This window comes from Jaculus jaculus, chromosome 18 (assembly GCF_020740685.1).
Source record: "Jaculus jaculus isolate mJacJac1 chromosome 18, mJacJac1.mat.Y.cur, whole genome shotgun sequence".
NCBI classification, from domain to species: domain Eukaryota; kingdom Metazoa; phylum Chordata; class Mammalia; order Rodentia; family Dipodidae; genus Jaculus; species Jaculus jaculus.
In genome coordinates this window covers 31569385-31640246 of record NC_059119.1, presented here as the reverse complement: position 1 = coordinate 31640246, position 70862 = coordinate 31569385, and the positions used below count along the sequence as shown (strand labels likewise).

The 70862-nt window shown below is 46.6% G+C and overlaps 2 protein-coding genes and 1 pseudogene across 9 annotated transcripts; 2 read left to right on the top strand and 1 right to left on the bottom strand.

The window, feature by feature from the left end:
• The first annotated feature begins 11027 nt into the window (after positions 1–11027).
• Positions 11028–14609, top strand: Fxyd4 (FXYD domain containing ion transport regulator 4). Of its 2 annotated transcripts, XM_045137564.1 has the most exons (8): positions 11032–11181; positions 12079–12145; positions 12643–12675; positions 12750–12773; positions 13557–13631; positions 13710–13746; positions 14291–14325; positions 14419–14609. In XM_045137564.1, the coding sequence occupies exons 2-8, from the start codon at positions 12106–12108 to the stop codon at positions 14436–14438; spliced, it is 264 nt and encodes an 87-aa protein (XP_044993499.1). In that variant the 5' UTR covers positions 11032–11181; positions 12079–12105; the 3' UTR covers positions 14439–14609. The 2 variants fall into 2 exon arrangements, with proteins under 2 accessions (XP_044993500.1, XP_044993499.1); XM_045137565.1 differs by lacking the exon at positions 14291–14325 and having other exon boundaries at positions 11028–11181.
• Positions 14610–15761: 1152 nt separating this feature from the next.
• On the top strand, positions 15762–23510 carry LOC123453235 (annotated as a pseudogene).
• Positions 23511–38566: 15056 nt separating this feature from the next.
• Hnrnpf (heterogeneous nuclear ribonucleoprotein F) lies at positions 38567–56927 on the bottom strand. Of its 7 annotated transcripts, XM_045137418.1 has the most exons (6): positions 56847–56900; positions 56442–56501; positions 48207–48354; positions 47538–47670; positions 45745–45800; positions 38567–40478 (listed from the first exon to the last, which is right to left on the bottom strand). In XM_045137418.1, exon 6 carries the CDS (start codon positions 40427–40429, stop codon positions 39182–39184), a length of 1248 nt encoding a protein of 415 aa, XP_044993353.1. In that variant the 5' UTR covers positions 40430–40478; positions 45745–45800; positions 47538–47670; positions 48207–48354; positions 56442–56501; positions 56847–56900; the 3' UTR covers positions 38567–39181. The 7 variants fall into 7 exon arrangements, with proteins under 7 accessions (XP_044993353.1, XP_044993352.1, XP_044993356.1 ...); XM_045137417.1 differs by lacking the exon at positions 48207–48354 and having other exon boundaries at positions 56847–56927; XM_045137421.1 differs by lacking the exon at positions 56847–56900 and having other exon boundaries at positions 56442–56564.
• Positions 56928–70862: the final 13935 nt, after the last annotated feature.

Genomic DNA, 70862 nt, shown 5'->3' with positions numbered 1-70862 from the left:
TACATATATTTTTATAAGTATACATATGTGTGTGTGTATAAATAGAATCTGGAAGAGAGCCAGTAACCAGACAATTAGCTTATCTAGTGCTGGAAGGTGCTACATGAGCTACTGGGGTAAAGTGGCCAACATCTGTCCAAAGCAACTCAAAAGCAAACAACCTGACATGATGCTCACACAAGTGCAATAGCGGCACACAGCCGTGGTGGGTAACCAAGTACTCTTGGATTGGCTAACAGATCTGCTCAGTGGAAAGGAAACCATATCTGGAGCTAGGAAACAAGTCAGAATCATATCCAGATAATGATTCTGCTTTCCATTGTCAAGCTCCCACTAATCTTGGGCTATAAGAGGGTCTACACCCTTTTAATTTTCTCTAAATTAATAACAGATATCCCATTTAACCGATGCTGACTTCACTCTCTGTTAGAGAACCTGCTTCTCTTTTTCAGATGGGAGCTGGACCTGAGGAGATAAACGACCCAGCACACTCCACCCCAGCCCCAGATGAAACCACAGAGGCACTGGGGAAATGAGCAAGAGTGCTGCTTTCTCAGTGAACCTGATGTCAGCACAAGGGTGAAGGAGACAGACACTGAGGACACTCAACACCCACCAAACCAGAGATCCAGAGGCTGCTAAGTGCCCATCACTGAACTAGACTTAAAATGCTCCCAGCATGGCTCAGGGAATTTTTAATTTTTTTGTTCATTTTTATTTATTTATTTGAGAGTGACAGAAAGAGAAAGAGGCAGAGAGAGAGAGAGAATGGACGTGCCAGGGCTTCCAGCCACTGCAAACTCCAGATGCGTGCGCCCCCTTGTGCATCTGGCTAACATGGGTCCTGGGGAATTGAGCCTCGAACTGGGGTCCTTAGGCTTCACAGGCAAGCGCTTAACTGCTAAGCCATCTCTCCAGCCCCGGCTCAGAGAATTTTGAGGAAGAGGGGGCAGAAAGATTGTCAGAGCCACAAGTTGGGACATTTTGCACACATTGCCTTTTACCCCCATAATACCTGACCCACAATCCCCATGGGACTGACTTACATCCCCAACAAGGAAGGGCTCTTCAGAAAAGTGGCAGGAAGTAGGGAAAGGATGGTACCAACATGTATTGTTTACATACTAAATATGTCTATATCTAATAAAAAATTGCAATATATATATATATTTTCAAGGTAGGGCCTTTCTCTAGCCCAGGCTGACCTGGAATTCACTATGTAGTCTCAACAAGGCCTTGAACTTATTATTTATTTATTTATTTATTTATTTATTTATTTATTTATTTATTTATTTATGAGAGAGAGGGTGACTATGGGCAAGCCAGCTCCTCAAACTCCAAACGCATACACCACTCTGTGTATCTGGCTTTATGTAGACACTGGGGACCTGAACCTCTGTCTGCAAGATTTTCAAGGAAGCACACATAACTACTGAGTCATCTCTCCAGGTCCCAGTTTTGTATCTTTCAAAGAACAGAAATTGCTAAAGTTGTAGCCGGGAATGGTAGCACATACCTTTAATCCCAGCATTTGGGAAGCACAGGTAAGGAGGATCACTGTGAGTTCGAGGCCACCCTGAGACTACAGAGTGAATTCCAGTTCAGCCTGGGCTAGAGCGAGTCCCTACCTTAAGAAAACACTCAAACAGTTTTATTTCAGATTTAAAAGTCCAGGGGAAACTCCACTGATAGTGGAAGAAGCTGCTTCCCTTCCATCGATCCAAGTAGAGGGAAAAAACTGCAGCAAGCAAAACACCAACACCAGCAAACTGCAGTAATGACCAGAGCTCAAATCTGCTCCCCGACACCAGGCATGGTGGTGCATGCCTTTGATCCCAGCACTCAAGAGGCAGAGGTAGGAGGATCACCATGAGTTTGAGGCCACCCTGAGACTACAGGTCAGCCTGGGCTAGAGTGAGACCCTACCTCAAAAAAACAAAAATAAATAAATATAATAAAGTTTAAAAAAAAAAAAGCTGAAATAGCCAGACGCACGCCTTTAATCCCAGCACTCTGGGAGGTAGCAGTAGGAGGATCACGGTGAGCTCGAAGCTACCCTGACACTACATAGTGAATCCCAGGTCAGCCTGGGCTGCAGTGAAACACTACCTCAAAAAACAAACAAAACAAATTAGCTGAAATAGAGCTGGAGGGACAGTTTAGTGTTTAAGGCATTTGCCTGCAAAGCCAAAGGACTCGGGTTCTATTCCCCAGGATCCACATAAACCAGATGCACAAGTGGCACATGCATCTGGAGTTTGTTTGCGGTGGCTGGAGGCTATGGTGCACCCGTTCTTTCCCTCTCTCTGCCTCTTTCTCTCTCCCAAATAAATAAATAGCAGAGGTTATGTGGGACAGACACTGGTGGTGCACTTACAGATTTGGCCAAACTGAAGAGAGACTCCTGCTTTTCCTCTATCCATACATTTTTAAGATTTATTTTTATTTATTAGAGACAGAGAGAGATAGAGGCAGAGAGAATGGACACCACAAACAAATTCCAGATGCATGTGTCACCTTGTCCATCTGGCTTACATGGGTGCTAGGGAATCGAACCTGGGTCCTTACTCTTTGCATGCAAACACCTAAAGCATTCCCTATCCACATACATATTTACATATCCATATATGTGTATGCATGCCACGCCCTGCCTACCCATGTACTTTTATAAAAAAGAATAAACAAGCCGGGTGTGGTGGCACATGCCTTTAATGTCAGCAGTGGAAAGACAGAGGTCACCCTGAGACTACAGAGTGAATTCCAGGTCAGCCTGGTCTAGAGTGAGACCCTACCTCAAAAAAACCCAAAATAACCCACAAAAACTAAAATAAGTCATCCACAGCCTCGGTCCTAGTGGCATGAAACGGTCTCGTGTACTGCAACAATAAAATCTCTTGAAATAAAATAGGAAAAAAAAAGGAGCCGGGCTTGGTGGCGCACTCCTTTAATCCCAGCACTGGGAGGCAGAGGTAGGAGGATCAACGTGAGTTCGAGGCCACCCTGAGGCTACATAGTTAATTCCAAGTCAATCTGAACTAGAGTGAGACCCTACCTCGAAAAAAAAAAAAAATGAAAAAACAATCTGAGCTAACCCTCAGAACCGTGTGAACGCCCTCGTCTTCTTAGTCTTTCCCTTCCACCAGCACGGAATTCTTTGGGGTCCACTGAGGATCTCTGCGCACAGGCTGGTAGCAGAAGGGAAGGCTCGTATCACTTGGGGGACGAGGGTAGTGTGCAGGCACACCTCCAACTCACCACCTCCTGCCTCAGCCTCCCAAACGCTGGGGGTATGGCTGGGCGCTGGGATTTCACCACTCTGGCTTCAGAGTTCTAAATTTAGTTCTGAATGGGTCCCCTTGACCCATTCCTTTGCGAAAGTCACAGCCTGAGGGTATCACTTTATACGAAGCTTATGGAGGGGAGGGGTTACTTTTTGTTGTTGTTGTTGTTGGTTTTTCGAGGTAGGGTCTCACACTAGCTCAAGATGACCTGGAATTCACTCTGTAGCCTCAGCCTCCCAGGCCTGAGATTAAAAGCGTGCACCACCACGCCCGGCTTTGTTTGCTTTTTCGAGGTAGGGTCTCCCTCTATCCCAGGTTGGCTTCAAATTCACTATGTAGTCTCAGGGTGGCCTCAAACTCACAACGATCCTCCCACCTCTGCCTCCCGAGGGCTACGATTAAAGGTATGCGCCACCACACCCGACAATTTTATTTTAAATATCTTTATTTATTGGCGAGCGGCGGGGTGGAGGGGGTGAAGAGTGAATGGGCACGTCAGGGCCTCCAGGCGCCGCAAAGGAACTCCAGAAGTGAGCCTCTTTGTGCTTCTGGCTGTACACGGGTTCTGGGGATTTGAACCCACGTCGTCAGGCTCTGCAAGCAAACACCTTCAACTGCTGGCGCATCTGTGCAGCCCCAGGGCCCGAGACCCCCGTCTCCCCCCCACTCCGTCCAATGCCAACCCTGGCTGAAGCTCCCGGGCAGCCTTGCTTCCCCGCGGCCTCGCCCCACGTCCTCCACAGGCCCCAACGACCGGGAACCGGACGCGGACACCAGCGCACCGCAGAGGCCCGGCGACCGGAGAGAGGACGCCACCGTCACCGGAAATTACAGCGGGCGGGGGGGGGGGCGACTGTTGCGCAAGCGCGGCAGGCGTATATGACGACACTTCCGGTAAAGCCACGCAGCCAATCGGCGCCTGGGGGCGGGGCCGCTCCTGCGGTCGGAGATCGCTGCGCACCTGGGGTTTTGCAGGCGGATCCGTGCCGAGGCCCGGAGCTCGGTGGCCTTATCCGCCTCGTCCTCGGGGCTCCGGACTCTGGACTCTGCAGGCCGGGCGCTTCAGCTCACCCTCCTCCTGCCTCACGCCGGGGGCTGCGGGTGCGCTGCCCACACTTGTGGACCTGGGTAGTTTTAGTGTCACTCTCATAGCCATTTTTATTTATTATTATTATTTTCTTCTTATTCTTGTGGCTTTTCAGGGTAGGGTCTCACTCTAGTCCAGGCTGACCTGGAACTCACTATGTAGTCTCAGGGTGGCCTCGAACTCACCGCGATCCTCCCACTTCTGCCTCCCAGTGGAATTCTTTCTGTATTCTCGGGGTGGCCTTGAACTCTAGGTGATCCTCCTACCTCTGCCTCCCAGGTGCTGGGGTTAATTAAAGGCGTGTGCCACCACGCCCGGCCCCATAGCCTTCATTCAAGCCAAACCCGGATTCGTGGTTTCACGAAGATGTGCCAGCATGAAGCACAGTTGGAGTCTATTAAAGACACGTTTTATCATAAGGACAGAGGTTAACAGAGCCATTGCCCAGGGAAAGAATAAGACAGAACCCTATGGGTATGGAATTCTCAGGGGAGAGTCACAATAAGTGGCTTTGTAATGGATGTTATGTAATGGGTGGGTTTGTTCACTGTCTAATTACATCTCTAAATGTTGCTAAGAAGCCAGGCATGGTGGCGCACGCCTTTAATCCCAGCACTCGGGAGGCAGAGGTAGGAGGATCGCTGTGAGTTCCAGACCTTCCTTGAGAATACAGAAAGAATTCCATCAGGAGGCAGAAGTGGGATGATCGCCGTGAGTTCGAGGCCGGCACGCTGAAGTAGGCGGATCGACTGAGTTGAGGCCACCCTGAGACTACATGGTGAATTCCAGGTCATCCTGGGCCGGAGTAAGACCCTACCTCAACCCCCATTCCCCCAAAAGAAAAGAAAGAAAATGTCCTTTCCGTGTTTAACATTATCAAGGGCTGAGGAGATAGCTCTGTCAGCAAAGTGCTGGCCTCACAAGCACAGGGATCTGAGTTCAACTTTGTAGAACCTATGGCTGGGCATGGTCAGGTAAACTTGGAATCCTAGGGCTCAGGAGAGGAACACTGGAGGATCCTTGGGGCTCACTGAACTGTCCCAGAGAAGAGAAAGGTTCTCTCTTTTGACTTTGAGACAGGATCGTTTGTAACACAAGCTGGCCTCAACCTTGCTATGTACTGGTTGATGACCTTGCATTCCTGATCCTCCTGCCACCCTCTCCCAAGGACATGTGCTGCTGTTCTCAGCTGAGCATGGTCCTCTCAAGGTTTATACTGTTCCCTAGTAACAGAGAAGGGACTCAGCCCAAGTTTCCTTCTCAGCTGAGTTCTGCACCCTTGGGCTACAGAGGAGATTAACCATAGTAAAGCAGTTAGCTGCAGGAAGGGGAACCCCGAAGTCCCAAGTCTTATCATTGCTTTGAAGTCTCAGGAAGGAACCGCTGGATCTACATTTACAGAAGGCTCTAGCACTTATGTCCACCATATACATAATTTTTGCCCTCTTTAAGGATCCATCACCATCATTCTATTGCCGAGAGGCATTAACACCTTTGACGACATGTAGGAAAAAAGCCCATCCCTTGGGGGTAAGAGAGACAGAGCATCAGTGACAGATGCTTGCTGTCAAAGCCTGCTGGTCCTGGCTTGATCTCCCTGTACCCATGCCAGATGCACAAACTGGCACACGGGTCTGGAGTTTGTTTGCAGTGGCCAGAGGTCCTGGTGCACCCATGCTTTTCTCTCCCTCTCAAATAAGTAAGCAAAAGAAAAAACACATTTACGCTATGTACACTGCTTGCAGACTGTGTTCTTGCTTGCAGACTGTTCGTAGAGGTCCCTTGTGACTGGCCACACACTCGGTAGCCAATACTTATGCCTTCCATACTATAACTGATGCAAAGTTATTTCCAAGGTTAATGGGCATATATTTTTTGACATTAAGCCTGTTACTTATAAAATTGCTATGAAACTAGATGCCAGAAAAAGGTTTATAAAATTTGTATATTGCCGGGTGTGGTGGCACACGCCTTTAGTCCCAGCACTTGGGAGGCAAAGGTAAGAGGATCGCCATGAGTTCAAGGCCACTCTGACACTACATTGTGAATTCCAGGTCAGCCTGAGCTAGAGTTGGGACCCTACTTTGAAAAAAAAAAAAGATTTGTTAACAGGCTGGAGAGATGCCTCAGCAGTGAAAGGTGCTTGCTTGCAAAACCTGATGGCCTGAGTCCAATTCCCAGTACCCACACAAAACTAGTTGCACAAAGTGGTGCATGCATCTGGAGTGACAAGATGCGCTGGCACGGTGCTCTATCTCCTTTTCTCTTTCTCTCTGCTTGCAAATAAATAAAACTTTTTTTAGAAAAAAAAAAAAAAGATTTGTAGAGCTGGAGAGATGGCTTAGTAGTTAAGGCACTTGCCTGCAAAGCCAAAGGACCCAGGTTTGATTCCCCAGGACCCATGGGAGCCAGATGCACAAGGTGGCACATGTGTCATGCCATTCTCTCCTCCCGCCCCACCTCCTTTGTGGTAGTTTCAATAAATGGCCCCCATTATATTCAGTTTTTTATTGCTTGTAGTTTGCATCTGTAGCCACCTGGCTGGAGGCAGTGTGGATCTTAAGGTGTGGTGGTGGGTTTCAGGTTTCAATCTAAAGATATGCAAAGCGTACCTAGCTGGAGTTCCTGAAGTGTGCTGTGGCTTTTTGGCTTGTGCTTCTCTCTCTCTGTTTGGTCCAGTGAAGGCAGGCCAGCTTCTTCTGCCATTTATGGAACTTCCCTGGATCTGTAAGCTTCAATAAATATCCCTTCCTCCATAACTGTGCCTGGTCTGGAAATTCATCTCAGTGAACCTGAGGCGTCTGCTACACCCTGCCTCTTTCCCTCTCTCTTAAATAAAAATGAAGTTAAAAAAAATTCTGTTCATCTAGTTGGTTAGGCTCTTATTGCTGAAGACACCATATACCTCAGTTGCAGGACACTGAGAAGTCAAGCTGGAACTGAGCTGGCAGCCTCCTCCCTGCTGGCTAGCTGTCATGGAATTGGAAAGTGCTGGGCGAGCAAGGTCACCAGAAACCTTAGCCAGTAGTGGCCCTAAGAGCCAGCCAGCCAGGCAAGGTGTGCCCACTGGTGCAGCGGTTGCCTACCTGTTACGGGGTAACCAACTGCTCTGAGTTGATTTGAGGTCCACTCCACAGAAGGGAATTCATGCCTGGTACTGAAAAACTAATCAAAAGCCTATGGCTAGGAAGGTCATAGACTCTAAGAAGGAAGCTACTACTATTGTTTGGCTAAATGGGCATAAGGGCCCATCAAATTGCCCTCTAAAGGCCAGGACTAGTGGCACACACCTTTAATCCCAGCACTCGGGTGGCAGAGGTAGGATCACCATGAGTTCTAGGCCACCCTGAGACTACATAGTGAATTCTGGGTCAACCTGGGCTACAGTGAGACCCTACCTCAAATAACCAAAAAAGAAAAAGTCCTCTAGATATTTACGTTTATGCTCATAGATTAGTGTTGCTCTCACCAATTTTTGTTAGAGAACCTTTTTTGCAGATGGTGGTGCCCACTAGAGAGGCTCAAAACTCATCAACGTGCTATGGTTGCCTAAATAAGGCATCTCTATCATGCCTCTAAGGCCCAGTGGAAGAGGCTGAAAGATGATGTGCTTTGGAAGACTGTCTTCCAGACATGATGTGGCCGTTGTATTCACAGCATCACAATATTGGACCTATCAACACGTCGTCATGGTTGATGAAGAGTTAAAAAAAAATTAAAGCCAGGTGTGGTGGTGCACACCTTTAATCCCAGCACTTGGGATGCAGAGGTAGGAGGATCGCCATGAGTTTGAAGCCACCCTGAGATTACATAGTGAATTTCAGGTCATCATGAGCTAGAGTGAGACCCTACCTCAAAAAAAACAAATACGTCTGTAAGTATAGAAGTTGTTAATAAAAAATACATTTAAAAAAATAGAAGCAGAGGTAGTTGGAAAGAAGAAGGAGTTCAGTGGAAGGGGGTGAGGGAGGGAGAAAACAGTAATGGGAGGGGCAAGATATGGTAGAGCACGCCTTTAGTCCCATACTCTGGAGGCAAAGGTAAGAAGATCGCCAGTTCAAATTCACCCTGAAACTACATAGTGAATTCCAGGTTGGCCTGGGCTAGAGGGAGACCCTACCTTGAAATACCAAAAAAATAAGAAGAAGAAGAAGAACAAGAACAAGAAAGAAGGGGGGAATGGAAACAAGAGGATGCACTAGAAGCTCAGGGGCAAGCTAGCTAACATAGTAAAAAAGCAGCAGGGAACAAGATGAGACCGTGTCTCAAAGGAAGTGGCAGGAAGGACTGGCACCGTCACCAAAAGTTATCCTTTGACCTCCACGTGCATGCCATGACATGGACACACATACATATACAACACACACCAGGGCCGGGGAAATGGCTTCGCTTGCCTGCAAAGTCAAAGCATCCAGGTTCAATTCCCCAGAACCCACGTAAGCCAGATGCACAAGGTGGCACTTGCATCTGGAGTTCGTTCACAGTGGCTAGAGACCCTGGCATGCCCATTCTCTCTCTCTCTCTTATAAATAAATTAAATTTTAAAAAAAGATTAGAGGGGCTAGAGAGATGGCTGAAAGGCTAAGTCATTTGCCTGCAAAGCCTAACAACCTGGGTTCAGTTCCGCTGGAACCACATAAAGACAGATGCACAACATGGCATATGCGTCTGGAGTTCATTTGTAGCAGCTAGGGGCCCTGGTGCACAGATTCTCTCTGGTTTCTCTTCTTTCTCGCTCTGCTTGCAAACAACTAAAATAAAATGAAAATGAAAGATTGGAAATAAAGTGTGAGAGAAAGAGACACGTGTTGCTACTGGCGACCCTACCTTCAGAGACCATCTCAACAAGCAAGCCTGGCTCATGGCTGTGAGTCCTCAGAATAAGACGCTCAGTATTCTTATTACCTAAAGGAAAGAGATATAGGGAGATAGAAGCCCACCCCAACGTCATCAAGCTTGGAAGATGTCTGGTTTATTCAGGTGTCCCCCATAAACTCCCAGCTGGTGGAGATTGGGGAATTAACAACTCCTGGAGGCACAGTATTTGGGGGGCTTATAGGTATTATAGCCAGCTTCCCCTTGCCAGTGTTTGGCACACTCTCCTGCTGCTATTGTCCACCTGATGTGGGCCAGGAGGTGATGTCCACCCTCTGCTCATGTCATCTTTTCCCCCTGCCATCATGGAGCTTCCCCTTGAGTCTGTAAGCCAAACTAAACCCTTTTTTTTTTCCCCACAAGCTGCTCTTGGTCGGGTGCTTTCTGTCAGCAATGCAAACCTGACTGTAACAAAAGATATATGTGCCAGGTATGGTAGTGCATGCCTGTACTTAAGAGGCTGAGATAGGGGGTTGTAAATTGTAAGGCCAGCCTGACCTACAGGGAAAGACCCAGTACCCCACCCCAATTTGTGAGAGATCTCTGCAAGCTTGCGCACACAGTCGCCTTAGTCTTTGTGACAGTCTTGTGTTTTGGTAGAAGGTGATCAGCTTTACCAATCCCTCTCCCTGCTATTCCCCCGGTCACTAAAGTTTGGACAGAAAGCCCAATCCAGTCCTCATCCTGCAGGGGCCTCTCAGGAAGAAAAGAGACTGTCCACCTAGCCCACAGGTTTCTCAGTCACTTAGTCCCCAAGTTACCAAGTCCAGTACCCTGTGCTCAACCCCTCTCCCATGCTGTGTCCAGCCCTGAGCTTGTCACTGCTGGCAACTCCCCTTATCAGCCCCCCACACCCCAGATACGGGAGAGTCACACTAGCCTCTGTGAGGACCACTAAGAAATCTCTGAAAAATCTTTACAGAAGGTGGTTCAGGGTATCGCCCTCCTGTGCCTCTCTGTCCTTTCAGAATATTCTAGCCAGCCCTTCCCCGATCCTCATCCAGCTGCCCCGCAGAGCATTCTGCCCATAAGGTCTCCATCCTCGTCCATCCTCCTTCTACTGAAGAAAACCCATTCACCTAAACCCTTCGCTGCCCTCCTCAGTCTGCCCAGGCCAGACACCCCCTTGGCCATCCTCTTTAAGTCTCTGGCGAACCCTAACTTGCCCCCGTTTTGGAAAAGAAGGATCAGATGGAAGATCAGGAGAGCAGAAAGGCCTGGTGGCATCAGAGGCATGTGGCAGGAAGTCTGGGCAGCAGTGGACAGGGTAGGCTGTCCTCCTTGCCCTTCCCTCTTTGTGAGGGAGGCCCAGAAGCCCAGCTTGGCCTGGGCAGTCATTTCTGACTCCAGCCTGAAGGGGCCTCCCTCAGTCACCGGGTACCTTAGGGGTCAAAGGCTGGGAGAAGCAATGGGTCTCAGCCCTAGTACTGCCTGCATGAACACCTGGTCCAGGTGCAAACAACAGTGAAACAGACGGAAGGCCAGTCAGCCCTTGACTCATCACCCATTCCACTGTCCCCAAGGTGCTTCACGGGCCTGAAACTTCACTATTGGTATAAGAAGACAGAGCCCTCCGCTCGCTTCTTTCCAGCACCCTCTGGGACCCTCTTAGAAGCGAAGCAGACTAAGTAAGCCCACCTTTTCCTGTGGGGGAGGAAGGTCCGAAGCCCAGCCCCTGGATCTCCCCTTCCTGTCAAACCCCCGGCTGAGTGGCCTGGGACCCAGCACTGGATCTGCCTGGGTGTGGCAGGTGACTTGTGTTTTTAAGAGTAGGTGGGGAAGTCTGGCTCCAAGAGCTTTAGGAGCTGACCAGTTCCCTCCAGACTGCTGGTGTGGGGCCCTGGGCGGGGCCCCCAGGCTTAAAGAGCCTGAACCCACCTGGGCTGTCCTCAGCTCAGCAGGTTCCTCAGAGCTGCTCTCTGCATCAACCTGACTCAGGTGAGCTGGAGGGTGGGAAGACACCTGGTAAGACTTTGGGGTCTTTGTTAGGTGGAGAAGAGGCAGGGACCTGAGGAAGGGCCGGTGGGTGCCCAGGACTCTCAGAAGTGGACTGCTGGAGGACACAGATGCAAGCCTCCTGGGATCTGGAGGCTTCTGGGTTTGTAACCCTGTGTGGCAGTTAGGTTGGGGGCTGGAGGAAGCAGAGGCCAACTTTTGACTGAAAGAAAGACATGTGGACTGGAAGAGAACCACAGTCCTGCAGCTCCAGGTTGAAGGAAGGGTGAGGAAAGATCGATGAAGGGCAAAAAGAAGCCAGCCAGCTTTGGAGACTGGTAGACCCTAACCTCACCCCCCACCCCTTCTAGAAGCCTCTCCCTGACAGGTATATGTAACAGGGTTTCAGTACTATGCATATTAAGCAACAGTACTGCCGTTAGTTCTATCCTTATAACCTATGAGGTTGCTGTCACTTATAGGACATCGAAGCCCAGAGAGGTTAAGTTATGCACCGAGTCATGCATGCAGCTGACAAGTGCAGGAAAGGGGACTGAGTCCAGCCAGCTGGCCCTAGATCTGTGATATCACCAGAAGGCCAGAGCTGGCCAAAGCAGATGGTAACAATGGCTTCAGGCTTGAGCCCCTGACAACATGAGCCTGTGGCTAACAACATGCAGAAAGCTGGGGGGAGGGGGGGCGCTTTCGGTCCACAACAAGCACAGGGTGACTTAGAGCAACCACCTGACCTTGGGCATCAGGTTTTACTGAATTCCCTGAAAGAGAGATACTGACAGCTAAAGGCCTCCTTGTGCTAATGGGGTGAACTCTGAGACTGGGGCAGGTCCTCGGACCAGGACCCCAGTCCGCCCACCTCCTCCCCTACATCTCACCCTACAGCCCTGCAGACTTGCCCTGTATCCTGACATGGCGGGACGAACCGGTGCCGGTCTGCTGGTGCTGGCGGGTGAGTCCTCCAGGCACCCCACCCACCAAGGCAGTGGGGACCAAGTAGCCCCCTGCCCGCCCCCATTGGAGAGCTAGCACACAGTAAATGTGTTTACACTTCAACTGTTAGCTGAAGGGAACACCTGTACAGGTTGGAATGAGGACATTGCAAAACTTGCTCTAGTGGTTCCTACATCATCAAACTGTGGGACACGGACCATAAACGGCACACGGCAAGGTAGGAACGTGTTTCTTCAGGAGGCAGACGAGGTCTAGCAGGAAGCTTCTCAGGAAAAGTGAAAAGGAACCAACCATCCCATTCAGTGCACAAAAAAAGAATAGCAGGAAGTCACAAACAGGAAGGGCTGTAAGTTGGGGGCAAAAGTCCCAGCCCTGGTAAGGATCTGAGGAAGGGATCTGGTGATCCCAGGGTCACCTTCCAGATGTCTCCAGATGGCTGGCTTATTTGGAAACGGGTATAATGAAGACCCCCATACTTTTGCTTGTCTCACCCAGGTCTGCCTGCCTTGGAAGCCAACGACCTATTTGGTGAGTGCTCCTCCTCCACCTGCCCACACTTCCTGTCTCTTGGCTCTGATCTTTATTCTTTTTTTCCCCTGCAGATAAAGATAGCCCCTTCTACTACGGTAAGAGCTGACATTCCCTAACCACCCCCCCCCCAACCGGCCCTTGACTACCCTGAAGCTCTCTGCCAGGCCAGTCAGTGAGGATGGAGTTTAGCCCAGCTGTAGACAAAGTGAGACAAGGCATTGAACCTGCTCTTTGTGAGAAAGCTCACTACAGCAGGAAGAAGATGCCATGGGGGCTGGAGTGACAGCTTAGCAGTTAAGGTGCTTTCCTGGGAAGCTTAAGGACCAAGGTTTAATACCCCAGTACATAAGCCAGATGCATAAGGTGGTGTACGCGTCTGGAGTTTGTTTGCAGTCGCTGGAAGTGCTCATTCTTTCTCTATCTGCCTCTCTCTTTCTCTCTCTCTCTCTTTGCCTCTTCCTCTCAAATAAATATATTTTTTCTAAAAAAAGAAAAAGACACACACACACACATGTACATCCCATCCTCCCCTGGCTCAGAGGCCACCTTCCAGGAAGACTTTCCTTTATTGCTCCCTCAGAGCTGTTCTTCCCCTGGGCTCTTTCCCTTGGCCTCTCCTAATCACACTGGTCCCCACCAGGCATAAGGACACGATGTGCCTATTAACTGGCTTGGTTTCTTTCGGAAATGTAAGTGCCATGTGGGCAGGCACTTATTTACTGGGTGAGTTAGTGCTTGTAAATACCTGCCGGAGAACCGCACCCCCAGCCCCGTAAATACCTTTGGAATGAATGTGTGAGGCTGGCTTGCTTGTGCAAGCTCAGTGTCTGCAACCTTCCCCCTTCTGCACCCCCCCCCCAACGCCCACCTCCCACCAGACTGGGAAAGCCTGCAGCTGGGCGGCATGGTATTTGGAGGGCTCTTGTGCATCGCTGGATTTGCCATGGTCCTGAGTGAGTACAGGGATGGGCAGAGTGGGGAGAGGGAGGCTCACCCTCAGGCTGGGGCTGACCAGGCTCTTCCCCTGCCAGGGAGCAAATGCAAATGCAGAAACAATCAGAAGGCCAGGTAAGAGGCCCTGTTGTATGCATCTCTGGCTGAACAGACCTTGTGGTGAGAAAGTCCTAGGAGCTAGACAGCCAGGGCAACCTACCTGGCTCCTCACGGGGTTCAAAGTAGGATTTTTCATTTGCACATAATCAACCCTAAGGACCCCAAATCTTAGAAACCCCTGCTCTTTGGTATCATGTGAAGTAACCACGGGAAGAGTGTCCCAGCAAGAGGTGGTGGTACACCCTTATATTCCCAGCACTTGGGAGGGAGAGACAGGAGGATCAGCTGTTCAAGGTCATCCTAGGCTGCATAGCACCGTTTAAGGCTAACCTGGGCTGTCTTAAAATGAGACAACAAAACCAAACAAGAGGGTTGGAGAGATGGCTTAGCAGTTAAGGCGTTTGCCTGCAAAGCCAAAGGACCCAGGTTCAGTTCCCCAGGACCCACGTAAGCCAGATGCACAAGGTGGCACATGTGCCTGGAGTTTGTTTGCAGTGGCTGGAGGGCCTGGCGTGCCCATTCTCTGTCTCGTCCTATTTGCCTCTTTCTCTCTCTCTAGTCCCTTACCTGAGGCAGCCACTTCACTCACTCCAGGTGAGCTGGGCCTCTGTGGGTTGGGGAAGCAGTGAGGGGGTGGGGGTGGGAGTAGAAACTGTCTTGCTGAGGAGCCACTGAGCCTCTCCACAGGTTCTGCCAATATCTGCTGAACACAGGATGAGACTGGAAGGACCGTGGTATCTGCAAGCCCTTGCCAGCCCACTGCTGTCCCTCCCCACTGGTGACCTTCTCCAGAAAGGCCTCTCCAGACACGCCGTTGGGCCTCTCTCATCTGAGGCTGTCCAAAGCTTATTTTACATTAAACTGGTCTCGCCACTCCCTCCCATGGTCTTGTGACCTTCTGTGGATCTGATGGGGAAGGCAGGGGTGCTCAGTGTCTGGAGGCCCATTCCCAATAAGATCCCACTCTGAAAACCTCCCTCTAATTAACCCAATGCACCCTAAACACTCCCATGGCACCCAGTCCAGCAAGCCCCACAGGAATCCCATGGAAGATATCAGTGTTTTACCCAAAGACTACAATTTTCAATTCTTGCCTGGAAATCCTAGACATCCTGACAACATGGATAGCCAAACATCCTATAACCTGGAACGACCCCTCCTAGTTCAGCATCTCTGAGGCCCTAGTGAGGCTCCATGGAGCCATCTACATGAATAAAATCCTGTATAGTTCTCAGAATAGCACATGGGTCACCCCTTCCCCAACGTCCTGGGAAGCCACAAATCAAGAAGCCTTTCTGGGCTGGAGAGATGGCTTAGCGGTTTTAGGCGCTTGCCTGCAAAGCAAAAGGACCCAGGTTAGATTCCTCAGTACCCACATAAGGCAGATGCACAAGGTGGTGCACGCATCTGGAGTTCATTTGCAGTGGCTGAAGGCCCTGGTGCACCCATCCTTGCTATCCCTCTCATCTATGCATCTCTCTCTCATAAATAAAAATAAATAAAAATTTAAAAAAGAAGCAGCCTTTCAAAGTGTGTTTTAGAGCCAAGAGCCATTATGTAACTCAGAGTGTCTTGGGACTTCCAAATCTCAAGTCCGCAGTGACAGACAGCCCTCTGGCTGAGTACAGGTGAGCTGTGGGCGCGCTGCCTTCCTGGGGGCGGGCACAGTCTGCAGTCTAACCCCTGTATGGCCCGCTGTCAGGGGCTGAGCCACAAAAGCTGCAGCTCACTTGGGGGACCCTGGAGCCTGCCAGGAGCAGACCTGAGGGGGCTGGAGAAATTTATTCACCCCCTCACCCTCCCGCACAAACACCATAAGGCCCTCTGGGGCCTTTTGGCCGCTTTTGAAGCAGGAGGCAAGACGTACCCTGCCCTGGCTCGGAGCCCAGGCGGGAGGTGGCATCAAGGTCCTCAAAGGTATTGAATGGCTGCCCTGGTTGAAGGAACAGTGCACACAAGCGACCAGAGGGCACGACAGCCCTGCTCCTCGTTGGGCAGGAGGAAGCTAGTGTGGCTGAAAGGCAGGTGACATGATCGATCGATCCGGGACGTGCAGCAGCGCCCCCGCGAGGCCAGGACTCCGGATGTCGGTGTGACCACTGCCGGGGAAAAGTGAAACCGTGGCCGGTGTTTGCTGGCGAAGCCAAAGGGCCCAGGTTCGTTCCCAGTACCCACGGGAGCCAGATGGGCAAGGTGGTGCATGAGTCTGAAGTTCGTTTACACTGCCTAGGAGACCTGGCATGCCCGCTTTCTTTCTCAAATTATATCTATATTATATATTATATAATACATATATGGAAATTGTTTTCCTTGCGTATCTCTTTTTTTTTCCAAAAAAAATTGTTCTATCTGAATAAGGTTAAATGAATACTGTAATTGAAAATATATTTTAAATTTTGTCATGAGTGTTTAAAAAAACTATTGCGACTTGTATCATTCCTGATTACACAGAACTTTGTGGGTGAATTTAAATAAATTTTATACTTCTATTTTTAAAAATATATATTATATTGCATATTATGGTAATATATAATATATTATAAATATTATTATATATCACATAATAATATTATATGTATGATTATATATATCATATATATATGAAAGTAAAGATGTGAACTCTGAGAAGGGAAGTCTGGGGTGACGGGCAGGGACAAGCCACCAGGTACAGGCAGCAGAACTCTGCCTGACTCTGAGAAACCTAGGCCAAAGCTGAAGGCATGTGATGCTCTTCTGTGTGTGACCCTATCTGAAGGAAACCGACCCTTTTCCAGGGGCACCTGTCACCAACAAGAAGTGCAGCCTCGATTTACAGGGAGGGCATCTGGTTTAGTGAGGGGTGACGGAGCGTCACCCAGCACCCATCCTCGGCTGTCGTTTCCTGCCTGTACTTGTAGTGGAGACTGTTACATCCAATGCCTGCTCGGCTTCCAGGCTGCCAAACTGGTGCCTTGTTTAAATGTCTCCTTTTAAATATGAACCTTACTGTGTCTACTCATCTTAGCAACCTCTCAGTGTCTCAGCGTGTGACACTCTTCACCACCGTGAGTCAGTAAGGTCAACAGCCCAGTGACGACCGTATTCCTGTGCCGTGGAGGGTACAGCACTCTAGGGACACACGGGAGCCAGGGTTTGTCGTGGGTGTGATGCTGGGGCGGGGGCAGGCAGTGCCTGCACCAGGGAAGACGCAAGACAGAGTGGGTGTTAAGTCCCCGGTGGGCGTACAAGGGGAAAGCCTGAAGTTGGGACCCACGAGACTCAGGACGTAAATGACACAAGTCCAGGAAAGCCGAGACTTTTAAGATTCACAAGGCCCCTCCCCCAGGGCGACAAGAGATAATATAATATAATATGCTAGAGAGAGGGCAGCTGAAATGCCTGCAAGTCCAGCAGTGAACTCAGGATGCAGCTTTTGCGAGCTGTCACTCACGCTGGCCTGGGTGTTTCCTGATAGAGCGCCTTCCCTTAGTCGTCCATGCCCCGCTAGCTTCTCACACAGGCTCCTGGAAGTAAACCCAATAAAGTCACTACTAGTTCACTAACCTAGACTTGGCTGGAATTGTGGCCTTGGTCCGTCTTCAGCGCATTATCTGGCGTCAAGTCTCCCTAGGCAATGTGAACACAACTCAAAGGATGTCCAGATAATGACAGAAGCAAGGATGAGCTGGGGAGGAGAGGTTCTATGGAAGGGAGACTCGTACCTGAGGCTGGTACTCAGGCTCCTGTCTGAGGCTGGTCTGCGTGAGGGTGGAGCCTCCGCTTAGGCAAGCCTTATACAGGATCCTGACCCGGGATGGTGTGCCTCTTTGCAACAGTGGTGATTGCAAGCTCCCTGAAATGGGTGAGGGGACATGCAACCCAGGCCAACCTGCCTGTGAGAGGAGCATCTTCGTGGAGAATCCAAGGGTGGACGTCTTCCTTTCCTTGATATGGGGTGGCATATGATGAAGCATGTAGGCTTCCTGAGTATGAGGGTGCCCCCCACAGCCGCTATTGAAGAAAGAATGTATCAAAATCAATCCCTGAAAGTAGCATTGTGGGATGGGATTATAAGGTTGTGGCATCAGCTGCATGGCCCCCGGACAGCAAGGAGGAACAGAACATGGTAGAAGGCATAGAAGGTAACTTTCAGGACTGACCTTTAATACAGAAGCGAAAGCCGTGAGTCAACATGCAAATGGGGGCCTTAATCATAGGCTCACGCAAGCTGCATGGTAGCTCACACCTTTAATCCTGGCACTTGGGAGGCAGAGGGAGGAGGATTGCCATGAATTTGAGGTCACTGTGAGACTATATTTGATGAATTCCAGGTCAGCCTGGGTTAGAGCAAGACACTACCTCAAAACAAGAACAAGGGAGCTAAGGAGATGGCTTAGCAGTTAAGGTGATTGCCTAAAAGCCAAAGCTAGGTTCGATTCTCCAGGGCCCACGTAAGCCAGACACACAGTGGTGCATGCATCTGGAGTTCATTTGCAGTGGCTAGAGAGCTTGGCATGCCCATTCTCTCTCTCTGCTTCGCTCTCTGTCAAACAAATAAATATAAAGCTGGATGTGGTGGCGCACGCCTTTAATCCCAGCACTTGGGAGGCAGAGATAGGATGATCAGTGAGTTCAAAACCACCCTGAGACTATACAGTGAATTCTAGGTCAGCCTGAGCTAGAGATCCTACCTCAAAAAACCAAAGTAAATTAAATAAATAAATGAAGTAAAAATAAAATATTAAAGAAAAAGGGGGCAGGATGAAGACACAGTTAAGGTGCTAGCCTGATGGAGTTCAGTTAAATTCCCCAGTGCCTACATAAAGCCAGATGCACAAAGTGGCACATGCACCTGGAATTGGTTTGCAGTGGCTAGAGGCCCTGGCACACCCATTCTCTCTCTCTCCCCTTGCAAATATATAAAAATATATTGAAACAAAATGATGGTATTGATGATAGTAATAATAGGCTGATGTAAGAAACCATTACAACCAGGGAGCATTGTACCAGTAAACTACTTGAGTAGGGAAGACCTTTCAACAAGGAGTGAAAAGAGCCTGCCACAGCCTGGCTTATGAGGCAGTGAGTCGTAGGGGTGAAGGCATCAGTCTGAATGCTGTGGAAGCTCAGAAACAGTAATGTTAGCTCCCCATCTTTCCTTGAGAAAAAACCTGCCTAATCTGAGGCGACACAAAGGAAATGGTCATCGATGGGGTGGTTCATACAAGGCTTCAGGGACAGTTGTAACTGGCTGAGGTCCCCAGGACTATCAAGAACTATCAGACAATAAGGGACCACTGCCTGCCATACCCCAGAACTAATGCCCACAATCACCACTCATCATACCCTGGGCCCAGAAAGTCCTGCACCCACCCACCACTGGCCTCACTCAGGGTCCTGTGATCATGCCACCACCATGCCCCATGACTCACCTGAGCCTATGCCACAGCTTACTGTGCCCTGTGTCCCAGCAGACCCTGTTCTGTCCACCACACCTCATGTCACAGGTAAGAGAGACCCCACATATGTACCACTGTTCGCCATACCTTGGGTCCAGGAGGCCCCATGTTGTTTCCACCTCTTACCATGTGTAGGGAAAGGAGCCTGTGTCTGCCCACTGCTCACCACATTCTGGGTCTAGGAGACCCTGTATCTGCACCACCAGTCACCAGATCTCAGGTCAAGCAGACCCTGTGCCCATGCCAACATACACAATATCCCGGGACCAACCAGAAGGCACTGAACCAGCCTCATCACTCATAGCACCTTTGGTCCAGGAACCCCCTGCGCTCACCCACTGCTTGTCCCCAGCAGGCCCCATGCCTGCACCACAGCACCCTGGTACCAGCAGGTCCCACATTTGTGACACCAATCCCCACGCTGCAGGCCCAGTAGACTCTATACCCACTCCATTACTTGATTAGGAACTGATCAGAAATCAGTCTTCTACTGGTAAACGTCACCCAGGATCACAAGTACAAAGGGTTTTAAATAACTAGGTAGTACCAGAGTTGCCAACAGACAACAGGGAAGCACCACTACGAATCAACCTACATTGCCGCAAGAAATACAATCATTTGTAAAATGACCTGCAGGAAATCCCTCAAAAATGAAACAAGTCACTGGGTGTAGTGGCTCATGCTTTTAATCCTAGCACTTAGGAGGCTAAGATAGGAGGATTTCTATGAGTTCAAGGCCAGCCTGGGCTACAATGAGACCCTACATCAAAAATAAATAAATAAATAAATAAATAAAAGCAAAAGAAATAAATAGGGGCCAGAGAAATGGCTCAGCCATTAGGCACTTGCCTGTAAAACCTAATGACCTTGAATCCATTCCTCAGTTCCCACATAAAGACAGGCACACAAAGTGGCACATATGTTTAGAGGTGGTTTGCAGTAGCTAGAGGTCCTGGTGGCCCATCTCTCAGTCTCTGCCAGACATGGTAGTGCATGCCTTTAATCCCAGCACTCTGAAGGCAGAGATAAGAGAATCACCAAGTTGTAGACCAGACTAGAACTACAGCGTGAGTCCCAGATGAACCTGGGCTACAGTAAGACCCTGCCTCCAAAAAAAAAAAAAAGCCAGGTGTGGTGGTGCATGCCTTTAATCCCAGCACTTGGGAGGCCAAGGTAGGAGGATCGCCACGAGTTCGAGGCCACCCTGAGACTACTGAGTAAATTCCAGGACAGTGTGGGCTAGAGCAAGACCATACCTCAAAACAAACAAAAACAATTCCAGCACTGGGGAGGCAGAGGTAGGAGGATTGCTGTTGAGTTTGAGGCCAGCCTGAGAGTACTGCATGGTGAATTCCAGGTCAGCCTGGGCTAGAGCCAAACCCTGCCTCAAAAAACCAAAAATGGTGGGAGAGATGGCTCAGCCATTAAAGGCACTGGTTTGTAAAGCCTGGTCTAAATTAAATTCCCCAGCACCCATGTAAAGCCAGATGCACAAATTACACAGTATGTATCTTGAGTTCATTTGCAGTGGCTAGAGGCCCTGGTGTGCTCGTTCTCTCTCTCTCTCTCTCATAAATAAAAACTATTTTTTAATAAATAAATAAATATCTTGGGACTAGAAAGAAGGCTTAGCATTGAAGGCGCTTGCCTGCAAAGCCAAAGGATCCAGGTTCGATTCTCCAGAACCCACATAAGTCACAGCACAAGGGGGCGCATGCATCTGAAGTTCACTTGCAATGGCTGGAGGCCCTGGCAAGCCCATTCTCTCTCTCTCTCTCTCAAATAAATAAATAAAATGTATTTTCTTATAAAAGAAGTATTTTTTAAAAAAGAAGAGGTAAAAAGAGGGCTGGAGAGATGGCTCAGCAGTTGAGGTGCTTGCCTGCCAAGCCTAAGGACTTGTGTTCCACTCTCCAGGTCCCACTTAAGCCAGACACACAAAGTGATGCAAGTGGGTGTGGTCACACATGCACACAAGGGGGAACACGTGTCTGGAGTTCAACTGCAGTGGCTGGAGGATCTGGTGCACCAATTCTCTCTCTCTAAAAAAGAAAAAAAAGAAAGAAGGAAGGAAGGGAGGGAGGGAGGGAGGGAGGGAGGGAGGGAGGGAGGGAGGGAGGAAGGGAGGGAGAAAAGTTTCTAAACAAAACAAGCATGGTGGCACATGGTGCATGCCTTTAATCCCAGCACTCAGGAGGCAGAAGTAGGAGGATTGCCATAGATTCAAGGCCACCCTAAGACTACAGAGTAAATTCCAGGTCAGCCCGGGCTTGAGTGAGACCCTACCTGGAAAAAAAAAAAATTGTTTCTAGAGCAATGAGTATTGAAACTGAGAATAAAGTTTTGTTTTCTTGGGCAGCCATACCTTTCAGGACAGGATCTTGCTACCTTGGATGTTACAAACTTACCACCACTTTCACATGAAGACAGCAGACAAGCCACGATTAATATCAGTATAATTGGTCATGTAGTGCAAGGGAAATTAACTGTTGTAAAAGCCATTTCTGGCGTTCAGTCGGATTAAAAGAATGAACTAGAGCCAGGCATGGTGGCACATGTCTTTAATCCCAGCAATTGGGAGGCAGAGGTAGGAGGATCACCATGAGTTTGAGACCACCCTGAGACTACAGAGTAAATTCCAGGTCAGCCTGAGCTAGAGTGAGACCCTACCTCGGAAAAAAAAAAAAAAAAAAAAAAAAACTAGAAAGGAACATGAACATTACAATAAGCTTGGATATGCTAATGCTAAGATTTATAAACTTCACGACTCAAGTTGTCCTCGGGCAGAATGTTATAGGTCACGTGGAAGTGGTACACCTGATGAGTTTCCTACAGACATTCAGGAACTAAAGGAAACTTCAAATTAGTCAGGCATTGTTTCCTTTGTCGGCTGTCCTGGCCATGACATTTTGATGGCTACGATGCTGAACGGTGCAGTAGCGATGGATGCAGCTCTTCTATTAATAGCTGTTAATGAATCTTGCCCTCGGCCTCAGACTTTGGAACACCTGGCTGCAATGGAAATCACGAAATCAAGCATATTTTGATCCCACAGAATGAACCTGATCTGGTGAAAGGAAGTCAAGTTGAAGAACAACGTGAACAGACTCTGCACTTGTACAAGGAACAGTGGTAGAAGGAGCTCCGATCATTCCGATTTCTGCTCAGCTTAAAAACAGTACTGCAGTTGTCTGTGAGGACGTAGTAAAGGAAACTCCAGCACCCCTCCTCCCGAGACTTGACTTCAGATCCTCGGCTCACTGTTATTAGGTCACTTGATGTCAACAAACCTGGCTGAGAAGTTGACGACCTTAAGGGGGTGTGTGGCTGGGGATCGTATTCTACAAGGAGTTAAAGGTGGGCCAGGAGAGAGAAGTGAGACCCGGTATTGTTTCCAAAGAGAGTGAAGGGAAACTCATGTGTAAACCAATCTTTTTCAAAATTGTATCAATTTTTACTGAGCATAATGATCTTCAGGATGCTGCTCCAGGAGGTCTTACTGGAGTTGGAACAAAAATTGACCCTGGGAGCCGGGCGTGGTGGCGCACGCCTTTAATCCCAGCACACAGGAGGCAGAGGTAGGAGGATCACTGAGAGTTCGAGGCCACCCTGAGACTACATAGTGAGTTCCAGGTCAGCCTGAGCCAGAGTGAGACCCTACCTCGAAAAACAAAACAAAACAAAACAAAAAAAATTGACCCTGGGCTGGAGAGATGGCTTAGCGGTTAAGCGCTTGCCTGTGAAGCCTAAGGACCCCGGTTCGAGGCTCGGTTCCCCAGGTACCACGTTAGCCAGATGCACAAGGGGGCGCATGCGTCTGGAGTTCGTTGGCAGAGGCTGGTAGCCCTGGCGTGCCCATTCTCTCTATATTCCTCTATCTGTCTTTCTCTCTGTGTCTGTCGCTCTCAAATAAATAAATAAATAAAAATAAAAAAAAAATTGACCCTGTACAGGGCTGACGTAATGGTAGGACAGGCGCTTGGTGCCCTTAGAGCTTTACCTGAGATATTCACTGAGTTGGAAATTTCCTGTTTCCTACTGGGACGGCTTCTAGGTGTGTGCACTGAGGGAGACAAGAAAGCAGCAAAGGACAAAAAGCTGTCTAAGAATGGAGTGCTTATGGTCAACTTCGGATCCTTGTCAACAGGAGGGAGAGTTAGCACTGTCAAGGCTGATGTGGGCAAAATTGTTTTGACTAATCCTGTGTGCACAGAAGTTGGAGAAAAAATTGCCCATACCCAAAAAGTTGAGAAATACTGGCGCTTAACTGGTTGGGGTCAGATAAGAAGGCGAGTGATGATCAAGCCAGCCGTACATGATGACTTGAAGAATCCCAGTTAAAACCACTACATTTGGAGGAGCTGGAGTCTCTTTTAACAACCTAGGGGCATATTTTCAAAGCAATATTGGAGGATGAATTTCACAGCCCTTTCATTTGATATGTAGTTATAAGTTTATTCTCATTTTTGAAGGGTGAGAAGTTAATCTCTAGAACAAAATGGGGTCTATGACAAGTGTAAAAATTAGTATACAATTAGATTGAACCTACTTTTTCACAGAGGTTAAAGCATTCCCAATGTCCCTAATATATGCAGTTAGGATTTTTTTTTTTTTTTTTTTTTTTTGAGGTAGGGTCTCACTCTGGTCCAGGCTGACCTGGAATTAATTCTGTAATCTCAGGGTAGCCTTGAAATCATGGCGATCTTCCAACCTTTGCCTCCTGAGTGCTGGGACTAAAAGCATGTGCCACCACGCCTGGCTTAAAATATATTTTTAATGTTTTCTTTTATTTACTTGAGAGAAAGAGAGACAGAGACAGAGAGGCGCGAGCATGGGCATGCCAGGAGCCACTACAAATGAAGTCCAGATGCATGCGCCACCTCATGCATCTGGCTTACGTGGGTCCAGGGGAATCAAACCTTGGTCCTTTGGCTTTGTAGACAAGCGCCATAACTGCTAAGCCATCTCTCCAGCCCTAGGATGTTTTTTGTTAATATTTTATTTTTATTTATTTATTTGACAGAGAAAGAGGAGAAAGAGAAAGAGATAAAGAATGGGCGTACCAGGGCTGGAGAGATGGCTTAGCGGTTAAGCGCTTGCCTGTGAAGCCTAAGGACCCCGGTTCAAGGCTCGGTTCCCCAGGTCCCACGTTAGCCAGATGCACAAGGGGGCGCACCCGTCTGGAGTTCGTTTGCAGAGGCTGGAAGCCCTGGCGCGCCCATTCTCTCTCTCTCCCTCTATCTGTCTTTCTCTCTGTGTCTGTTGCTCTCAAATAAATAAAAAATAAATAAATAAATAAATAAATAAATAAAAAAAGAATGGGCGTACCAGAACTTCCAACCACTGCAAACGAACTCCAGATATGTGCGCCCCCTTGTGCATCTGCCTAACGTGGGTCCTAGGGAATCGAACCATTGTCCTTTGGCTTTGCAGGCAAACGTCTTAACCACTAAACTATCCCTCCAGCCCCAGTCAGGATGTTTTAAAATGACTTGCTATGCTGATCTTTACTGCATCACACCTATCATGGATTTTATCTGAAGTAACTTTTTTTTCATGATTCTATCTCTCATTAGCTCCACAATACAGGACTTTTCCAGTAAAAACTGATAGACACAAATTTTCCTTGAGTTTTGAATTTTCTGGAGTTCGTTTGCAGAGGCTGGAAGCCCTGGCGCGCCCATTCTCTCTATCTGTCTTTCTCTCTGTGTCTGTTGCTCTCAAATAAATAAATAAAAAATATTAAAAAAAAAAAAAGAATCCGAGTTTAAAAGTTTTGAAGGTGAGCCGGGTGTGGTGGCACACACCTTTAGTACCAGCACTTGGGAGGCAGAAGGGTAGGAGGATCGCCATGAGTTCAAGGCCACCCTGAGACTACAGCATGAATTCCTGGTTAGCCTGAGGAGCAAGACCCTACCTAAAAAAAAAAAAAAAAAAAAAGTTTTGAGGGTGACACACCCTCAAAGCATGTGGGGATGAGGATCCTTTTTCTTCTCTTCCTCCTTCTCTCCAGTAGTCAGTCCCCCAGGTTATGCAGTTCACATTCAGTATCCCTTATGCTGTGAATTATTTCCACCTTTGGTTTCAGCCTTTGGGATGGTGGATCTTGAAAGCCAGGAGCTCTTAGTTTATCCGCACAAGATAAGCTGCTGGTAGACTACATTAGCCCTCTGGTGTTCCAGCTCAACCTCTGATAAAATGGACTGATAGCCATGCTGCTCAGTCTGCTTTGTTAGCACTCCGATTATCTTCAGGGACTGCAATGGAGGCCTGGTGTGGTTATTTTATTACTAGGATGTGTAAGGTGAACACAAACCAAATACCTTTCAGAGTTTAACTCTACCTACATTATCGTTGGTAACACTAGAGTGCTGAGGTCATGGGGAACACACAGCCAGGATCACATACAAGGGACGCTTGGTGTTTACAAGCCTGTGGCAGGTCATATGCGGTGTCATAGTGTTTGTCGCAGGCAGGTACAAGCTTCTTGAACTTTTCATATCAAACTCTTATTGAATAGATACAAAAAATATACTGACAGATATATTTTAGTAGATGAGGCAATTAGTTTTACAGTGAATTTTTCCACCATTGGTTTTATTTTCAGATGTAACAAGAAGTTTTGTTTTTAAGACATTTCCAATGAGTTTTAAAGTAATGACCATGTGCTTCATTGACTTACAAAGAGGTGAAAGCAGCTGGAATTGTCTCATGGCACATGCTTTATTTCATGTTCTGTATGAGGACCTCCTCTTTCTTTTCTGTCTCAACCCCAGCCAGGCAGGCGTGGGGATCCCTAGGAAGCAGTGCCTGACTTTTCTTTGGGGAAGGGGCAGGAGTGAATGTATTGGGGATGGGAGGGAAGCAGGAAAAGGAAATGGAAGTGTGAGGGGCTGTCAGATTGTGTCAGAAATTCACCGTCACCCGTCCCTCACATGTTAACAGTGACAGGTGTTTGATGTACTTTATTCATGACTACAGTGTGCATGCACTTTTTTCTTCCATGTTTTCTAAGCTCACTCTAAAAGGATTCAACAAGTCTCATTCAGATGGCTCAGGATTGTATTTCTTTTAGTAGCCTGTGCTCTTGGGTTCTATAGGATTTTTTTAATTATGAATAGTGTTGCACTGTAATCCATCAGAGCTATATGCATGGAAAATTTTGATCGGTTTTTTAAAGATGTATCCTGTTTGCAAGGCACAATAAAGTTGCATCTTATAGAATTATAGGCGATGAAGCTAACAGTAAAGTGTATTTAATAAATCATACTCATGCTCTGCTCATTTAAATTTGGAAAAAGTCTAGGTATATCCAGTAGTTTTAGGAACTTTATTTTAGCTTAAAAAGTTCTGATATATATGATTTATAAATTTTGGACTTATGTAATAGAATCTTGGAAAACTATAAAGATGCTTTTTTTGTTTGTTTGTTTTGTTTTTTCGAGGTAGGGTCTCACTATGGACCAGGGTGACCTGGAATTCACTATGGAGTCTCAGGGTGGCCTTGAACTCATGGCGGTCCTCCTACCTCTGCCTCCCGAGTGCTGTGATTAAAGGCATGCGCCACCAAGCCTGGCTGAAATGCTTTGTAAATGTGTATATTCCCATGTAAAACACATGACTTCTCTTGTGCATATTTTTTAAAATTAAAGAAATGGCACATTAAAAAAAGTTTTGAGGGAGATTACTGCCATATGGACTTGATAAGAAGGGTTGTATTGTAGCATGAAGAACACATTTAAATAAGATGGTAAATCAAAATTTTTTAAAATTTGTTATCATTAGAACTAAAAATAAAATGCTTTGTAATTCATTTTAAGCAACCATGTGAATTCCAGCAGCTTTGTAAAGCAATGTGCTTAATGTAATGGTTATCCACAGGAATGAATGAAAACAGTGTACCTTATGTTGTGATTGTCAACAGAAGATGTTACCTTGAGAAAGTGCTCATTGGAGCTGGGCGTGGTGGCACACGCCTTTAATCCATGAGGTTAATGCCATGAGTTTAAGGCCACCCTGAGATGACAGAGTTAATTCCAGGTCAGCCTGGACCAGAGTGAGACCCTACCTTGAAAAAAAAAAAAAAAGTGCTCATTAATTGATGTTACTGATGAAAGTAAACGCAAATGTAAATTTAAAAAAATGCTTTGTTTGAGCTGGGCGTGGTGGCACACGCCTTTAATCCCAGCACTTGGGAGGCAGAGGTAGAAGGATTGCCATGAGTTCGAGGCCACCTTGAGACTGCATAGTGAATTCCAGGTCAGCCTGGGCTAGAGTGAGAGCCTACCTCAAAAACCCAAAAAAAAAAAAAAAAAAAAATGCTTTGTTTGATATTTCACGGAACAACTTGGAACCCATCACCAATATACAGAGATCTGGTTAGCCAACGGGAAAAGGATTGTGCAGAAATTTACCTTTTTCATAGGGCGAGCCACATCAAGGACTTGATTTAAAAATACTGAGGCTGTCACAGCAATCCTCCCTTTTCTCTGGCAATAGCTCTGCCTTTGCTCAGATAGCTTGATGAGACACTTACACTGGAAGAAGCAGATTTAGACTCAAAAAAACAGCTGAAAACTCTAAGAAAACACTCATAGTATTGATTTTTGAAAAACCACATGGAAATTTTGCAAAGATGGTTGCAAATGGACATGCAGAAGTAGGAGACAGGGAAAAAAAAGAGGAGACAGAAGTCTGAGACACTGGACCTTTGGTTTGTGCACTGTTTAACTTCTGATGAGAGGATTGTAAAATGATCACAAGTGCTGACTACTTGGGAACTTCCAGCTATGGGTGAGTTTTTCCCTCAGCCCAGGCAGTTGAGGTGTTGAGCAGAGGGGAGGCCCTGCTTGCCCTTACTCTCCACATAGGTTCTTTACCCCACCCGCTCCCCACATGGCAGGAGCTCCTTGAACCTTCTTTTCTTTCTTTTCTTTCCAGGCAACTCCACATGGCATCAATAGCCACATGGGGGAGAGAGAGAGAAAGAATGAATGAATTTAGGGCTGGAGAGATGGCTTAGCAGTTAAGGCGCTTGCCTGCAAAGTCTAAGGATTCATGTTCCATTCTACAGATCCCACATTAGTCAGACACAAAAAGGTGAGGCAAGCACAAGGTCGCAAATGCCCACTAGGTGCTACAAGCATTTGGAGTTCAATTGCAGTGGCTAAGGCCCTAGTATGCCAATTCTCTCTCTCCGTCTCATGCTCTCTAAAACAAGAAGAAAAAAAGAGGGCTGGAGAGATAGCTTAGTGGTTCAGGTATTTACCTGCAAAGCCAACGAACCCAGGTTCGATTCCCCAGGACCCATGTTAGCCAGATTCACAAGGGGCCGCGTGCGTCTGGAATTCGTTTGCAGTGGCTGGAGGCTCCAGCACACCCATTCTCTCCTTCTCTCTCTCCCTCTTTCTCTGTCAAATAAATAAATAAAAATAAAAATACCAAAAGAGAAAAGAGATGGAGATGGTTCATCAGTTAAAGGCACTTGCATGCAAAGCCTGACAACCCAGGTTCAATTGCTCAGTACCCACATAGAGCCAGATGAACTAAGTGGCACATGCACTTGGGGTTTGCTTGCAGCAGCACAAAGCCCTGGTGCACCCATACGCTCTCAAAATAAAAAAAAAAATTGTAGGCTGGGTGTGGTGGCACACACCTTTAATCCCAGCACTTGGTAGGCAGAGGTAGGAGGATTAACCTAAATTTGAGGGCAGCCTGAGACTACATAGGGAATTCCAGGGCTAAAGCAAGACCCTACCTCAACTTCCCCCCACCACGCAACAAAAAGAATTGTACACACGGCTCCCAATTTCTAAAGTAAACACCAAAAAGCATAAAAGGTCACAATAACTGCGGGTGACTTTTTGATGTTTTGTGGGGGTAGGATCTTGCTGTAGCCCATGCTGTCCTGGAATTCACTATGTAGCCAACACGCCAGCTCCACTCACATGTATTTTAAAAGATTTCTTAAATATATTTTATTTATTGATTTGAGAGAGAGAATAGGCGCACCAGGGCCTCCAGCCACTGCAAACGAACACCAGATGCATGCACCCCCTTGTGCATCTGGTTTACATGGGTCCTGGAGAGTTGAACCAGGATCTTTTGGCTCTGTAGGCAAACGCCTTAACCACTAAGTCAACTCCAAGGCTCAGGGTCCATTGTGGAAGAGGTGGCGGAAAGAATGTTAAGAGCCAAAGGAAGGGTGGGACTCCTTAGAACGTGCTCCATCGTACACAAAATGCCCTAGATATCCATGACCTCACAGTGCCTGACACTACCTACACAAGACCATCATAATAGGAGGAAAAGATGATGACATCAAAATAAAAGAGAAACTGATTGAGAGGGGAAGGGGATATGATGGAGAGTGGAGTTTCAATGGGGAAAGTGGGTAAGGGAGGGAATTACCATGAGTTATTATCTAAATTATGGAAGTTGTCAATAAAAATAAATAAATAAAAGATAGCTGGGGGCTGGGCGCAATGGCGCATGCTTTTAATCCCAGCCCTTGGGAGCGAGAGGTACAAGGATTGTCATGAGTTTAAGGCCACCCTGAGACTACATAATGAATTCCAGGTAAGTCCAGGTAAGCCTGGACTACAGTGAAACCCTACCTGGAAAAGCAAGCAAACAAACAAACAAAAGGTAGCTGAGCATGGTGGCCACACTTTTAATCCCAGCACTAGGGAGGCAGAGGCAGAAGGATCACTGTGAGTTTGAAGCCACCCTGACACTATGTAGTGAATTTCAGATCAGCCGGGGCTAGAGTAGAACCCGACCTCAAAAAAACATAAACAAATAAAAAGAAAGGAAAAAACAAGAGTCAATTCTTTGAAAAAGTAAACAAGATTGACAAATCCCTAGCCAAACTAACCAAAACAAAAAGAAAAACCAAAGATATAAAATTAGAGCTGCAGTTGCTGGGCGTGGTGGTTTATGCCTTTAATCCCGGTACTTGGGAGGCAGTGGTAGGAGGATCACTATGGGTTTGAGGCCACCGTGAGACTAGAGTGAATTCTAGGTCAGCCTAGGCTAGAATGAGATCCTACCTCAAAAAACAAACAAAAAAATAAAATAGAGATTGAAAGGGAGTTATTTTAACAGGCCACAATGAAGTTATTAGAGATTAGAGAATGCTATGAAAATTTAAACTCCAAAACGTTAGGAAGCCCAGATGAAACAGATAAATGCATATAACCTACTAAAATTAAAAGCAAAAAATAGAAATAAATAATTTAAATGGAGCCATCACAAGTAAGCAGACTGAAACAATAATTTAAAGTTCACAAAGAAAAGCCAAGGACCAGACTGATTCACTACTGAATTCTATCAAACTTTTTGTTGTTTTGAGGTAGGGTCTTGCTTTAGCCTAGCCTGACTTGGAATTTACTATGTAGTTTCAGGATAGCCTCAAGTTCACAGGGAATCTCTTACTTCAGTCTCCCAAGTAGGATTAAAGGTGGGGGCCACCATGCCCAGGTCTACTGAATTTTTTTTTGAGTTAGGGTCTGTCTCTCAATCTAGCCCAGGCTGTCCTAAAACTCAGTGATCCTCCTACCTCTGCCTCCCAAGTGCTGGGATTAAAGGTGTGTGTCACCATGCCTGGTGTATACTGAACTTTTTTTTAAAAAAATCTAATACCAACACTTCGCAAAGTGCCCAGTAAACAAGAAAAGGGAAGGAACACTACCAAACTCATTCTATAAACCCAGTAATTCACCACATAAACTTAAGGACAGAAATCATATGATCATCTTTAAGAAAGTATTTTTTGCCAGGTATAGTGGTGCACGCCTTTCATCCTAGCACTCAAAAGGCAGAGGTAGGATTGCCATGAGTTTGAGGCCACCATGAAACTACATAATGAATTCCAGGTCAGCCTAGGCTAGAGCAAGACCCTACCTCTAAAAACAAAACAAACAAACAAAACACTGAGGAGCCGAGCCGTAGATTGTTGCTAGAAAATTTTCAGTGCCAGGGATGGAACAGCTTCCAGTGAGTTGTTGGCCAGGGAGGGCCCTGATGTTCCCAAAATATTACAGGCCATTGCCGAGGCCCTTGGTTTCCTACCAGGAATAGATGGTAAGACCCTATTCTATTGCTGAAGACTCCACATACTTGGGCTGCAAAGCCACTGAGAAATCTTGCTGGAACTGAGCTGATAACCTCTTCCATGTAGACCAGCTGACAGAAAGCTGGAAGAAGCCATTCTGCATACAGTTCAATGGGAGAAAGAGAAATCACCAGTGAAGATACTCAACAGTGGACACTGCAAGCCTTATATTTGGCCAGCCAGCCCAAATGAGCCAACCGGTGCAATAATGGCACGTCTGTCATGGTGGAAACCAACTGCACTCTAACTGGACTGGAGGCCCGCTCCATGGGGGGAAACACATCCCTGATACTGAAAACTTAAAACAGGGGTAGTCATGAGCCCTAGGGGTATAACATCTGCTGCTGTTTGGCTGAATGTATATATTATGCTTATCAAACTGTCCAGTAAGCACTTCTTTTAATGTTCATACCCTTAAATTAATCAAAAACAAAGTATCAAACTATAACAACCTCCTGCATCATACCTTTTCTGAGCACAAACCCAAAGGATTCAATATCCATATTCAGTACTGCTCTACTCGCAATAGCTAAAAAGTGAAATCAGGCTGGGCGTGGTGGCACACACTTTTAATCCCAGCACTCCAGAGGCAGGGGTAGGAGGATCCATGAGAGTTCAAAGCCACCCTGAGACTACATAATTCCAGGTCAGCCTAGACCAGAGTGAGACCCTACCTCGAAAAACAAAAAACAAACAAAAAAGTGGAATCAGCTGATCAATAATAAAAACGTGATACATTAGACAATGGGATTTTACTCAGCTGTGGAAAAAAAAAGAAGTTAATGACATTTGCAGGAAAACATGAAAGTTGAAAAACTATACTAAGTGAGGTAACCCAATCCCAAAAAGGCAAAATTTGCATATTCTCTCTCATATGTGGAACCTAATGTAATGTTTGTATGTATTTAAATAAGGGGATATGAAAGCAGTTATAGGATGTAAAATGACATAGACCAAAAGAGATGAAAAGGGGGTGGGCAAAAGGAAACAGGAATAAATGAGGTATTGTGGAAGGTGAAAAAGGAAGACTGGGATGAGAAAGGAGGAAAAGAAAATTTGAGTTTTAAAAAAAAGGGGGGGACTGGGGCGAAGGCTTAGTGGCTAAGGCATTTGCCTTGAAAGGCAAAGGACCTTGGTCCGATTTCCCAGGATCCATGTAAGCCAGCTGCACATGGCACATGCTTCTGGAGTTTATTTGCAGTGGCTAAAGGCCCTTCCATGTCCATCCTCTCTGTTTATCTACCTCTTTCCCTCTCAAATAAGATTTAAAAATAATTTAAAAAGGAGCCAGGCATGTTGGCCTTTAATCCCAGCACTGGGGAGGCAGAGGCAGGAGGATCACCATGAGTTTGAGGCCACCCTGAGGCTACATATGCTAGGCAAGACATACCTGCTGATATTGGAGGAAAGGCAACATCTTCTAACTGGTGCTGGGAAAACTGGGTATCTATGTAGAAGGATGAAAATAGATCCTTATCGCTTACTCTTCAGAAAAATCAATTCCAAATGCATCATGGAACTGAAACTCTGAAACCACTACAGAATACACTTCAAGATGTTTGGTATGGGTAAAAATCCCCCCCCCCAAGGAAATAAGACCAAAATCAACAAATGAGAACTCATGAAATCAAAAGGCCTTTTTACAATAAACTGTCGATCACGTGGACACACTATAAAAAGGAAGAAACCTTTGCCAGCTATGGTAGTTTGTATGCATGGCCCCATAGACTCAGAAATTTTTTGACAGAAAGAGAAAGGGATTGAAACGGGCACACGAGGGCCTCCATCGAACTCCATCCCATGGGCCACATGTACATCTGGCTTACATGGGTCCACGGGAATTAAACCTGGGTCCGTCCTTAGGTTTCCCTGGCCAATGCCATCTCTCCAGGCCTAACTTGGGAGTTTGTGTGTGTGTGTGTGTGTGTGTGTGTGTGTGTGTGTGTGTGTGTGTGTGTGTAGTGGGGAATTGTTTGAGGCAGAGTCTCGCTCTGGTCCAGGATGACCTGGAGTTCACTATGTAGTCTCAGGCTGGCCTAGAACTCATATCAATCCTCCTGTCTCTGCCTCTCAAATGCTGAGATTAAAGGCATGTATGTACCACCAGGCCAGGCCAAGTCCTGCTTTTGAGTCATGTTTCTGAAGGTCGGGGCTGGTTTTGACTTAAGTATACTGTTATGTATGACACAACTAATCAGCTAAGAAAAGATGTACTCACATGTGTATGAGTGGTATTGGTGTTAATCACCTTCTACTAGATTCAAGTTCACTCACTCCATCAGAAAATACATGTCCTATTTTGTAAACCTGGTCAGACTGTTCAGAAGCCAAAGGCAGGGGAGATCACAGGGGACATAATTTTTTTTTTTTTTTTTTTGAAGTAGGGTCTCATTATACCCAGATTGACCTGAGATCTGGAATTCACTAGTCTCAGGGTGGCTTCAAACTCACTGCGATCCTACCTCTGCCTCCTGAGTGCTGGGATTAAAGGAATGTGCCACAACGCCTGGCATAACCTAATATTTTTGTTTTGCTGAATGGACAGTCATATATACACCTGTCCTGGGATGCTGATTCAGGGCCCCTTTGACAGCTTCCTGCAAATCCTGGATGTAGGCTAGTGAGTAGTAACCGATGCTGGGAAGAATTTTTTCATTCAGCTGCTTTTAAGTTATCCATGTATTGTAACCTGATCATACTGTTTCACTTAACCTACCTTTGGGCTAATTACTCCTCTGATCCATCTTCAGTGCCCTGAGATGACATTTGTTCATGTCTTCCCTAGAAAGGTTCACTCAACACTAGGGAATTGCTTTCCACTTCTGAGCCCATCAATGGATGAGAGGCCAGCATGACCAGCTGAGTCATGCTTTTGAGTCATGCTTCTGAAGGTCGGGGCTGGTTTTGGTTTACTATTGACAGCCCAGCAGTTATGTTTATTTAGCAACAGTATATCCCTGTCCCTTTTATTTGTGGTGTTGACTCCCCGTCCCCAACCACTTACAATATGCAGTTATCTTACAGTTATCATACATCTTAGATTTGCCTTGAATGCATTATATGACCTTGAACTACTTATATTCCTGCCTCTACCACAGCTGCCACCCTGGGGAACTGGCCTAGGCAAGTGCTTTATTGCTGAGCTATACCCCGAACCTGATACATACATACAATTAGGAATGATAGGCTGGAGAGATGGCTTAGCCTAAAGACCCAGGTTCAATTCTCCAGGTCCCAAGTAAGCCAGATACACATAGTGGAACAAGCTTCTGGAATTTGTTTGCAGTGGCTATATAAACCCTGGTGAGCCCATTCTCTCCCTGTGATAAAATCTTTTTAAAAAAAAAATGATCTGGGGGCTGGAGAGATGGCATAGCGGTTAAGCGCTTGCCTGTGAAGCCTAAGGATCCCAGTTCGAGGCTCGATTCCCCAGAACCCACGTTAGCCAGATGCACAAGGGGGCGCACGCATCTGGAGTTCGTTTGCAGTGGCTGGAAGCCCTGGCGCGCCCATTCCCTTTCTGTCTGTCTCTTTCTTTACCTCTCTGTGTCACTCTCAAGTAAAATAAAAATGACAAAAAATATTTTTAAAAAAATGATCTGGTCTGGAAGGATGGCTTAGCGGTTAAGGTACCTGCCTGCAAATGCAAAGGACCCAGGTTCAATTTCTCAGGACCCATGTAAGCCGGAAGGGGGGGGCACACAGCTGGAGGCCCTAGTGGGCCCATTCTCTCCCCCTGTTAAACAATATTACAGTAAGTCCCAGGTCAGGTCAGCCTGGACTAGAGAGAGAACCTGCTCAAAAAACCAAAGAAAAAAAAAGGATGGTGGTGAATGTATTCACTAGTACTTGTCTTGCCAACACTTCAATCCCTAGTACTCATAATAAACAAACAAAAAAGCAGGCGATTCAAATAAAAACAATGGGCTAGAGACAAGGTTTAGCGGTTAAGGCACTTGCTTACAGAGCCAAAGGACCCATGTTCAATTCCCCAGGGCCCAGGTAAGCCAGATGCACAACATGGCACCGCCATCTGGAGTTCATGAGCTGTGGGTAGTGGTAAAAAAAATTTTTTTAAATGCCAGGTGTGGTGTTATTTCCAGCACTTGTGAGGTAGGATTGCCGAGTTGAACCAGGACTTGTCAGGTGTGATAGTGCACCTCCCAACATTGGGCAGGCAGATAAAATTGTTGAGTTTGAGGCCAGCCAAAGACTACATGCAGTGAATTTCATACCTTTAAAAAAAAAATTCTGAGTCTTGTGGTTGGGCAGGTACTGTTATGTTGAAAAAATGCTTTTCTCATCAAACTGACTTCTAAATGTTTACACCAACACATGTACTCTCTCAACTTTGGTCAGCTTCTTTTTGCACTGGACAGCTATTTCTGTACACTCGTAACTGGTCTAACAAGTGACTGACTAGTGCTCAGTTGTTCATGGGACACCTTTATCACCCCCTCCAAAGACCAGAGAACACTGTAGAAAGGGTGGTATGCTGCCTCCCAGATATGAACTCCCTGCAATACACCTCCACCAACCATGTTGGCAATTATTGTGGCAATCAGAGACACCTCTTCGATGTCACTGGTAACTTACCCATTAGACTCCCCCACCTATCCTCATGTGAGCAACACTAAATTCAGTGGGTAAACAGAGTTGGACAGAAGGGGTTTTATATATATGCATGAACCTGTAAATACTGAATTCTAGGTCTGCCTGGGCTATAGCAAAACCCTATCTTGAAAAGAAGTACTGACATACTCCCCATGCAGCTTCAATCCAAGCAGAGATGATGATCCCTGGAGCTCACTGGCCAGTCAGTCTACACCTTGATTGGTGAGTTCCATGTCAATGAGAAACTGTCAAAAAAGGTGAGTGGCATACCTGAAAAGACACCATAGGTGTCTTGCACACATGGACTCTTATCTGAACATTACAAAATACTGTTTTATTAAACCAGGACCAAAAGGGGACTTAGTCTTCTTCAGTTGTCAACATGCAGCTTGAGTTCTGTTCCCAAAGCTAAGAAGGCACTCAATATACAAGGGAAAGTTAACCAGGTTCTATCAAGTTTTTAACCTTGTTCTAAACATTGCCTGAGAAAACTGGTTTACATCTCCTGAGTAAAATGCCTTTATTGCTGATTTTTCCACCTAAGATAGGGTTTCACTCTAGCCCAGGCTGAACTGAAGCTATGAACTGTTAGGGTGGCCTCAAACTAATGGCAATCCTACCTATGCCTCATGAGTACTGGGATGAAAGGCGTGTGCCACCACACAGCTATATTCAAGTTTTGAGGCATGAAAAGACAATAAATACAAAACTAAGGACTGCAGAGATGGCTCAGTAGTTAAAGGTATTTGCTTTCAGTCAGTCGTGGTGGTGCACGCCTTTAATCCCAGCCCGAGGAAGAGGTAGGAGGATCACCATGAGTTCAAGGCCACCCTGAGACTAGAGTAAATTCCAGGCCAGTTAAGAGACCCTACCTCCAAAAAAGGTACTTGCTTTCAATGCCTGACAGCTTGAATCTGACTCCCCAGGACCCATACAGCTAAATGCTCGAAGATCTGGACTTCTTCACATTGTCCTACAGCCCCTCCAATGTCCCTAACAAATGAACAAAATGTGAAAATAGAGGCAAATATGCCAAAATGGATGCAGAGCTGACAGTTTAATGGGTAAAGAACTTGCCTTGCAAGCAGGATGACCCAAATTTTATCCCTAGTACTCATGCTCACAGCCAGACACGATGGTGCAGTCCAGTAATCCAATGCTGGACAGTTGCAGACAGGAAGACCCCTGTGGCTTGCTGGCTAGCTAGTCCAGTTGGATATGATGAGTTCCAGGTTCAGTGAGGTTTTATCAGAACATAAGGTGGAGCCAGGATTGGTATCCCAGCCTGTGGGTAGACGGTGTCCCAGGTCAGTCTGGGCTACTTGGCATTAACCTCTGCCTCCACATGTACCCATACACATGAACCTGCACATGCACATTAAAAAAAGAGGATGCATCAATCCTAAAGATTTATTCAGAGTCGGGAGTCGTGGCGCACACCTTTAATCCCAGCACTCAGGAGCAGAGGCAGGATCATTTTGAGTTCAGGACCAGCCTGAGACTACAGTCAGATTGGGTCAGAGTGAGACCCTACCTTGACGTTTTTTGTTGTTCAACGCATGGGGTGAAAGGAACTCAAAAAGGTCAATTGGCCAGGTAATCAATTCAAGCACTGAGCCTGACCTACATGTTTTTGAGAGCCAGGCTTACTGGACAAACCTGTATCAAATCAAGTGAATGTTTAAACATGTATTAGCCAAGGAGAATAGGGATGTAGAGTTAAATTGTAGAATGTGTTCCATGCAACTGAAGCCTTGAAAAAACTCAAGCAAATGGATGTTTCCCCCAATAAAGAGTATCTATCCCAATCTACATACTACAAAAAATAAAACATTGAGTCTCTAAAAGTGGGAGTTAAGAGTAAGATGGACCAGTTCTTAACATCATGACCAACATATTTCCCACAGGAGGGAAAGAATGAAGTACATGAGCAGCTGTTGCAAATGACATTTTTATGTATAGTAAACACAAAGTGAGGGATATAGATAACATTCATCAACTGTCCCAACTGAGGAGGCTGAGGCAAAACAATGAGCCAACTTGACAAACACAGAACCACCTCAAAAAGCTTCCTGGGGCTGGAGATGGCTTGGCAGTTAAGTGTTTGCCTGCAAAGTCAAAGGACCCATGTAAGACAGTTGCACCAAGTGGCGCACACATCTGAAGGCCCTTGTGTACCCTGCCTAACTGCAGATCTGGTTCTTTTGTAGAAATGTCTAACAGCTGGCTGCAAACCAGGGACCAGGCCGCATAGCTCAGTAATTTAAATATCCAAGAGGCTGACCCTAGGTTTTATCTAGGGGACAAGCAAACACTGGCATTGTTCAGTTACTCTTCTGCCCCACTACACTTTCATGAGCTATCCTAGTGGGTCACCCTGAATAGTAGACTACCAAAGTGGCCAACTTCAGAGTGTAACAGTCAATGCAAGCCTTCTGGCTGTGGGCTCTAGGAGAGTCGTCCAAACAAATAGTGGGGGGGGGGGGGGGAAGAGACCTAAAACACGGACAGTATGAGTCACAGGGGGCATAGACTGATTTTCTATAGCTGTTTCTAGTCAACATTACAACCCATGTAAGGATAAAAGCTTCCCAATCACCCATTTGCCTACCTTTTTTTCTTTTTTTTTTTTTTGCCTACCTTTTGCTGAGTAGATAAGCTGTGCCAGTCATTGTGAAAAAGTCTTTATTTTAAGAAAAAAATTTAGTTAACAAAAAAATTTAACAAGTTTCACTTAGCAAAATACACCCAAAGGAAATCACAGTACAAAGAAAGCTTTAAGTCAAGGCCTCACCAATTCCTACAGTATTAGTATTGTGTCTCAATTCTCAAAACTAATTTTTAAAAAGCTTAAAACTTAACCTAAAAGATTTAAATGAAAATATAAACTAGAATGAACATGAGAAATGCTTCTTTAAATTGGGGATCTAGCACCTTTGAGTTCTCCAAAGTACATCTCCCCAATGTGTTCACTGTGGTATGCTGGAAGGATCCACACTTCATGTACTTAAAAACTACTTTTAACTCAGGTAACATCAACCTGAAGTATACTACCAAAATGTTAATTGAGAAAAGCGAAGAAAATATTTTAGTTTACTCAAATATTACATGCTAGAAGAAAAGTTTGCATGAGAAACACTGAAGAGGTAATTTTTTAATCCAGATTTCACAAACTCATGGTGCAAAGTAGGTCCCACAGCTTCCTCTAGTTATAAACTGCTTTTCACTGCTTATTGGCTGCCTGTGAAATTTTGATTGAAATAACTCAAATGTTCCTACAATACTAATCATATCCGCCCATGCTGTTCTGACCGCTGTAGCCGGTCCCATAACAGCCACTCACTGACTGACTCTCCAGGCCACTATAGGTGGCCTGAGATGCTGACACACCCATGCCCTGCATCACCTGGCTGCTATAAGCCCCATTGCTGGCCCCCGTTGTTGAATTCAGAAAGAGTTCTATGTATCTGTGCTGCATGTTGGCCCTGTCTTTTGACATAGCTGCCACAGCTTCTTCATGGGTGGCAAACTCAACATCAGCTTCGCCCGTCACTCTTCCATCAGGGCCAATTTCAATATGAACTCTCACAGGGTTGAGTGGAGAGAAGAAGTTATAAATGTCATTTTCGGTTGCTTTGTAGGGCAGCCCCCTCATGTGGACGCAGTGGCCAGTGGTGCTCTGCACTGTGAACTCGCTGTCTCCATATCTGTGGTCATACATTCCTGGGAGACAGTAGGTGAGGTCTCTCCCAAACAGGTCTGTGGTGAAGCCATAGCCATCGCTGAGACCACTGTACTCCTCATAGCCCCCATAGCCTGCACTATAAGCACCAGACCTCATCCTATCCAGGCCAGCCTGTTTCACAATGCCAATGTACCTCCGGGCTGTGCCAGGCCGGTCATAAGGCCCAGGCCTCTGCACAGACATGAATTTCAAAGGTGGATCTGAGTATGACCTAACTTCTTCCTGACTGCTCTTGAACACCTCAATGTATCTGTGTCCTATTCTCTCCTTGTGCTTCCCTAGAGCCTTCTCAGCCAACTCCTGTGAGGCAAACTGAACGAAGGCCTCCCCTGTAATCTTGCCCTCTGGGTCCACAGGTAATGTGATCCCATTTGGCACAATTTCTAACCCTGAGAAGAACTGAACAATTTCTTCCTTTGTGCATCCAAATGGGAGTCCCCGAAGCCTTACAAAGCCATCGTTGGCACTGTCGGCGCTGTTTGGACCGCTGTGCTTCAACACCCAATCCATCTCGGTTCTATGTGACTTGAATACCTCAATATACCGGTGCCCCATGCTTTCCCTGTCTTTTTTAAGAGCCAATTTTACATCATCTTCTGACTCAAGTTCAACAAAAGCCTCACCACTCTGCCTCCCTTCTCTAGTGTAAATGAAATGAACACCTGCAACCCCATCATGAATTGTGCAGTCAGAGAGGAAGTTTTGCACATCCTCAATGGAGCAGGACCAGGGCAGGCCGCGGAGTTTGACCACATAGCCTTCACCTCCCTCAGGGCCCAGCATCATGGACACTTGAAAGGGCTGATGTCAGAGGCTTGGACAGAGTTTTATGTAGCTGAAAGAAAAAAAAAAAGTATTTTACACAATTATTCATTTAACATACATGAAAATACAGCCAGTATACTCTTCTTCATTTTCCAAAGAAAGCAAGGATGAGTGAAACTATGACATTAAGAACATCCAGGCATGGTAGTGCGTACCTTTCACCTTAGCACTCAGGCTCAACATGAGTTTGAGGACACCTTGAGAATAGAGAGTGAATTCCAGGTCAACCTTGGTTAGACTGAGATCCTATACTGAAAACCCAAAAAGAAAGCTAAACTGGACTGGAGAGATGACTTAGTGGCTAAGGCATTTGTCTGCAAAGCCAGAGTACCTGGGTTGGATTCACCAGGACTCACATAAATAGTAAGATGCACAAGGTGACAAACGTGGCTGGAGGCCCTGGAGCACCCATTCTCTACCTCTGGGAGGGCGGGGGGTGTAAAAAAGCCAGGCATGATGGCACGCGCCTTTAATCTCAGCACTTGGGAGGCCAAGACAGTTGGGGTATCTAGGAGCTCAAGGCCACCCTGAGCTAGTTTTAACCCTACCACAAAAAAAACAAAACCAAACATAGCAGCACTTACCTGCAATCCTAGCACTCAGGACAACCTACTTTTTGCTGTTTTTTTTTTAAACCCATGGTAATCCTGGCATGATGGTGTGCCCTTAAACTCAGGAGGGAGAAGTAGGAGTACTGTGCGGTGAGGCCAACCTGAGACTATATACATTGTGAACTCCAGGTCAACCAGGGCTAGAGATCCAGATCCTACCTCAAAGGGGAAAAAAAAACCTGGGTTTTGTGTTCATGGTGGCAGCACATACACTGAAACTACAAGATACAACAGCAACATAAATCCAGATACACAATGTGGCTCATGCCTTCTGAGTTCATTTGCAGCAGTAAGAGGCCCTAGTGTGTCTATATTCTTTCTCTCAAACAAATGACAGCCTTTTGACACCTCTGTCCTTTATTTTAAGCTAGGGTCTTGATCTAGCCCAGGCCGACTTGGAATCTACTATGTAGTCTTATGCTGAGACACAATGATCCTACCTCTGCTGGGATTATTAAAGGTATGCACACATGTATGCATGGAAGCTAATAGGTTATCTTCCTTAACCATTCTCCATCCTGAATACATCCCACTGAATACAGAGTCACTCCGCTAGTCAGCTCCACTCCCAAGTAATGTTACAAGTGCATCTCACCATACCTGACATTTGACTTGACATCTGAACTCAGGCTTTTGTGTTGCGAGAATCATACTACCCACTAAACCATCTCATAGCCCTCATGTGAGCAACTTAAAATTAGTACAATCATTATACATGATATCATGTAACCATTAATCTCTATTGTTTTTAATCAAGGTAGGATCTCACTCTAGCCCAGGCTGACCTAGAATTCACTCTAGTCTCAGGGTGGCCTCAAACTTATGGCAATCCTCTTACCTCTCTGCCTCCAGGGTGCTGGGATTAAAGGTGTGCACCACCATGCCTGGCTTATTTGTGGTACAGTGCATTTGGAGTTTCTTTGCCATAGCTTGAGGTCCTTGTATGTCCACAATCTCTTTCTCACAAATAATTTATGTGAGAGGGTGTGCCAGGCGCATATGCTACATCGCATATCTGGCCTTAGGTGGGTACTGGAACTCGAACCCAGGATGCTAGGCTTTACAGGCAAGCCCCTTAACCACTGAGCCAATTCTCCAGCCCTTATCCTTAAGCTGCTAATGGATGAAACGTGTACCCTGTAACGGACACACATAAAACACACCCATATGCAACATTCACCATGTATCACTAAGACCTAACAGTAGGATTTAAAAAATCAGCTGCCTTTTTAAGATATGGCATAGGTAAATGAAACAAGAAGCTCTAGGAAGGTGTAAGGACTAATTAATCTGTATTGCACTAATATGAAAATTTTTCAGTATAAATTACAAGTTAGCATAGCAAACGGGGTGTGGTAGTGCATGTCTTTAAACCATCATAAGTAGGACTGTTGTCAGCCTGGGCAAGAATGAAACTCTTACTTCCAAAAAAATGTAATATACAGGCTGGAGAGGTTGCTTAGCAGTTAAGGCGTTTGCCTGCAAAGCCAAAGGACAGATCTCGGTTCAATTCCCCAGGATCCGCATAAGTTGGCTGGCATCCCTGGTGTCCCATTCTCTCTCCCTCTCCCTCTTTTTCTCTTAAATAGGTTAAGTTATTGTTTTTTAAAAAAGTAACTTCCTGGGCTGGAGAGATAGCTTAGCAGTTAAGCGCTTGCCTGTGAAGCCTAAGGACCCCGGTTCGAGGCTCGGTTCCCCAGGTCCCACGTTAACCAGATGCACAAGGGGGCGCACATGTCTGGAGTTCATTTGCAGAGGCTGGAAGCCCTGGCACGCCCATTCTCTCTCCCTCCCTCCATCTGTCTTTCTCTCTTGTGTCTGTTGCTCTCAAATAAATAAATAAATAATATTTTTTAAAAAAGTAACTTACTATAACAGAGTATTTTCAGTGCAGCAATATACTGCTGCATCAAAAAAAAAAGTACACAGCTGGGCATGGTGGCACAAGCCTTTAATCCCAGCACTAAGAGACAGAGGTAGAATTGCCATGAGTTTGAGGCCTCCCTTAGACTACATAGTGAATTCCAGGTCAGCCTGAGCTACATACAGTGAGCCCTACCTTGGAGGAAAAAAGAAGTACCAGGGGACCCTCCCCCCTTATCCTGCACTTGAAGATCACGGCATGTTTTGAGTGACAGGTGTATTGTAGAACCCTAGGGTCAGGAGTTGGGGCTTGCGCTCCTCCACTCTCAATTCCCTAACTGGCTAGACACTGCCTGTCAGGGATCCATATTTATTTTATTTTACTTATTATTTGGTTTTTAGGTAGGGTCTTGCTCTAGCCCAGGCAGACCTAGATTTCACTCTGTATTCTCAGGGTGGCCTCCAACTCATGGAGATCCTCCTACCTCTCTAACTCCTGAGCACTGGGATTAAAGGTGTGCATCACCACACCCAGTAGGGGATCCCTATTTAGTCACATTCCTCTTCTCAGGGAATGTGAGGGGTTCATATTATGATTACAAATTTAGGTCCACTCGCCCTTTGTATTATTCATAGCTTGTTTACCATTTCCCCTACAGACTCCTACCTCCAATGATATCCCCTAAAACACCCAAGGAGCTCTCCACACGGCCATGCTGCCACCAATAATTTTAAGCAGCCTGGGAGTCCCCCGCCCCCACATTCTGGAAATCGTCGTCATTCCTTATCCACAAGCTCCTCTCTTCCCATACCCCAGCTTAGATTTCAGACTATCATTTCAGTCTTCTCATCAACAAAAGCTATGTAGTTTTATCGTACATGCCCCACTATGTCCCTAGAAGACTATCTCCATGTCTCATGGCTTTACCCAAACACAGGGTTTCTCAACCAGTACTGACAATGTGACCTTAACAGTCCCTTTATTGCAGCAACTGCTGACTAGTGCACTGAAGACGTTTGACTGCAACCTGAGTGTCTCTCCATTTAGGGGCCAACAGCATTAGCACAAACAATTCCCATTCATTCCTAAATGTTCCTTGAAATGTAAAGCTGCCCTGGTAGCAACTACTGTAAAAACTCAAAACAAACATTAGAGCAAGCCTCACTGCCTCTTACTGAGAGACTTGCCTGGTGGCACATGCTTGTAATTTCAGATATTTCAGGACTTGAAGCGGTAGGATCAAGCTCAAGACTAGCCTGGCTAATTAAGAGTCTGCTGAAAATAAAGCAGGGGGAGAACACAACCACCTTGTCACACCTACAAACCAGTACGGCTGTCCACTCATGGGACACTCCAGATGGCTGGGCAGCTTCACAGAGCCTCACCTTCTCTCACCTACAGCTGATCATCATCTACTTCCAAGACGACCAGGGAGGGACTCATAGGCAAAGACAAAGTCTAAGAGAATTTATAAACAAGTAACAAGTCTCATCACTGAAACCATTTATGGCTCTGCTTTGGGCTCAACCCTAAGTGAATCTTCATCTTCATTCTATCCACTGAGGACTATTCCCTAGCAGTATGCTCAGTGCTAACTAATCCTTTTTACAGGGGTCTTCCCTTTACTAACCGTCCAGTGCTGCTCTGACTTGCTTTCCCTTATAATCTCTGTGGGCCTCCTTCACTCACCATCAAGAGGGTTATTATTAATCCTACTGGGAATGAATAAGTATGTTCAACTGTTGTCTACAGACATAAATTTACATATTCCTCCCTGGAAACAGCTAGTCCCAGTTTACTGGGGTCTCCAAATCACCTGACTGGGCTCAGGACAAGACAAGCCCTCAGCCAATTCCTGGATTGGACTACACAGCACTAAAGGACTTCCACCAAGCCCTTATATATAACCAATGTTCCAGCAGTCCACTCTCCATAGGACCCTCAATCCCTAAATCTTACTCTTTTAGACAATCTCTCTAAGGTCTCACTAGGTATCATTGGCTGATCTCAAATTCATTATTTCCTCCCTTCCCCAGTGCTGTGAATACAATATGAGCTGTCATACCTACACTTACAAGTCCACAGTGGTTACCCACTTGCCTAAAGAACACACAACTAATGGAGGCCTCTGGCCTTGTTAACTTCAGCCTGCAATTCATACCTTTGTTTTTTCTCCTCAGTGCCTGGCACTGCCCTATTCTCTGCTACCTCAGGGATTTGTCACACATGATTGACGCACATAGTAATTCTCCCTCCAAATATACTCTGACCAACCTTGTGTCTAGCTAAATCCTGCTAATCCTTTGGGTCTCATCTCCAATACACCACCTTTCTAAAACATCTTCCCTTTCCCACAATCTAAATCTGGTAGTCCTGTGTTTTCAAAGGGACCCTTGCTGTGTTTAAAGGGTGTCATCAAAATCAGTGGCAGACCGATCTGCTATACAGTAGGATATCATCCTTAACACAGGCTGTACAGAAACCATACCAAACCCAAGATTAGCAAGGGATTAAACTGGCCATTTGGGGTCAAACCCTTCTCTCAAGAATGCAGCAGCTTACTTAGCCAAAGCTAAAAACACATGCGATGGATGCATAAAAGAACACATATTTCTGACAAGAATTTCTCTAGGTGCCTGGTAAAATAACTTACAGATTAGTTTCCTGTTTCAGAAACTGGGAAAGAACTGCTGAACAGTGTGCTATGCTGGCTCACTACTAGATTAAAGCTAGAGACAAAACTTCAAAGCTCACAATTTTTAATAAATCAAGTGAAAATGAAAATGACTTTAATGACTTACCTGGGGGGGGGGTAGAGAATCACAGATGCCTTCAGGAGACACTTAAGGAAGTTTTCCTGTTTAAAAGAAAGAAGTTATTGGCTTCAAAGCCTCAAAAGTAGGCTTTCTGGAATCCAGCTCAATTCCACATGTTAGGGATGCATATAGCCCCAGCATTGCAAGTTACCACACCCCTCAATTTCATTTTGGTTTCACATTTTCACAAGCTATTATGTACGGTGAGGGTGGGGGTTAAATGAGAAAAGGAGGGACTCTGGGCTAGACACCTGAGTGTTAAGGCTGTTGGCTAGATACTGTTGGACTTGACAGTTTATAAGAACCCCTCTGGGGGCAGTGTGGAGACACTCAAGACTACTGGGAACTTTAGCAACTTGAGGTAAACTGCAACTTTTAAGATGGTTTGAGAGGAATTATGTTTTCACTAAGAATACATATGTTCTGTCCAGACTGCCCCATCAGTGTTCTCCAAAGGAGTAGGACATGGGTTAAAGTCTATGGAATATTTGAGAATTAAGCTGTAATCTTAGTTTTACAATGTGAAATTCGTCCTGTTAATCTTGTTCAGCCTTTGTCTTAAAATAAGAGATAATTATGCCAGCCTTGTCTCTCATACTTCCTGTGATTACATAAGATATTATGGGGGAGCATTATGGTTAGGAAACCTATTAAGAAATGGTATAAGCAGTCCAGGGACTACATAGTTAAATTTCAGGCAAGACCCTCAAAAAAATTGTTAAGATTAAAAAAAAAACAAAATAATCTATGGGTTGGAGGCTTTGAGTTCAAGGCCACCCTGAGATAACATAACTAAATTCCAGATCAGCCTGGGCTACAGCAAGACCCTACCTGGTAAACCAAAAACAACCCAAAAAATGGATTAAATCAGTGAGGTGTCAGGCCTTTAACTTCAACACTGGGGAGGCAGAGATAAGACAGCTCTGAGTTCAAAGCCAGCCCGAGGCTACAGTGTGAATTCCACGCCAGCCTGAGACAGTGATATTCTGCATTGCTAATTAAAAAAATAATAATAAAGTTATAGCTTAAAACGCACTCAAATATCCTATCACCTCAGCTCCTCGTTACTCCAAGTGTAGTCTGCCAACACCAGGTCACAACTCTTAAGTTAACCCAGTAGCAAGATTCCCGGGAACACAAGTTTGGGGACAAGCCTCATGAGCAGAACAAATGGTGAGTAGGGTCTAAATGCTAGCAGCCCCTGGCAACTGCTGTAGAGTATTATTCTGATTTTAATTACAAGGGGTGCGGTAGGGTTTTGCCAACTTCAGTTAAGTGAACAATGACAATATAGCCAACTAATGTAGACTCGCAGCTCTCAAACATACACACTTTCATCACCACCCAAGAACTGCATTTCCAACAAGCACAACAGAATATACTCTTCCCCAGTTGAGGATACTGGTTAGACTGGATTTAAGCTGTCTTCAGGTAGATCCAATCAAGATAAACAGGGTGCGCCTTTTGAATCCAGACTAGTACGTAGTGCATTTTATCTGCCGAAAAGGGCAGTTCTAGCACCACCCACCTGGTTCTTTTGTTCAGGAGGACTCCAAAGGAGCCGGCTGCACTCTACTTTACATATCTTTGTGTTCCAGGAAGTGCAGTTTTCTTTAGGAGCCCTCCCACTCTCTCCCCTCCATTTTGTGAGTTTTAACCAGGGCGCTGGGAGCGCGTCCAGGCAGGTTATCTTACTCGAAATGTTCTACTCGAATCAAAGTCCACGGCAGCCGCGGCCTCAAAGACCACGCGGCTGTCTTTCCTACTCTAACACTTACCACTGACGAAAGCAGGAGCGACTTGTTTTCAACAAGCAAGCGCGGCTCGCGGCCAGACCCCAACTCCACCCGACGCTTAGAAACGCAGAGGGCTCCGAGGAAAGTCCAGGTGCATCTTTTTGCTGTTCTTAACCTGGAATGAAAGTTCAAGTGGTCCCAAAGGCAAGTGTTTCTCCAAGTGGAAACCCCAGGGGCGCCGAGGTGCGTATTTTGGCGGGAAGCACAGCTTACGGCCGAGGGCAAGGTGACGCGGCTCTGCGGCCTCCACCCGGCGCTCCGACCGCCTCGAGAACGCCCGCGGAGCAGGAAGGTCCGCCCCGGGGCCTGCGCGGGCTCGGGCGGGAGCTTCCGGCGGGGGCGGGGCGAGCGGGGGATGGGAGTTCTAGTGCCTCCTGGAGGGTGGGGGAGGGGAAGAGCAGCTAGACGGGAAAGCGCGCAGGGACGCAGCTGGGGGGGGGGGGGGCCGGAGGAGGTGGCGGGGAAAGCGAGCCAGGGACCGGAAAGTTCCAGGCGAGGGCAGAGGAGGAAGAGAACTTGAGAGGGAAACTTCCTAGCGGCCGGAAAAGTTTGGCCCGCAAAGTGCGAGCGCGGAGACAGGAAAGGGGTGCGGAAGGGGTCAGGAGTGAGAGCGACGGGAACCGGGAGGCTGGGGCCCCGAGCGGGGCTCACCACGCCAGGACGGGACGGGCCGTCGGGTCCGAAGTCCGGGAAGCAGAAACCGCGTGATCCAGGCCGGCAGTCGGACGTGGGTCACGGGGTGCAGGGGAGGAAGTCCCTCTGCCGGCCCGCCAAGATGTCACCAATGGGAAATGCGCGCCTGCAGGTGTGGCCCGCGAACCGCGCGATTGGCCGAGGCAGGAAGTAGGGGAGGAGAGAAGAGAGCAAGAGGGAAGAGTTTTCAGTGAATTTTCCGGAAAAGAGGGAGGGAGCAACCTGGGTAAAGTCCAAAGAGCCCGCTACAGGGAAGAGGAAAAGCCGCAGACACATTGGGAGCCCAACCAAGTAAAACCAAAATCACCCTCCCAAAGAGGGAGACAAGAGAATCCTGCGAAGAATAGTTTTGGACAAGTCAAATTCTCTTGAAAACTTAAAAAGCCGGATGTTGGCGCACGCCTTTAATCCCAGCACTCTGGAGGCAGAGGTAGGAGATCTCTGAGCTATAGAGTGAGACCCTTCCAAAAACGAAAACAGCATAGAGGTGCACTTCTTTAAGTAGTTTAAATTTTGTCATCAGTCCCAATGGTTGTTTCTTTTAAAGTTAATTAAAACATTAAATATTTAAAATATGTTGCCCTCCGTAGTTTTTCAAAATAATAAATGAGGCTGGAGATGGCATAATGGTTAAGGCATTTGCCTGCGGAGCCTAAGGACCCGTTGTTTGATTCCACATGTAAACGAAATGCTCAAGATGGCACATGCGTTTTGCAGTCTGTAGAGGCCCTAGTGGGCCATTCTCATTCTTCCTCTTCTCTCAAAATATTTAAACACACTAAATTGAGCCACTGAACAGTAATTTTTAAAGTAGTAGTTGTGTGTGTGTACAGTCTTGTTACACTTTAAAGTGTCAAGGGCATGTTGGAGCACAACCTTAATCCATCCCAGTACTTAAGGAAGGCAGCGGTAGGAGGATCACTGAGTTCAAAGACAGCCTGAGACTACATACTGAGTTCCAGGTCAGTCTGGGCTACAGTGAAGCCCTACCTTGAAAACAACAACAAAAAAACCTGCTGGTGCCTGAGGTAGGAGGATCATTGTGAGTTCGAGACTACCATGAGATTACATAGTGAATTCAGGTCAGCCTGGGCTAGAGTGAAACCCTACCTCAAAATACAAAAATTGTAAGTTGATGCTGGTTGTGGTGGCTCATCCTTTTAATCACATTAATAAATACTGGAAAGGAGGACTGCTATATTTCAACACCAGACTAATACTACACTGACTGAATTCTAGGCCAGCCTGGAATACAGCAAGACCCCACACCTCGAGGGGGAAAAAAATAAGTTCATATTCCCCCATTCTTTCTTTTCTGTATTTAAGTCCTAAGGCTCAAGGATCAAAAGTTAAAAGGTGCAATCTTGCAAAGCTTTGCAGGTCTAGGTTCAATTCCTTAGCACCCATGTAAAGCCAGATGTACAAAGTAGTACACCAGTTTTAATTTGGTTTACAGTGGTAAGAGGCCCTGGGAGAGCACTCATTTTCTATGCTTGCAATAAATAAATAATTCTTAAAATGCCTGGGCATGGTGGCACACGCCTTTTAATTCCAGCACTCAGGAGGCAGAGGTAGGAGGATCACTATGAGTTTGAGGCCACACTAAGACTACATAGTGAATTCTAGGTCAGTCAAGAGTGAAACTCCACCTGGAAAAACAACAAAAAAATGCCATATGCACAATATGGCCCATGTATCTGGAGTCGGTTTGCAGTGACTGAAGACTCTAGACGCACATACTCTCCCGCTTTCTCACTCATAGTGCGTGTGTGTGTTTGTATATTTTTTCGAGGTAGGTTCTCACTCTACCTCAGTCTGACCTGAAATTCACTATGTATTTCTAACGGTGGCTTTGAACTCATGGCACTACTACCTCTACCACCCCAGTGCCGGGATTAAAAGCATATGCCACCACGCCCAGCAAAAATGTTTTTTTTTTTCAAAAAGCGTCTTTTTATGAGCGAGAAAGAGCAGATAGAGCTTGGGCACACCAGGGCCAATTCAAACAAACTCCAGACGTGCATCACCTTGTGCATCTGAATTACATGGATCCTGGAAATCCAATCTGTTCTTAGGCTTCACAAGCCTTAATCAGTAATCCATCTCTCCAGTCCCAAATTTTCCATTTTTTTTTAATGTAGTCACTTTTGCCAGGATATGTTTGAGGTTTTTTTTTTAAAGATTTCTTTTATTTATTGATTTGAAAGTGACAGAGGAAGAGGGAGAAAGAATGAGTGCACCAGGGCCTCCAGCCACTGCAAATGAACTCCAGATGCATGTGCCACCTTGTGCATCTATCTGGCTTACATGGGTACTAGGTAATCGAGCCTCTAACAGGCATCCTTAGGCTTCACAGGCAAGCGCTTAGCCACTAAGCCATCTCTCCAGCCCTAGGTTGGTTTTTTTTTGTTCACTAATACTGTGGTAAATAATTTTTAATGACATCATTAAATCTACTAAGAGAACCTGGGATAGCTTTCCATGGGAGGTCTAATGGGTTTATGAACCTGGTTCTGCCAGAACCTCAAATTTTTACTTTATGTATTTGTTTTGTTTTTGAGGTAGTGCCTCACTCTAGCTCAGGCTGACTTAGGATTCACTATTTAGTTTAGTTGCAGTGTGGCCTCAAACTCATGGTAATCCAACTACCTCTGCCATCACCCTGGCTTTTTTTTTTTAATGGATTCTCCCTGGGTGCAGTTTCTGAGCTGCCTTGGAGCTCCTTGTGATTATTGCTTTGCTCAGCCTGGCAGTATCTATCTTTTTAGTTCTTCCTGTGGGGCTGGGAAATCATACCCAGGGCCTTGCCCATGCTAGCAAACAAAAGCATTCTACCACAGCTTCGTCCCCAGTCCCAACTGAATGGCTCTTAATTTCTTGCTCCAGACTCACCTCAAAAAAAAAAAAAAAAAAACCAAACTAGGCCCAATGTGATGGCACACATCCTTAATCCTTGCACTCTCCACTGGTTCAAGTTACCAGCGCCCATGCAAAGCCAGATGCTCAAAGTGTTATGTGTATCTGGAGTTCATTTGCAGTGGTTGGAGGCCCTGGCATTCTATTCTGCCTCTTTCTCTCTTGGTCTCTCTCTCAAGTAAAAATAACTAAAAACTGATACAGCTTGCTTACAAAGAAAGCCAGCAGGCCTTGGGAGTTCAATTCCTCAGTACCCATGTTTAGAGCCGACATGGTGCCTTTAATCCCAGCACTAGGGAGGCAGAGGTAGGAGGATCACCATGAGTTTGAGGACACCCTGAGACCACACAGTGAATTCCAGGTCAGCCTGAGCTACAGAAATACTATCCCAAAAAACTACTTTTAAAAAGTGTCAAAATTATCAGCAAACTTACTGTTCTACAATAGTGATATTTTGATCCTTCTGGCCTCACACCTCTCCAGTGCATGACTGACCACCAAACCTGGCCTATTAAATTTTTGCTCATGTCAAGAACCAGGGTTATCCAAGGTAACAAAATGAAACAAAGACATTTTGTATACACGAGTAAGGTTACTGGTTTATAAAAGCACTACCATATTACACTTACTCAACAGAAGGGAAAATTGTTATCATTTGAATTGAAAGCTCTTTCTATAGTAGTGAGACTACAACTTTTGTGTGTGGTGTGTACTTTCTGCAAGCATGTCTACCTGTGACCACCATTATATCCCAGAAGCTTTTTTTTTTTAAATCTTTTGGTTTATTCTTATTTATTTGAGAGTGACAGAGAGAGAGAGGAGGGGGGGAGAGAATAGGCGCGCCAGGGCCTCCAGCCACTGCAAAAGAACTCCAGACGCGTACACCCCCTTGTGCATCTGGCTAACGTGGGTCCTGGGGAATCGAGCCTTGAACTGGGGTCCTTAGGCTTCACAGGCAAGCGCTAAACCGCTAAGCCATCTCTCCAGCCCAGCTTTTTTTTTAAAGACAGGGTTTTGCTTGTACTTAATGCCTGGCATAGATCTTAACTTGCACCACTCATCCTGCCTTTGCCTCAATAGTGATTGGATTCCACGTGTACTTGGAAATAAGGCATTTTAACCACATCAGTTTTCTTCATATTTTTTGTTAACATTAAGCCAGCCAGGCTGGCTTTGAATTCATCATGTATCCCTTTCCTATTTTCACCTCCCAACTGCTGAGATTACACCAACTTTTGGGAATGCAGAAACACACTGGGGTCATTCTGATCTTAAAAGCTACGAAAATTTCCTTCCTCTATCTTTTCTTTCTCCATGTTTTTCCCTTTATCTCAGAAACAACCAACTCTGCAAACACCTCCACCATATAGACATCTAGCCTGCAAAAGTGAACAACAACTTTTTTGAGCCACCCATCCTTAGTACTTTGTTCACTTTTTTTTTCCAGTAGAGTTTAATGTAGCCCATGCTGTTGTAATTCAAACACTACTTGCCTCCATCTACTGTGTATTAGAACAGGCACAACCACCGGCCAGCACTCCCTTTGTAGCCCAGTCTGACCTGGAATTGTCTCAGGTGGCTTGAAACAAATGCTAGGATTAATGTGTGCGTGTGGTACCATGCCCGAATCTTCCTGAAATTTTCCATTTCCAGAAATTTGGGAACTAGTTTAAATTTCACAGTATTTCACTCATGCAAAGCTCCTATAGTATCCAAAATCTACACAAAACCACGTTTTAACATCATAATCCCAAACTAAGCTGAAAATCAGGACTGTCAGTCACTGAAATTTAGCAATGATATATAGATGAAGACAATGTATGAAACAAGATAAATTCTTTAGAGCTGCAGAGATAGCTTAGTAAGATGCTTGCTTACAAAGCCTCACAGGCCTGGTTCAAATCTACAGTACTCGTGTGAAGCCAGACAGATGTACAAAGTGGTGCTTGCAACTGGAGTTCTTTTGCAGTGGCAGAGATCTGGACACCCATTCATACTTATTCTTACTCCCTTGCAAATAAAAAAAAAAATCAATTCTTAAATGTCCTAAGAATTGCTAGGCTGAGCCGGGAGTGGTGGTGCACGCCTTTAATCACAGCACTTGGAGATTGAGGTGGAAGAACCGCTGTTGAGTTCGAAGCCACACTGAGACTCCGTAGTGAATTACAGGTCAGCCAGGGTTAGAGTGAGACCCTACCTTGAAAATCCAAAGCTAGGCTGATTGTGTCAGGAAAGGACTGGCAAACAGTCTGAAGGGCTCCCCACTGCTCCAAAACTAGGTAATTTGAAAATCAAAGAAACGTCTGGGTGTGGTGACATGCCTTTAATCCTAGCACTTGAGAGGCAAAGCTATAGGGACGCCATGAGTTTGAGGCTAGCCTGGAACTACAGAGTGAATTCCAGGTCATCCTGAGCTAGAGCTAGATCCTACATCAATAAATAAGGAAATAAGCCAGCAGTTCCTCTGGTAGGAATACAGCCATTCCAAAGTTTTCCTTCAATACTCACTGAAAACTGAACATTTGCACAACTACCATTTTACGGGAAGTACGAGTGGAAAAGCAACCACCATGGTCATGTAATCAGAAAGCCCACACACACACTGTGAGGAGGGACTTTACATGCAGCCTTCAATGTTCAATAGTTGTATCACAAGAAAGATTCCTTTCAGAAAAGAAAGCTCCTTAGGTGATTACTAACTACAGTAGGCACCAGACTATAGACGTACAAATGGAGATGTGCACTACAAATGTGGTACAAGGTTGTATTCCCAACACTGGAGGCTAAGCCAGGATTTCTCCAAGCCTGAGATCAAGCAGCTAAATAACAAAACTTTCTCAAACGAAAAACCCCAGGGTCACACCTTTAATCTTAAAAATCAGTAGGATCACTGTGTAATTGGAGGCCAGCCTGGCAAAGATCTTAACTCAAAAGGGGGGGGAAATTGTAGGACGGGGTGTGAAGGGTGGTTAGTTCCAGAGTTTAGCATTTAAGGCCCTTGACAGCAAAACCAAGGGATCCAGGTTCAATTCCCCAGTACCCATGTAAAGCCACATGCACAAGATGGTACATGCCGCTGGAGTTCCTATGCAGTAGCCGTAGGAGCCCACTCTCTCTCATATAAAGCAATTTAAAAAAAAAGTCTGAAGTGAACTGGAGGTGGCGGCACACGCTTTTAATTCTAGCACTTGGGAAGCAGAGATGGGAGGCCAACCTGGGACTAGAATGAGTTCCAGATCAGCCTAGGCTACAGCAAGCCCTACACAGGAAAATTAAAAATACAAAAAACAAATGATTTTAAGAGCTTGTCAGGAGTGGTGGCACATGCCTTTAATCCCAGAATTTAGGAGGCTGAATTAGGACGGCCATGATAAGAGGTCAGCCTGGTCTGCAGACTGAGTTCTATTTAGGTCAATCTGGACTAGAAAACCCTTCTCCAGATTATGAGGCATAGTGCACACACCTTTCATCCCAGCACTGCAGAGGATTGCTGAATTCCAGGTTAGCCTGTGCTAGAGTGAGACCCTTCTCCAGATAAGTATCCCACTAAGAGCATCTGGCTTAGGTGGGACTGGACAATGGAACACCTGCCTTACAGGACTGCAATCAAGGGCCTTTAACTCTGAACTACCTCTTCAGCCACTACTGTGCTTTTAATTAAAACATTTTATACCGGGAGTGGTGGCACACGCCTTTAGTCTCAGCACTCGTGAGGGAGAGGTAAGGAGGATCGCCCTGAGTTCAACGACCCCCTAAAACAACATAGTGAATTCCAGGTCAGCCCGAGCTGAGGACCTTATCTCGAAAACCCAAAGGGGAAAAAAGGTATTTTATTACTTTTCTCATAGACTTGTAACCCCAGGATATTCTTTAACTCTTGATCCCCCTACATCCATGTTAACGGCTGCTGACGAATTTCAGGCATGTTCCACCACCCTCAAGGGGTTCTTAAAGCCCGGAAAACTTTTGGGTAGTTTTTTTTCCCCCTCCCAAGACAGGGCCCCTCACAGTAGCGCAGGCTGACCTGGAACTCATTCTGTAGTCCCAGGCGACCCTCCAACCTCTGCTGGGGTTAACGCGTGCGCCATCACAAACGGCTGGAATCTTTTTTAAAAAGCCAAAGTTCCCTTATTTCTGAATTAAAAAAAAAAACCATGCATAGAATCTAACAATACAACGATGAGTACCGTAAGTTCTTCTACCTAGCCGAAAAGTTTGAACCACTTTTTATTCTTCCTAGGATTTCGGGAGCGGTAAAACTTTTAAGGCAAGACTTAAACCATTGCTGTTACGAGGCCTCAAATGAAAATTTTCTTTTCATCTTAAAAACTCCCCGGCCCTAGGAAACTCAGGCACAGCCCGAGCTGGGTGCATATGGGCCGGAAGCCGGTTCGGCCACATGGCCGGCCCGCACGCTCGCCGGAGCCCCCGGCGGGCCACGTGGACTCGCGGAGGAAGAAAGGAGGCGCCTCGGAGGCCGCGGAGCGGCAGGGGGAGAGGGGGCCCGGGCTCCTCGCGCCGCGCGGGGCACCAGCGGTCGGTCGCCTCGCAACGCTCGGGCGGGGGGGACGTGCACGCGGCCGCGGCCGGGCGCCGCCGACCGCAACTTTCCCGGAGCCCCGCGTTGAGCGAGAAATTCCCAAAAAGGAAAAAGAAAAAAAAAAACTATCAAGAAAACGAAGGCAAAGCAGAAGGGACCGGTTTTCCACCCACCCACCCACCCCGTCGTCAGAAGTGTCCCCTCCCGCTAACACACACTAACCTCGGTCGCTGCCGGTTTCGGAGTCGGAGCGGGCCGCCGAGCGGGTCACAGGGTGCCGGGCCGCCACGAGGAGCAGGAGGAATGGGCGCAGGCTCCGAGAGCGGCGGCTCGGGCCGGGCGTGGGCGGAGGGCGGAGCCGGCCCTCCCACCCAGTGGGCCAAACTCCCGGCGCCCGGGGCCACGTGAGCGCCCGCCGCCCGGTCCACCGCACGTGGCGGGCCTCGAGAGAGCCGCCGCCGCCGCCGCGCCGGGCCCAGGCCTCGAACCCGGGTCCCCGCCGCCCGCCAGGCGCTCCTCGGGGCTCCTTCCCGGACAACCGGCCACCCCGCAGCCCGTGGCCGCGACCCGGGCCCGCACCTCTACTTCACCCCGCCCCGCCGCCCCGGGTCCGCCCGCCCGCCTCCCTCCCTCCCTCCCTCCCTCCTTCCCTCACCCCGCGGCCACCGGCCCCGTCCCGCCCGCCAGCTCCCCGCTCCGTTCGTCGGTCCGTCCGTCCACTCGGCGGCCTCACTCACCTCAGGCTGCCGGTCTGCACGCTCCCGCTCCCATGCGGAGCCGCGGCCGTCCCGGAGCACCTAGAGGACACAAGCCGGGACACTCGGCAGTTGTGGAGGAGGCAGTTGAGGCTTGTTTACCGTCACTATGGAAACGCCCCGGCTGCGCGCTCGCCCGCCCGCCGTGGGCGCTCGGAGGGGTGGGGTCAAGGCGCGCGGCGAGCCTCGGGCCTCCGCTCCCGCCCGTCGAGCGCACGCGGCGCGGCCGGAAGCCCTCCTGCTCCCCGGCGCGTCCGGCCCCCGGACCCGGCCCACGCCCCCTCCCCGGCACCCGGAAACACTCGCCCCGGCAAGCCCCGCGTGCCCTCCCCGCTGTCGGCTGCCGGCTGCCGGCGTGACCGCGGGACGGCCGCCCCCGAACCCCACCTTCAGGAAGACGAGGCGCAGTCCTGCTCACCGCGACGGGGCCGGAAGGACGCAAGGCCGTGAAGAGGTGGAGCCTTCCTCAGCGGACATCCGGGCACTGGATTGCAACGGCGCAATTCTGACGAGCCCACAGGATCGCTTGGGATTGGCCAGCAACGGCAAGGGGGCGGGGACATGGATTGGGCCTGCTTCTGATAGGACAGCGGGGGTGGCGCACGCGCACACACGTCTGGCGGGAGAGTCGGGTTGGGCCTTGCTGGCTACAAGGCAAACCGCTGCACACGCCATAGAGAGCCCACGGGACTGGTGGTTTTCAAGTCTGTGAGAAGGAAGAAAGCAGGCCTCTTAAAGAGAAGCTTTTTTGTTTGTTTTTTCGACGTAGAAAATATGTAGGCTCAGGGTGGCTTCATACTCTCGTTGATCCTCCTGCCTCGCACTCCCGTGTTGGGATTTAAGGCGTGCGCCACCTCGCCTAGAGGCAGCGTGCAGCGTTTCCAGATTCAGCCTGTCTCCCCTGAGCTTTAATCCTTGGTGGGTGATGGGTACACGCCAGAAGCCCAGGTGCATCTAGATGTTCTCTGAGTAGTAATTTAGTTGGTGGAACTTTCATGTGAAGTGTACAATACACACCACCGGGGAAAAACAAAAAAAAAATAATCTTGAGGCAAAGCCAGATTTGCCTGAAACTATATAGCCCTGGTTGGCCTTTTTAACTCTGAAGTCCCTGCCTCAACCTTCTAAATGCTGGGATTACAGGAGTGAGCCAGTACGCTCACTTTAAACTGAACGTTATTTTTAACATCCCCAGAGCCGGGCTGGAGAGATGGCTTAGCAGTTAAAAGCATTTACCTGCAAAGCCAAAGGACCTCGGTTCGATTCTCCAGGACCCATGTAAACCAGATGCATGTTCCTTTGCAGTGGCTGGAGGCCCTGTCGTGCCCATTCTCCTTATCTGCCTCTTTAACAAAAACAAAAACAAAAAATTCCCAAGCCGGGGGTGGTGGTGCACGCCTTTAATCCCAGCATTTGTGGACAGAAGTAGGTGAGTTCCAGGCCACCCTGAGACTACATAGTGAATTCCAGGTCATCCTGGGCTACAGTAAAACCCTACCTCCAAAGTAAAAAAAAATATTATTTTAAGCGGTCCAAGCTTCTGACATATGTTTACTCATGCAAGAGACTCCCTAGTACACCCATCCACACATGTACCTGCAAATATTTTTTCTTTTAATTAGTTAGGGCTGGAGTGATTGCTTAGTGGTTAAGGCACTTGGCAGAAAAGCCAAAGGACCCAGGTTCAGTTCCCCAATATCAAAGTAAAGCTACATACACAATCTGGCTCATGCATCTGGCGTTTATTTGCAGTGGCTAGAGCCCTTGTGCGTCCATTCGCTCTCCCTCTCCCTCTCCCTCTCCCTCTCCCTCTCCCTCTCCCTCTCCCTCTCCCTCTCCCTCCCCCTCCCCCTCCCCCTCCCCCTCCCCCTCCCCCTCCCCCTCTCCCTCCTTCCCTCCCTCCCTCCCTCCCTCTCTCTCTCTCTCTCTCTCTCTCTCTCTCTCTCAAATAAATATCTTTTCTTTTTTCGAGGTAGAATCTCACTCTAGCCCAAGCTGACCTGGAATTCACTAGGTGGTCTCAGGGTAGCCTCGGACACACGGTGATCCTCCTACCTCTGCCTCCCAAGTGCTGGGATTAAAGGTGTGTGCACCACCATGCCTGGCCAGCTCCAAAAACTTTAAAAAATATAATTTATTTGCCGAGCATGGTGGACTATATAGTGAATTCCAGGCCAGTCTGAGCTAGAGTGAAACCCTACCTTGAGAAAACAAAAAAAGAAGAAAAATAAAAAGCTTTGGAGCTGGAGTTCTGGCTCAGCAGTTAAGGTGCTTGCCTGCAAAGACTAACAACCAGAGTTTGACTCCCCAGTATCCACTTAAAGGTAGATGCACATAGTGCATGCATCTGGAGTTAGTTTGCAGCTGCTTAAGGCCCTGACACATCCATTCTCTGTCTCTCAGTCTCTCTCTTTTTCTCTCTCTCTCTCTCTCAAATATATATGTGTGTGTGTGTGTATGTGTATATATATATATATATATATATATATTTTTTTTTTTTTTTTTTTTTTCAAGGTAGGGTCTCACTCTAGCTCAGGCAGACCTAGAATTCACTCTGTAGTCTCACGGTAGTCTTGAACTCACAGCAATCCTACCTCTGCCTCCCAAGTACTGGGATTAAAGGCACTACCACGCCTGACTCAAATAAAAAATATTTTTAAAAAAGAAAGAAAAAGCATTACTGTAGGGCCACGGATATAGTTCAATGATAAAAAGTATTTGTCTAATTTGGGTGAGGAGGCCCTAGGTTTTAACACCACCACCCATGCACCCAGCATTACTGTAATTACAATTCATGAATGATGAAATAGTTTAAAACTTCAGCTGGGAGCTGGCGAGATGGCTTAGCGGTTAAGCACTTGCCTGTGAAGCCTAAGGACCCCAGTTCAAGGCTCGATTCCCCAGGACCCACTTTTGCCAGCTGCACAAGGGAGCACACAGGTCTGGAGTTTGTATGCAGTGGCTGGAGGCCCTGGCACGCCCATTCTCTCTATCTGCCCCTTTGTGTGTGTGTGTGTGTGTGTGTGTGTGTATCTGTCTCTCTCTCTCTCTTTCACTCTCAAATAAATAAATAAAAATGAACAAAAAAATTAAAAAAAAAACTTCAGCTGGACATGGTTGCACATGCCTTTAGTCCCAGCATTTGGGAGGCAGAGGTAGGACTTTGAGGCCAGCCTGGGCTACAGTGAGATCCTACCTTGAAAACAAACAAAGAAAAAGTTTGAGGCCTGGAGAGGTGGCTCCGCAGTTAAAGATGCTTGACTGCAAAGCCAGATGGTCTGGGTTCGATTCCCCACTATATTTGTAAAGCCAGGTGCACAAAATGGTGCATGAGTCTGGAGTTTGTTTGCAGTGGCAGGAGGTCCTGGAGTAGCCATACTATCTGTCTCTCTTCTCTCTCTCTCTCTTTTTGCAAATAAAAAAATATTTTTCTTTAAAGCTGGAGAAATGGCTCTGCTTGCCTTCAAAGCCTAATAACTGGATTCAATTCCCCAGGACCCACATAAAGCCAGATACTCAAAGTGACACATGCATCTGGAGTTCATTTGCAATAGCTAGAGGCCCTGGTGTGCGCTCTCGCTCTTTCTCTCTCTCTCTCTCTCTCTCTCTCTCTCTCTCTCTCTCGTCTTGAAAGTAAATTAAAAAATATATATTCATAAGTCTAGGGAGGTGGGCAGTGAGGATACTACGTCCTGCTCGGGCACTTTGTCATCCTCTGGGGCCTCCTCCGGGGTCTTGGTTTCCAAGGAGCTGGTAATGGTGGGCAGCGAAGGCCGAGGTTTATGGGACAAGTTGCTTATCAATTCTCAGCCCGATTCCAAAAACACCTCCACTCTTCAAACATTTCACATCCAGAAGAGTCCTTTGTTGGACCAAGTCCAGACCTTTCTCCCACAGATGGCCCAGGCCAATGAAAAACTACGAAAATAAATGGCAGTTGCCCCACCTGGTAGTTTTAATATTGAAAATACTGATGAAACTCCTGAAAAGTTATACAGACGGATGTGGCCTTAATTGAGATGAATCAGTCAGATTCGAACGAAGAGGAAGAAGTCACCGTAGATAACATTAAGCTTCTGAATTCGGATGGAGGCAAAGGTAAGATTGAAGTTTTGGATGGTCCACCACAAAAATAAATAAATGTGAAAAGAAACTGGGGAAAATATAAGTAATTTAATTATTATTATCTTTGGTTTTTGGAGGTAGGGTCTCACTCTAGCCCAGGCTGACCTTGAGTTAGTCTCAGGGTGGTCTTGAACTCAAGACAATCCTACTCTGCCTCTCAAATGCTGGGATTAAAAGCGTGCACCACCACACAGGCAATAAATTTTTTCTTTTTCTTTTTTAAATACAAGGCATGGTAGCGCACGCCTTTAATCCCAGCATTTGAGAGGCAGAGGTAGGAGGATTGCTGTGAGTTTGAGGCCACCCTGACACTACATAGTGAATTCCAGGTCAGCCTGAGCTAGAGTGAGACCCTACCTCCAAAACCCAAAAACGAAAAAAGAAAAAGCAATGGTTGAATACTCAGTGGGAAGTATTGAAGCTTTAGGCTAAAGGAAGTAACAAAATTTGTTCTTCCTTTACGTAAATGTCTTCAGAAAGTACAACACTTCGTGTCATACACTTTGTGTGTGGTGATGTGCTGCCTTGACCGGGTTCTTTGGCTCTGGCTCAAGGCCAGTGAGCTCCTCTTGTTGCAGCTGATTAAGCCACACTCCCCCAACCACCACCTTTATCAGAGTTCTTACACTATGGGCTATTATACACCCACCCTGGCCTTAATCATATCAGGGCCAGGTACCAGACAACCAGGGACAGTTTCGAAACCCTGTGAAAGGATTGAAATTACCCAGTCCTCCAGTTGTGCCCTGCCTAACCTCAAGCTGTACCTAGCAATAAAGTGCTTCTCCCCCAGCTCCCCTGAGCTTCCTCTGACTCGTTTGTGTGCTGTTCATCCATGTGGGTAGTCAAGGCTGGCCTCAAACTCACAAGGCCCAGGCTGGCCTTGACCTCAAAAGACTCCTGCACTCCTGCCTCAGTCTCCCCAGTGCTGGAAATCCAGGCATAAGCTGCCACACCTGGGTTTCCCCTCTACCTTTTTTTTTCCCCCTGAGGTAGAGTCTCACTTTAGCCCAAGCTGACCTGGAATTTACAACACTCAGGAGGCAGAGGCAGGAAGACTGCTGTGAGTTGAAGTCCACCCTGAGACTACATAGTGAAATTCCAGGTCAGCCTGGGCCAGAGTGAGACCCTACCTCGAAAAACCAAAAAAAAAAAAAAAAAAAAAAGTTTTTAACATAACTTGTGCCACAGAGAGTCTGCACTGGGGACCTACTAAGTCTGTCATCACTCCTGAGGATCTAGGTATTGTGAATGAGGGCACCAGCTTGGCATCTTCCTGAAGGACACTAGGTAGTGCAGAACCACAACACCCAGAATTCTGACTGAGGAAGAGGCTGCAGATTCATGCATAAGTTTGGAAGGATAGTTCTGCCTTTCCTTGCTTGTGGTCTGAAGAAGCGGCCACCTTCTAACAGCACCATCAGCTCCTGACACTGCCTATTTTCTTTTCTTTTAAATTCTTTTGTTTATTTTTATTTATTTATTTGAGAGCAACAGACAGAGAGAGAAAGGGGCAGATAGACAGAGAATGGGCGCGCCAGGGCCTCCAGCCACCACAAATGAACTCCAGTTGCATGCACCCCTTGTGCATCTGGCTAAAGTGGGTCCTGGGGAATCGAGCCTTGAGCCGGGGTCCTTAGGTTTTACAGGCAAGTGCTTAACTGCTAAGCTATCTTTCCAGCCTTTTTTTTTTTTTTTTTTTTTTGGTTTTTAAGGTAGGGTTTTGCTTTTGCCCAAGCCTCACTATGTAGTCTCACGGTGGCCACGAACTCACAACGATCCTCTACCTCTGCCTCCCAAGTGCTGGGATTAAAGGCGTGCGCCACCATGCCCGGCTGTGTATGTATGTATATGTATACATACACACACACACGCACACACACACACACACACATATATATATATATTAATTTATCAATTTGAAAGAGAAAGAGGCAGATAGAAAAAGAAAGAGAATGAGCATGCCAGGGTCTCTAGACACTGCAAATGAACTCCAGATGCGTGTGCCACCTTGCGTATCTGGCTTACAAGGGTACTGGGTAATAGAACCTGGGTCCTTAGGCTATGCAGGCAAGTTCCTTAATCGCTAAACCATTTCTCCAGTCCCCACCCCAAATATATATATTTGAGAAAGAAGCAGAGAGAAAGAAGGAAAAAGAGGCAGAGAGAGGGAGAATAAGAGTGCCAGAGCCTTCAGCCACAGCAAATGAACTTCAGAAGCATGCACCACCTCATGCATCTGGCTTACGTGGGTCCTGGGGAATAGAACCTGGGTCCTATAGCTTTGTAGCCTAGCGCCTTAACCACTAAGCCACCCCTCCAGCCCTTGTTGTTGTTTTTGTTTTGTTTGTTTTTTGAGGTAGGGTCTCGCTTGAGCCTAGGCTGGCCTGGAATTCACTATGTAGTCTCAGAGTGGCCTCAAACTCATGGGATCCTTCTACCTCTGCCTTACAAGTGCTGGGATTAAAGGAGCATGCCACCATGCCTGGCTACCTCCTTCCATTTCTTACTCCACCAGGGGAGGTAGTGGTGGTATAGAAGGTCCTGTCTTCTATGCAGACATGACCAGAGTCAGAGAGAACAGGTCAAACCTGGGTGAGTTCCTGTTTGTTCCTAGGCTCCCTCACATTCCTTCCAATCAGACTGTTCCCTTTGTTGTAGAAAGGCAAATCAGTAGGAAACCATTCCACACGTTTCCTGGTGGATGTTGCTCCTTTTTACATAACACGTCAACAGGAGGTCAGTACAGGCGTGAAGTAGTTGTACAGTCATACTGCTCCATGCTTCAGTAACTGCATACTTCCATACTTTGAGGGCTTGACCACACGACTGAGTTGTTGCTGTTCTTCCTCTCCCTCCCTCCCTCGCTCTCTCTTTCCCTTCTTCCTTCCTTCTACAGGGTCCAGCTATGTAACCCTTGACAGCCCATAACAAGGTTTCCACTTCATGTCCTCACTGAGCCAATTAAACACCTAACAGTGAAAAGCAGAAATTCCACACAGTCATGGTAGAAAGAGGAACAAAGCAGAGAGGTCCAGTCCCTCTGCCCCCAAATCCATCTTCAGGGTCCTAATTTGAGGTCTACGTTTAAATCGAGGGCAAGCCCAGTTTGGAGGAACACACCTTTAATCCTAGTATTTGGGAGGCAGAGGTGGGAGGATCACCATGAATTTGAGGCCAGGCTGAGACAACATAGTGACTTCCAGGTCAGCCTGGGCTAGAGTGAAACCATACCTCCAAAAAATCAAATAAATAAATAAATGGCAAAAGCTATGCAAACTAAGTAGTCCTGATCTAGGTGTGGCTTGAGGGTCTCCTGCAAGGTGGTCTGACCAGTTGTCAGCAGTGTGTAATGTCTTTCTGGGGACACAGGAAGTCCCCTCTGGCTGCTTTGGTTTAGCGTTTTCATTTTTTCATGAGGATGTATTAGACGAAATAGTTCTGGATAGGCCCAAGTCTGAGTTCCCGGGGGCCACAGGCTAAAGATTCCAGGTTTCTGTGTTTTCTCCCTTTCTCTCTTTCAAGATAGGGTTTTACACCAAGTATGGTGGCATACACCTTTAATCCCAGCATTCCGGAGGCAAAGGTAGGAGGATCGCCGTGAGTTCGAGGCCACCCTGAGACTACATAGTGAATTCCAGGTTAGCCTGGGCCAGAGTGAGACCCTACCTTGAAAAATTAAAAAAAAAAAAAAAAAAGATAGGGTATTTCTCTAGCCCAGGTTGACCTGGAATTCACTGTGTAGTTTGAGGGTGGCCTCAAACTCAACAGTGACCCTCCTACCACTGGAATTAAAGGCATACATCACCACCGCCAGTGTAAATAATTTTATTTATTTATTTATGCTTGGTTTTCCGAGGTAGGGTCTCACTCTAGCTCAGGCTGACCTGGAATACATTATGTAGTCTCAGGGTGGCCTCAAACTCATGGCGATCCTCTTATCTCTACCTTCAAAGTGCTGGGATTAAGGGCGTACATCATCACGCCCAGCTAAATTTATTATAAATACCTACAGATGTTAAAACCTTCCAGAAGGATGTATGTAAAAATGTGAACAGTGGTTTCCTCCAGCCTCTCCCTGTTTGGAATACTGGGACAACTGGCATCTGTTATTCTATCTCTTCCTCTTTCCTTCCTCACTTTTTCTACAAAGTCAGGTCTCTCATTGAAGCTAACTCGTTTTCAGGTCATCTGGGTCCTTCCTAGAGTAAATTGTCTCTCTTGGCTCTCACAGGTCTCAAGTGGCTCTTACCAATTAGTCAGTACCCCTGGCTACCAGAATCTAAGGAGCAGTGAACTCCTCGGAGAAGCAGTTCTTACACTCCCATTTTAAAGACACTGTTATTTAAAGGATAAACAACCATTTTAAAGACACTAGAAAACAAGTATTACAAAAGACCATGAGTCATCAACTTTTGTTATCATTACGTATGTGAGTCATCAATATATCTATACATTCATATACAAAGAGCACTCAGAAAGGCCAGAGAGATGGCTTAGCTGTTAAGGTGCTTGCCTGCAAAGCCTAAGGACCCAGGTCCGATTTTCCAGGACCCATATAAAGCCAGATGCACAAGGTGGCACATGTGTCTGGAGTTTGTTTGCAGTGGCTGGAGGCCCTGGTGTGCCCATTCTCTCTCTTTTTCTATTGGCCTTTTTCTCTTTCCTCCACACATAAATAAATTTTAAAATAATACAAAATGGAAAAAGAGCACTCAGAAAATAGCAGTGATATGGAAAACTAAAAACCATCTACTATTCAGGGAGAACAAGATTACAAATTTGAGGACAATAGCCCAGCTAAAGTACCAAGGGCAACCGAGAGAGAGACAGAGAGACAGAGAGACAGAGAGAGATGGGAGGGGAGAGAAAGCGCGCATTGAAATGACTTAATGTGAAGAAAACCGTGTCTGGGGCGCACACCTTTAATCCCAGTACTTGGGAGGGAAGGCAGAGGTAGGAGGATCACCATGAATTCAAGGCCACCTTGAGACTACATAGTGAATTCCAGGTCAGTCTGAGCTAGAATGACACCCTACCTCGGCAAAAAAAAAAAAAAAAAAAAGAAAGAAAGAAAGAAAGAAAGCCAGCCAGCCAGCCAGAATCAGGCCTGGAGATGGTTTAGCAGTTAAGGTGCCTAAGGACACATGTTCAATTCTCCAGGTCTCACATGTAAGCCAGATGCACAAGACGATGCATGCCTCTGGAGTTCAATTGCAGTGGTTGGAGGCTCTAGCATGCCAATTCTCTCTCATACAAAAAAAAAAAAAAATTAAAGTCAGGGTTTAGTGGTGCACGCCTTTAACTCCAGCACTTGGGAGGCAGAGGTAGGAAGATCACCATGAGTTTGAGACCAGCCTGAGATTACATAGTGAAATCCAGGTCAGCCTGGGCTAGAGTGAGACCCTACCTTGAAAAAAAAAAGAAAGAAAGAAAGAAAAGGAGAATCAGAAATTGCTCATTAGGTAAGGCGCCAGCCTGCAAAACCTCAAAACTGGGCTCAATTCCCCAGTTCCCATATAAAGTCAGATGCACAAAATGGTGCATGTACCTGGAGTTCATTTGCAGTGGCTAGAGGCTAGATGCCCTGGGCAGGTCCATTCTCATTTTCTCTCTTCTTGCAAATAATAAATCAATATTTTAAAAATATTTTTTAAAGGCTGTAAACTTACTTAAACATGGTGTGTATGTGTGTGTGTGTTTTGGTTTTTCGAGGTAAGGTATTGCTCTAGCCCAGGCTGACCTGGAATTTACTATGTAGTCTCAGGGTGGCCTTGAACTCATGGCAATTCTCCTACCTCTGCCTTCCAAGTGCTGGAATTAAAGGCGTGCGCCACCACATCCTGCCCCACTGTGAGATTTTTTTTTTTTTTTTTTGCAATTGTTTTGTAAGCCAACTGCAGTTTTAGAGCATGAAATTGGTAGACTCTTGCAAGTATGATGACCGGAGTTTGATCCTCAGAATGTGGCATGGGCTTGTAATCCTAGTGCTGCATAGTGGAGACAGAAGAGCTTTAGGGTTTGATGGCCAGCTTGTATAGCCTAATAGGTGAGCTCTAGGCCAGTGAGAGACTCTGTCTCAAAAAAAGTAGATATGTGGGATGTGGTGGCGCAAGCCTTTAATCCCAGCACTCGGCAGGCAGAGGTAGGAGGATTGCCCTGAGTTTGAGGCCACCCTGAGACTATGCAGTGAATTCCAGGTCAGGCTGGAGTAGAGAGTGAGAACCTACCTTGAAAAAACAAAAAACAGGGACTGGAGAGATGGCTTAGCAGTTAAGTGCTTGCCTGTGAAGCCTAAGGACCCCGGTTCGAGGCTTGATTCCCCAGGACCCACATTAGCCAGATGCACAAGGGGGCACATGCGTCTGGAGTTCGTTTGCGGTGGCTGGAGGCCCTGGCGCGCCCATTCTTTCTCTCTCTCTGCCTCTTTCTCTCTCTGTCACTCTCAAATAAATAATTAATTTAAAAAAAAAGAAAAAGAAAAAAGAAAAAACAAACAAACAACGACAATAAAAAAACCCCAAACTCCTGAATCTACTGGGACACATCTATTCAAACTACCACACCAAGGTTTTAATTCCAGTATTTGAGAAGCAGACATGGGAGGATTGCTGTGAATTTGAGGCCACACTGAAACTCCATAGTGGATTCCAGGTCAGCCTAGGCTAGGGCAAGACCCTACCTCAAAAAACAAAAACAAAACTTAAAAGGTGTAGCCTTTTGGTTTATTATTCATCCACTTTTAGGCCTCGTTCCATTTGTCACCCATGCCAGGTGTGGTGGCACACACCTTTAATCCTAGCACTGGGGAGGAAGAGGTAGGAGGATCGCCATGAGTTCAAGACCACCCTGAGACTACATAGTGAATTCTAGGTCAGCCTGAGTCAGCCTGAGCTAGAGTGAGACTCTACCTTGACAAAAACCAAAAAAATAAAATAAAATAAATTATCACCCATAATTTTTTGTTTTATTTTTACTTATTTGAGAGCAACAGACAGAGAGAGAAAGAGGCAGAGAGAGAAAGAGAGAGAGAGAGAATGGGCACACCAGGGCCTCCAGCCACTGCAAATGAACTCGACACATGCGCCCCCTTGTGCATCTGGCTAACGTGGGTCCTGGGGAATCGAGCCTCGAACCGGGGTCCTTAGGCTCCACAGGCAAGCACTTAACTGCTAAGCCATCTCTCTAGCCCCACCCATAATTTTTTTTGTTGTTTTTTTTGGAGGTAGGGTCTCTCTGTAGTCCAGGATGACGTGGAATTCACTTTGTAGTTATCAGGGTAGCCTTGAACTCAGGGCAATCCTCCTCCCTCAGTCTCCCAAGTGCTGGGATTAAAAGCGTGAGCCATCAAACCCCGGCTATTTTTCTAATTTTCTCTGTGTGGTGCATGTGAAAGTGTATGTGTGTGTGCATGTGGAGACCAGAGGTGAAAGTCAGGTATGTTTTTGATCACTGTCTACCTTACTGAGTCACTGATTGAGCTATGCTAGCTGGTCAGTTTATCCTGGGGACCCCCAGTCTCTGACTCCTGAGGTAGTACTGGGATTACAGGCAGCTATTCCACTCAAACATTTACTGGGTGCTGGGGAATCAGAACCCCAGCATGTCCTCACGCTTGCCAGCAAGCACTTCACTATAGCCCAGACTGGACTCACACTTGCTATGCAGTTGAGAATTAATTACTTTGAACACCTAATCCTCTTGCTCCTACTTCCTAAATGCTGGGATTATAAGACTGTGACACCTTGTCTGGCCAGTTAAAGGGATTCTAATAAATGGAGAAAGGTGGTGGCTGCCAAGTGTGGTTAAGTACACCTTTAACGCCAGCGCTTGAGATGCTGAGGTAGGAGGAGTGCTATGAGTTCAAGGCCAGACTCGGCTGCAAAGTGAATTCCAGATCAGCCTGGGCTAGAGAATAACACTCTGCTGCAAAATGAAATAAAGAAGAAAGAAAAAAAGCAATGGGGGCTGGAGAGATGGCTTAGTGGTTAAGCGCTTGCCTGTGAAGCCTAAGGACCCTGGTTCAAGGCTTGATTCCCCAGGACCCACATAAGCGTGATGCACAAGGTGGTGCATGCATCTGGAGTTCGTTTGCAGTGGCTGGAGGCCCTGGCGTGCCCATTTTCTCTCTCTCTCTCTGCCTCTTTCTCTCTCTGTCGCACTGAAATAAATAAATAAATAAATAAATAAATAAATAAACAAATAAATAAATAATAAAAAGTATTTTTTTAAAAAAGCAATGATTTGGAGCAGAGTCTCAACCACATGAGCCTTTGTACAGTGGTAAAATAAGCATAGCTTCCGTACCTTCCCAAAGTTTGAAGCTGCGCTGTATGATAAACACCTTTAACCACACGGGATTTAAGAGCATTTGGAATGTGGCTGATGTGAGGAGCTGTAGAGATGGCTCAGCGGTTAAGGCTCTTACCTGCAAAATCTAAGACCCAGGTTTGATTCCCCAGTACCCACATGAAGCCAGGTACACAAGGTGGCAGATGTGTCTGAAGCTTGCAGTGGCTAGAGGCCTTGGTACACCCTTTCTCTCTTTCTCTGCTTGTAAAAAAAACATTTTGCTGGATGTGGTGACACACTACTTTTTTTTTTTTAATTTTATTAGCATTTTCCATGTGACACACTACTTTAATCCCAGCACTTGGAAGGCAGAAGTAGGAGGATCACCGTGAGTTCTAGGCCACCATGAGACTAAATAGCGAATTCCAGGCCAGTCTGGGCTAGAGCAAGACTGAAGGGTTAATGGCTTTTCCTGAAAACTAAAGGGAACTAAAGCGTTAATAACTATCCCTAAAGCTCTAAAAAGAAGCAACAGAGGCATTTGGCCTCATTAAGTTTGGCATCTTCCCTGATTGATGTATTCCCCTTAGCCGAGATGGCCTGGAAGGACCAAGGACCATCTGAGTATCCTCCCTTATGTCCATTCCTGGTTGAAGAAGTCTATTCTGAACAAGGACACAAACAGCTATAATTTTCTTATCAATTGCACCTGGTACAGTCTGCTTTTCTTAGGATCCTCCTAATATACTTGTACCCTAGCCTGGCTCAGTGCTTCAGCCTTCATCCAGAGGGAAGGTTGCTGCCCCTCAAGGTTTCTCTAAAATAAACAGTCTGAGTAGGGCGTGGTGGCACACGCCTTTAATCCCAGCACTTGGGAGACAGAGGTATGTGGATCCCTGTGAGTTCAAAGCCAGCCTGAGACTACTTAGTGAATTCCACGTCAGCCCCAGCTAGAGTGTGACCCTCCTCAGCGGCGGAGGGTGGGAAGGGCGGTGGGGGGTGGGGCGGGGACAGCCTGTAGAGATCAAAGTCCACTGTTCTCTTGTTTTTCTCTAACTTTCCTTATGGAGACCCTACCTTGAAAAACAAAAGAAGAGCCAATGTGGACATACTTTAAAAAATATTTGTTTATTTAAAGAGAGTCGGCACGCCAGGGCCTCTAGCCAATGCAAATGACCACCAGATGCTTGGGTCACCTCGTGCAATCTGGCTTTCCATGAGTACTGCCTGGGTCCTTTGGCTTTGTAGGCAAGCACCTTAACTACTAAGCCATCTCTCCAGCCCCATACTACTACTTTTCAATAAAATGATAAGTATTGAACCCAAAGATTTGTGTATGTTTTCTACTGACCCATACCCCCATCTTTATCCCGACCTGTTTCTACTTATGTTGCCCAATTCTCACATTGGAGATCCTCCAGGCTAAGCCTTTAATGTATTGCAAAGCATCTAGGAGTAAGGGCCCAACTTCTGTATTTCCCTTACCTTTATTTCATTTATTTATTTTTTGTTTTTTCCAGGTAGGGTTTCCGCTCTAGCCTAGGCTGACATGGAATTCACTTGGTAGTCTCAGGGTAGCCTTGAACTCATGGTAATCCTCCTACCTCTGCCTCTTGAATGCTGGAACTAAAGGTATGCACCACCACACCCGGCTCCCTTAACTTTTTTTTAATGTCTCATTATTTACATTATTTATTTATTTGAGTGAGAGAGAATTGGGAGGGAGGGAGGGGGAGAGAGAGAGAGAGCGCGAGAGCGAGAGAGAGACACACACACACAGACACAGAGAGAGACACAGAGACAGAAAATGAGAATGGGCGTCCAGTCCAGGGTCTCCAGCCACTGCGAATGAACTCCAGGTGGGTATGCCCCCTTGTGCATCTGGTCTATGGGGGTCCTGGGGAATTGAACCTGGGTCATTTGGTTTTGCAGGGAAGTGCCTTAAATGCTCTCCAGGCCGCCTTTAACTTTTTTTTATTCCCAAGA

What these genes read in the sequence shown, in the direction of transcription:
- Fxyd4 (XM_045137564.1), top strand. Translation starts at nt 12,106, where the DNA reads ATGGCGGGACGAACCGGTGCCGGTCTGCTGGTGCTGGCGG. An exon ending in AGAAACAATCAGAAGGCCAG is followed by an intron (nt 13,747 to 14,290) that starts GTAAGAGGCCCT and finishes CTCTCTCTCTAG; the next exon opens with TCCCTTACCTGAGGCAGCCA. An exon ending in AGCCACTTCACTCACTCCAG is followed by an intron (nt 14,326 to 14,418) that starts GTGAGCTGGGCC and finishes GCCTCTCCACAG; the next exon opens with GTTCTGCCAATATCTGCTGA.
- Hnrnpf (XM_045137417.1), bottom strand. Translation starts at nt 40,429, where the DNA reads ATGATGCTGGGCCCTGAGGGAGGTGAAGGCTATGTGGTCAAACTCCGC.